Source organism: Halichoeres trimaculatus, unplaced genomic scaffold (assembly GCF_033239565.1).
Source record: "Halichoeres trimaculatus isolate MK-OKI-2021-1 unplaced genomic scaffold, fHalTri1.1 fHalTri1_scaffold_20, whole genome shotgun sequence".
Lineage (NCBI taxonomy): Eukaryota > Metazoa > Chordata > Actinopteri > Labriformes > Labridae > Halichoeres > Halichoeres trimaculatus.
Genome location: NW_027437198.1, coordinates 9726603 through 9787550, shown reverse-complemented (window position 1 = coordinate 9787550; position 60948 = coordinate 9726603). Strand labels below are relative to the sequence as shown.

Genomic DNA, 60948 nt, shown 5'->3' with positions numbered 1-60948 from the left:
TCAGCACACTGTGGCTATTGTTGATTGAATCACAGCAGTGCTTGACTTTAGAAAATCACCCCTTGTGTGATACATTATAATTAAGAACGAATTGGACAGGTTTCTTTAAACCTAGACAATTTCAGACAGATTAATAAAGGAATCTATTAATTTAGGTGTGTTTACAGCTTTTTGTCAGTTTCTTAAAAAAAAATGACAATCCTGAATTGTGGATCTTGTGGTACCTGAAGACATGAGCATCCCCTCCTCTGTCTGTAACCAGGTGAGTGTGAGATGTATAAAAATATGTGAAATTCGGGTCAAATAGAGATGAAAGTAGGTAAAAATCTGGTTCTCGTTCAAGAGGAGGGAGCCGGATCTGGAAGTCGAGTCGTCCGAAACCAACACAGCAGCAGCAGAAAACGAGGAGGGAGGAAAGGAAATAAGGAAGGAAGGCAGGAGCACTGAAAGGGTGGCAAGAAGCGAGAGAGGAAGGAGGGAAGAGAGGAAGGTAAGAAGGAGGGAGGAGAGGAAGGTAAGGAGGAGGAGGGAGCGGAATTAGTCAGTGATAGAGGGGAGGAGAGGAGGCGAGGCGGCGGGTTGTTCTGCCGAGGTGGACGTGGCGGGTCCGGCGGAGGGAGCTACAAGTGACGGCCAGCAGAGCCGAGCCATGTACCGGACCAAGAACCGGACCCCCCGCAGGTAACGTACCGTTGTCCCCGCCGTGATCCCCCGTCTGCTGAGGCGCTTTTTTTCTCCGTTCCTCGGCTCGGTTTCCTGCTCTGTGACAGACCCGGACCCGGAGTGTCGGCGCGGGCTCGGTGCAGCTCTGGACGCGGTTGTCGTTTTTTTGTGAGCCGCTCCCTGCTGCGCCGCGAAACGCATAAAGAGGCGCAGTCAGCGGGGCCGCTAACCTGCTTTGCCCCCCCTCTGCTGCTTCACTCCCCGCTGCACTCTCACTTTCTCCCCCATGCTAACACCAGTTAGCCCCGCTAGTTAGCTTAGCGGGCTGCCAACGACGTTAGTGTGATAAACAAGATGGCCACTGGCTAGCCGTGTTAGCAGCTAAACATGGCATCCTGCCCTGTCTTTGTATGTGAGAGCTGTGGATTTAAAGACGTTTCTGTCCGCTGTCAGGTTCAGTTTGCACTCTCTGTGACAGGAACACGGAAAATAAACCGTCCTGCACGTTAACAGGATGCTGAGGTGGGAATGTGAAGCTGACAGAAAATCAGATTCCTGCAGTCAGTCTGCGTGGCGGCTTGAAAGGATACCTGAGTGTTTGAGGAGACAGACAGGTAATCTCAGCCGCTCAAACTTCACATTCACACACTGAGCACAGCGGGCAGACAGGAGGCTGCAGCCCGAGGAACAGACACTCTGCTTCGGCTTCACTCACAGGGATATGCCGCAGTATTTGTCTTTGAACTCTAGCTGCGGATAGAGACCAGACTGCAAACTTTTCTGTGTCTGTGTTTGTGGGGCCGCTGCAGAGCTAACAGAGGAGCAGCAGCGGTTGTAGTAGTGGAGGCTCAACTGTTTTATGACCCCATTCACACTGTCTCAGTGCAGAAACTGAACTTGCTGCAGAAAACTGAGCTTTTTCAGAGAGGTTCGTCTCCTCCCTCTGCTGGAGGAAACTTTGACCCTTAGTTTCTTAATTTTAGATAATTAAGGTCGCAGGTATCTTTTCTATTAAATACTCTGCTGCAGGATGATCAGTCTATTCTTCATGGCTAAATCTTAATGCAAATAGAAAAAAAACAACTTTTAATGTGTTGAATAATAAAACTTGAAATGTTCTGTTGTAGCTGTGTATGCATACTTGGTCCAGACCAGCAAATCCTAATGCAAGTCATACAAAAGTCCCAACAAGCTGTATTGAGTCTAGAACATGTGCTGAACCAGGTCCCTTTTTTTTTTTATAAGAGTTTAGGCACAGCCTCAGGCTGGCTGAAAGTTAAAGACTGCCTCTCTTTTTTAAATTCTCAGAAGTCTTTTAAATGAAATTGGTATAAAGTTTTGAACGTCTGTTGTAGATTTCATCTGCCTATGGTGCAGAAACAAGCTGCAAACGCTAAATCACATCCCCTCCTATGGCAAAGTCTAGCCTCACAGGCTCTGATGATGCTGAGTCTATAACAAAAAAGACCCCCCAAAATGCAGTTCCCCATCCTAAAATCAAAGGTTCTGTGGGTCAACATCTCCTCCCCTCTGTCAGTTTTTTTCTATTTGGCTGTCTATCAACACCAAAGTCTCACCTGTGTCCTCTTCTCTCCCTTCTCCATGCATCTCCTCGTGCTCCCTGTCCGCAGGTTGGTCAGGTGTGGTTGCTGACACCAGTAGGCATTTGTTGGATTCCCCGAAGAGTTTCTCAGGGACACACCCCCTACCCCACACCCCTCCCCTCAGGACGCATCAATTTCTTTGGAAGGACCCGGAGGAGGAAGAAGGTGTTGACCCAGAGTGAGGTGAGGAGGGTTAGCTCCGCCCCCCCACCATGACAGACTTAGAGAGTGAGTGTTTGGGCCTGGGGATGTCCTCTGAATGTGGCTCCCCTCCGCCATCTCTGGACTCCTCCCTGCAGGTGGACTGCGGCCCAGGACCTGCCCCCTCTGCCCCAACTTTGGCCCTACTCTCCTCTGACTGCCCGACCCCGACACTCAGCTCGCTGGCGGCGGAGATTGCTGAGCCGCTGGTGATGCTGCCTTGCGTGAAGAGCGAGCCCGAAGATGGAGACCTGGAGCCCATCCGTACTGTGGATCTGTCCGAGATCCAGCCGCTGTCCACCGCTGAGCTGGGACAGGACCAGATTAAGATGGAGATCAGTGGGCTGGACTACATCAAGTCAGAGCATCTTGGCCACCATGGGAACCACCACCTGGGACACTTTCACCACGGGGACGTTTCAGAGCTGGACTACAAGTCACACTATGAGCCGAGCTCTGTGTTTGACTACATTTCCCAGGTAAACATCCTTCGCAGTCTAGCTCAAACTATTCTCCCCGCAGAAACCAGATCTGATCTGTCCCTGATGATCAGGGTTCAGTCATGAGTGGATTGTTTGAAGTCTCACAGAGCAACAAGAGGAAGTCAGGAAATAGTTTCAAACCAAGACTCTCCTCCTTAGTAACTCCAAATGCATCCATAAACACACTCGATCACTGCGGTGTTGTACGTAGAGCTGCTGCTGACCCTTTTGTTGTCTGATTATTTTGTAAATCAAACCCTTCAGTGTGACTGTTTTTAATTTCTGGAAAATTAGCCCTCATAAAGCAAGATCCATCTGGGTTCAATTGGGGTGAAAAGTTAGACTTCTTCAGACATAAACCAAACAGTCTGCTGCACAGTCTGGACCTGATCCTGACAGAGGATCTGATCCTGCTGAAATCTTGAGCTCATCAAGTGACTCTTTAAATCCATTTAAACAGAGAGCCGCTTACAGCTCTCTGCACTAAACCTATACAGACTAAAGTGGAGGAGATAAAGTCTGTCAGACCAGGGAAGATCGCATAGACTCTAAGGCTCGATCTCTGCAGGTTCAAAGCTAAGTTTATTTACATTTAAGGAGGAAAGAGTGTGAATATGACCAGGTTTGGTTTGGACAATTTTGTGGTTCAAGGATTAAATAAGGCACATAAATTTCACACAGATAATATTTCTCATGTAAGGTCTTGCATGTTTTCTTATCTTTCATATTAAGAAAGAGCGATGATTGTAATATTTAAGAGCCAATCATAACAGCAGGCTAATTTATGTTCTTCAAAATACGAACCAGGATTAGGGATGGGAATTGAAAACTGCTCCCTGTTTAAAATCGATAATTAATATTTCAATCCATCAATGTTATTAGCCTTTGAGTTTAACGATTCCCTCATTGATTCTCTACACTATGCTGGAGCTAGATAGATATCTTAGCTTAGCAGTAATATATCGTCTTTTAAGAAAACTCTGATTCAGGATTTTCAGCTTGAAGTTTTATGGAGAACTAAACGCACAAAGAAATAAAAATGACTCTCAAAGTAGATTCCTATTTAATACAATGTGGTATAAATCTCCTTATTTACCAAAAACGATAAACAAAACAGCGCTAGCTTGATTTTAATGTGTATAGGAAATTGCATTGGTATGCTAGCAGTTAGCATACTTTGGTATAATTTTGGCTTCAGAAGAGTATTTCAGCTTTCATCATAGAAACATATCTCAATCACTCTTTGTAAAAATACTGAAAACTCCAAAGGTCAAAATCCTTACTGGCAAATGAAAGAAGAAATACATGCAGGCTCATGGCTGGCTTCATAACTAAAGCCTGGCTCACACTACAGGATTCTCGCCCTGATTTAACCCAGATTTGGCCCTTCTGACAATTGGGGAAGAAATCTGGTCGGGGGCTAAAATCAGCCCCGACGTTCGGCAAAGATTATCTTCTAGTAAGAGGGGTTGACAGATAAATCTTTAGCCCCAAAATTGTCTCACAGACTCGTTGGAGCCCCGATAATTTTCAAACATGTTTGATATTTCTCTGGATGATTACAACATTCATTCTCACTGAGGATGACAACAGCCAAGAGAGAGAGAGAGAGAGCCCCCTTATAAGAGACTGGAAAACAGACTACACACGCAGGCTCAAAGTGAAACTGAAAGGCTCCGGGTCAGCTGACTGCGCGCTCCACTGGCCCACTCCAGCCAGTTCAATAATGCCTTAAAAAGTAACACATAATCACACCATTTTCATACAGTAGCAAAATGTTGTTTTATCAGTGATCGGTGTGAGATCATGCAATTATTGGCTGATACAGCAACAGTTTCACCTCTGTCCCTCTGCGTGCGCATAATGGATGAAAGGCACCGCTGCAGACAGCTCCACTTCTCTCTCCTCCTGTCCCACCAGTGCGTTAAAAACCTCAGATCAAACATCTGAGCACATGTGGTGCATCACTCTCTCTGATCAAATAATCTTGGTGAAATCCTGTAGTGTGTGCTGGTCAGTATTTTCCAATCTTGTGGTCAGAGCGTGCTCAAGATTTAAGATGATCTGTGAAGATTCTCCTTATGTGTGAGATACAACCCGATTTCAGAATCTCACAAGATTTTTAAATTCCTGTAGTGTGAGGCTTAAAACAAGGTTACAAACAACTTAAAGTAATGCTAAAACCACCTCGAGACACTAGATGGCCTACTTAAGTCAATAATATATTACAAAACAGTAAATCAACATCATAATGTGCAATTTTTATTTTTTTTCTTTAAATTTACGCCCTGAGATATCCAGATCCGGTGACCGATTACATATTTATTCACTTATAAACTCAGTTTAGTTTTGTTGACCCAGAAAACCAGTAAAGATACTTTTTGTTCAGAGGAAATTCACAGGAGGAATTGATAAGGAAATTGCTAAAGAATCGAATCGATAAGGGCATTAGTATCAATACAATCTTATCAATACCCATCCCTAACCAGGATCAGGATTGGCAAATCAATAAAGTTGAAATGGCACCACAAAAACATCAGAGGCAGAACTTCTGGCTTGTTTTCGGTCCCTGGGAGCTGTAATGTGAGGGGATTCATTTATTCTCTTGTGTGTGTTTCAGGTCACAGACACATTGGAGTACATAAAGTCAGACCATCATGTGGACCTGCAGTGTTACTACACCGAGCTTGGCTCCCTTAAGTGTGAGTACCCTGACTCTAACGGTATGCCGGGTCATCACAACGGCCTCGAGTCGATCCACATGGCAGAGCTCCGCACAGAGCTGAACAAGCTGCGGCCAGACGCCGTGCTCCTCGATGGCATCGGTAAACTGGAGCCTGAGTTCAGTGGTGGAGGGGCACTGTACGAGCTGCAGCCAGCCCAGGGCGGGAAGACAGAAGGGTCAACGGGGAGTGGAGCAGGAGCAGGAGCACCCATCCCAACAACCAAAACCCAGAACCCAACAGTGAGGAAACCCAGGAACATGCAGGGTGAGAAGCCGTTCTCCTGCACCCAGTGTGGAAAGAACTTCAGCACACTGGGAAACCTAAAGACACACCAACGCATCCACACCGGGGAGCGGCCCTACACCTGCTCACAGTGTGGCAAGAGCTTTGGCCAGGCCGGAAACCTCAAACGTCACCAGCTGATCCACACAGGCCAGAAGCCCTATGTGTGCGCTCACTGCCCAAAAGGCTTCACCAAAGCCGACGACCTGCGCTCACACCAGCGGCTGCACACCGGCGAGCGGCCGTTCATCTGCGTCACCTGCGGGAAGAGTTTCGGCCAGTCAAAAGAGCTGAAGGCTCACCAGCTGAGCCACACGGGTGAGCGGCCATTCTGCTGCCAGCACTGCGGGAAGAGCTTCAGCAAGGAGACCAGCTACAGGAACCACGTGCAGATCCACACGGGCGAGAAGCCCTTCACCTGCTCGCAGTGCGGAAAGACGTTCAGCAACTCAGGTGTTCTAAAAACGCATGAGAAGATCCACTCTGGGGAGCGGCCGTTTGGCTGCACGCAGTGTGGGAAGAGCTTCGGCCGCCTCGGACACCTAAAGGCACACCAGCAGATCCACACTGGGGAGCGACCGTTTGCCTGCCCTCAGTGTGGGAAGACATTCAGCCAGTCCGGCCACCTCAAAGCTCATGAGCAGATCCACAAACGAGAGCGTGGGGACACGGCCAGCAGCAGCAGCAGCAGCAGTGTTGGGAGCGACAGCAGCTAAAATTGACTGTTTAACACCCTTTAACCTCGCGCAAAAACACACAAAGTATTATCCTCTTTTTTATGAAAACATATATAAACCTTTTCCTTATCAACCTTTTCTTACATTTTCATACCTTTTGTGCTCTTTTTATCTGTGGGCAGGGTGGAGTTTGACTCATTTGCTCTTATGCAAGTGTCTGTGTGTGTGTGTAGTGTTTGTGTGTCTGTGTGTGTGTGCGTATGTATGGCTATTCTCTGTAAACTGGTCTGAGTGTAGAGTCCAGGTCCCAGGACTCACTTCTGAGTACTTAATGAAACACAAGCACAAAAACTGCAGTACCCCAGTCTGAGTACTTTCTGTTTTATTTCCTGAATCAGACCAGCAGCTTCAGACTGAGCAGGACCCGGTTCACTGAGAAACCAGCTCAGTCTTCAGTGTTTCTAAAAGCTGTACTTCATAGAGAGTATATATACATGTCAGAGGCAGTGAAGATACTTCACAGTGACGTGTGTGTAAAGTTTTGAAGTTGTGTAATGATCAGTAATGCTGTTCATTTCTTTCAGTCAGTGTTTGGCTGATTTCCACTCATCGATCCAGGTGTACCTGTGCCTGGATCAGCTCTGCAGGAGCTCTGACACAAACAGATCTGATGACAAATCTTTCACCTGGTTCTTGGCCTTGAATGACTCAAACTTAATCTTCCTCCAGTCCAAGAGGAGGTGCTGGTATGCCTCTGAAAACATTGTGTTCACATCAAGCAGCATTCTCTGCTTTGAAAATATGAGGCACCGCTGGAAGTTGTAATGCTGGCTCCAGAAGAACTGGTAACCACATACACACCAAGCCAAAAAAGACATTTTCACAGCAGAAATGAACATGTTTACAGCTTGGTACAAAAATGTCTCCCAAACGAACGCCCAATTTCTTTAGCGGCACACACTGTACAGGGGGTGAATGTTTTTTCCAGCTCTGCAGTTAAGAAGATATTAAGAACGCGAGTTTCCCCAATCAGAGGTTGAGTTCAGCTGATTGACAGGCGGCCACCCTATTGCTGTTACATTTCCAATGTGGCCCCTTTTAAAAATTTGCTTCAAAACTCTGTTTCAGAAATAGATGGGTGCTGTACTGGAGACTGTGCCCGATTATTATCCAACTGTGGTTCACATCAGATGCAAATATAATTTGCTTCCTTTATTCGTGCGTATTTGAACCATAATTCACTAATTTCTCTTCAGCTCATATTCAAAACTTAGGATTCTTTTTCTTTAACCCTGAGCTCCTTTTATGAAATAAAAACTGTGGATGTTTTCAGTGAACAGGGTCCTGGTTCAGACTCCTCAGTATTTGAGTACTTTAAGTACTTTTCAAACTCTGCCAAGCATAAGTGGGTACTTATTTTGGAGTACTTGCTGCCAGTTTACGGACATTTCCTTACAGGTGTGGGTACCTGCAGGTGTACACTCTGTTACTGTACTGTCAAAAAATCTGCCGATATAATTTTGATATTTTTATGGAATAGTATTGATTGATCAGGAGGCATTGATCGTTTTGTTGTTGATATTGATAATCTGCTGATGACATTCCTTCAAATCATTCCAGTCACATGATGAACTCCAACAGGACCAAACTCATCACCGCCCCTCCTCCTTCAGATCGCTCACTGTGTACAAATCTTCTATTGATAACGTCATTCCTAAAAAAATTAAAATGAAAAAAAAAAAAAAAACTGCAGCAAAAAAGAGCAAAGCGATGCAGCATCTTGTACTGGAAACAAAATTATTAAAGAAACTAATGAAACCTCTCTGTTTGTCTGGTCTTGTTTTTAGGTTTTATTGAAAACATATTTATCAAAACAAAAATTTAACTGTAGCATGACTTTTTCTTTAGTTTTTGCAGTAATTTTAACAAGAATGGAAATGCAGAGAAAAGAGATGTAGCCTCTAAGGAGGTGCCAAAAAAGAAGCTTAGCAGATTCTCTAATACCTGCTTCAGTCTGTCTCCTAAAGTGCATCTTTCCCTATAGAGGGCTTTCACAGTTCAGGTTCCTCAACCTAATCTTAAACAGGCCAGCATGTTCAGACCTAAAAAATTTGGTTTGGAAAAAGGTTTTAGTTTGTGTGATCATCTGTTGCCCCAATGTGTTTTCTCAAAACCGGGTTCCGGGTCCAACTTTTGGAAAAATACAGTTTTTTACAGGCTATTTTTCCATTTTTTATGTGCACTTTTTATCGGGGGAAATTAGGCCTGTATTTAGCCTCTCACCAAATGGGCCGTTACTCCACAAAACATAGCCCCCGGGCTCTGAAACTTCTAGGGTGCGTCCGTGAGGTCCCTTGGAGCTTCCCCAGTGGGTTTTCTCTGAACTGGGTTTTGGGTCCGATTTTGGGAAAAACGCATTTTTTTGCGGGCTATTTTTCAGGGGGAAATTTGGCCTGTTTTTAGCCTTTCACCAAATGGGCCGTAACTCCACAAAACGTAGCCTGAGGGCTCCAAAACTTTTAGGGTGTGTCCCTGAGGTCCCTAGGAGCGTCCCCAGTGGGCTTTCTCAGAACTGGGTTTCTGGTCCAATTTTGGGAAAAACAAATTTTTGGGGGGGGTATTTTTCGGGGGTTTTTTTTTCGGGGGGAAATTAGGCCTGTTTTTAGCCTTTCACCAAATGGCCGCAACTCCATAAAACATAGCCCGAGGGCTCCCAAGCTTCTAGGGTGTGTCCGTGAGGTCCCTAGGATAGTCCCCAGTGGGTTTTCTCACAACAGAAATTTGGGTCTAATTTTCAGAAATACTCATTTCTTTGCTGGCTATTTTTCGGGGGAAATTTGGCCTGTTTTTAGCCTTTCACCAAATGGGCCATAGCTCCACCAAACGTAGCCCGAGGGCTCCGAAACTCCTAGGATGCGTCCCCAGTGGGTTTTTTCAGAACCGGGTTTTGGGTCCAATTTTCAGAAAAAGCAGTTTTTTGTGAGCTATTTTTTGGGGGAAATTAGGCTTTTTTTTGTTAGCCCTTTACCAAATGGGCCGTTACTCCACCAAACGTAGCCCGAGGGCTCCGAAACTCCTAGGGTGGGTCTGTGAGGTCCCTAGGAGCGTCCCCAGTGGGTTTTTTCAGAACCGGGTTTTGGGTCCAATTTTCAGAAAAAGGCAGTTATATGCGAGCTATTTTTCAGGGGAAATTAAAAGTGATTTTAGCCTTTCACCAAATAGGCGGTAATTCCACCAAACGTAGCCTGAGGTCTCCGAAACTTCTAGGGTGTGTCCGTGAGGTCCCTAGGAGCGTCCCCAGTGGGCTTTCTCAGAACTGGGTTTCTGGTCCAATTTGGGCAAAAACAAATTTTTGGGGGGGGTATTTTTCGGGGGGGCTCATTCAGTAGTGCAGGGAAGTCATAGTTGTTTGTGATGCAGACAGAAACCGCAATGCTGTCCTCCTTCTCATCAATTGAAAGGTCTTGCATCTGTGGCATGATGAGGTGCCATTTGTGGCAGCAGTAGCACTCCACCTCTGTCGGCATGACTTTATACTTCTGACAAGTGCACCAGCATTTGTTTGTCACTGTCACCCTCTCTTTCATGGCTCCAGCTGTGGCTCCAGGAGCGACATGACTGTGCCTCTTCTCTCTCTGTCTACCCGTTCTAACACCATCTGACCAATTTCAGCATCAGTATGTTCGGGTTCATGAAGATATCCCTTTGGCTCTCTTTGTGCTAAATGTAATGTCATCTTCATCATTGTCGTATTCAGACATGTTATTGTTAACTTTTTTAAGTTGTAATGACAGTGACATCGCGCGCCGGTCAGCTGGATGCACTGCACGGCGCAGTGATACGAACCAGAAAGTAGTGCCAAGAGATAATGAAGTCTGACTTTTTTCAGTTTGCAGTTTTGTGATGCAAATTTATCACTCTTTTGAACACAATTTGTTTTAAGAGGAAAAACGCTTTTTTTTCGCGACCCCAGCCATGTTGCCGGACTACTTTCGTCTGGACCAAAACAGCACCAGATCTCGGGTCACAGGACGCTGACAGGGGTTGGTCAGCGCTGATACACGTAACTACAGATGAGGATGCCATACAGGTTCATGTCAAAAAACCCGAACTATCCCTTTAAGAAGTCCTCACAATCCCTTCAAGGCAGAAACAAAAGTTTCTCTACAGCCAGGTAATAAATCCTCTGACCATTTGAGGTCATTTTTTTCACTCACACAAACTGCAGGGTTAAATCTTTGTAAACCTCCTTGAGTTACATACAAGTTGTATGTAATATGATATGATATTAGGGGCGTGGCCTCGTTGAGTGACAGCTGAGTGCGAGGTGCCACCTCATCTGATTCAGTCTACTCTTAGAAGTTTTGTGTTGTTAATCTACTGCGAGTCTTTTTCTTTCTTTCTTTCTTTCTTTCTTTCTTTCTTTCTTTCTTTCTTTCTTTCTTTCTTTCTTTTTTTCTTTCTTTCCTTAAATTAACCAGCTAATGATTTGAAAATTTAAACACACCAACCCTCAAGGCTATGGGTGACTTAATGAGTGCTCCAGCCATTTTTTTAACCAGCCTTGCAATCCAAACTCATGAAACTTTCGAAAAACTGAAATTGGTTAAAAGCATTTTGGCAGCTTGAGAAAAAAGTTCTTTTTTCAACAAAATATGGTTCAAAATTTAAAAGCCCATTGCTTTGACCTTCTGTTTGGATTACATTTTGTGAACCCTTTTTTTTCAGAAACATTCAGACACGTGTGAGTTTGGCTGAGTTTTATTCCTTGCAGCATGACAGATGATTCGTTGAACTCATCCCCCTCTCAGACTTACAAGGAAGCTTTTATTTCCCCTCCAACACCAAAAGATTTTCGAGCTGATGTGGTTTAAACCTCAGCCAAAAAGACGAGGAGTTACAGATCTGCAGCTGGGCTCAGCATGCAGGAAGGTGATTGGTTGTAGTTTGGTCCCGGGTCAGACAGACTTGAGATTAGGATTCCATGGTCTCCTCGATGACTTTTGTGACAATGGTGGTGGTGGTGGTGGTGGAGGAGGAGATGCTGCCGGAGTCGACTACTGTGGCAGCAGCAGATCCCAAAGCAGTGGACAAGGCACCGGATGAAGAGGATGACACGACAGACATCTTTGCAGATCTAAGAAAGAAAGATAATTAAGTTAGAGAGATAGTAAAAAAAAAATGAATACATTTATCAATCATCATAAAATAATATATGACAAATACATATGATAATAAATAATACTTATTTATTAAATAATTAACGATCTTTAATTTTCCCTTACCCAATTCCCTCTCCATCGAGCAGCTTTCTGTACTGAGCGATTTCCATCTCCAGTCTGGACTTGATGTCCAGCAGCATCTCGTACTCGTGTCCCTGACGCTCCAGGTCAGCTTTCAGTGCCACCAGACTGGCCTCCAAAGCTATCACCTGCACACAGGTTTACTCAGTGTCTGTGATGAAGCTAAAAAGACAGCCAACAGAGTGAGTTGTGCTACCTGCAGTCTGAACAGCTTACCTGTGCCTGGAAACCACTCAACTGCGAGGCAAAACGGGTCTGGATGTCAACCAGGCTGGCTTCAAGAGAGGCTTTCTGCAGAGCAACACAGACAGAAAGTGGATGTCAGATCTTAGCATCAGAATGTGAAGATGAGAATCGTTTAGTAGATTCACACATGAGAAAGTTTGGTGCAAACAAACCCCTGCCCCCTCCGAAACTAAACTAACATGATTTGTGATTATTACTCAGAACATTTAAACTGCTCAGTATACTGCAGGCCGGTCTAACGTTTTAAGTTTTACAGGTGTCGATATCTGCTCATGTATTGGTGAAAGAACCCTTTATTCCCCATGTTTACTTTTTTGAACTCATGCTGTTTTAGAGGCTATTGAAAAAAACAAAACCAGGGTTTCCGTTATTGTACTGGTACAATATGAAAGATAAATTCTGGTTAGAAACTTAAACAGGTAATAAAAAAAAAAGAATAATTTCATAAAAACAATAATGTTATAAAAAGAATATAATTAAATATTTAGATTAGATATTCAAAAAAACCCTTATGAAGAAAATATCTTCAACAAATGAAAATTAATAACGCATCATATGTCTTTTGTTGTCAATATTTTTGTCCTTAAGTACAGATTTATATGAAAAGTTTTCAGCCTATACCACCTGAAAGCTTGACTTGAACTTGCTTTCTTCTTCAGAAAAAATCAAGTAAATAAATAGAAAAAATAGTAACAATAAAAATGATAATAATAATAATAATAATAATAATAATAATAATAATAATAATAATAATAATAATAATAATAATAATTAATAATAATAATAATAATAATACATTTGGATGGCAGTATCAGAAAAGCAAAGCCAATACTTTTCTTATTCTTTTTTTTTAATCAGTTTCTTTTTCTTACCAAACCTTTGATTTGGCAAGATTAAAAGTAAACTTTTACCTGCAGATTACCTTAATCCTGTTTAACAGCCCACAGCGATTAAAATACTTAGATGAGTTCAGACTTGAAAACTTGAAGTGTAATATTAGTCATGATAATAAAAAAGGATCCGGATTACTTATGCCATTTTAGTTACTTTTAATAAACACCAGTATTTGTGCTGCAGCCTCACCATGCTCATCTGTGACTGGAGGTCAATCTCTATTGACTGTAGCTGACTCTTCACTTCCTTGGTCTCGGTCCCTGAGGCTTTCAGGGTCACCTCTGTCATTGCCATCTCCTCAGATAATGCTGTAGACTGAAGAGAGAAGACAAACTGTCAGTCTGACAGAAGAACTGTAGAATTGTACAGGTGCAGAGACGGTCAGAGTTATTCTACTTACTTTAGCAACGAACCAGGACTCGAGGTCTCTTCGGCTCTTGGCAGCGATAGTCTCATAGTGTTCCCTGACTTCCTCCAGCACCTTAGTAAGGTCAGCCTGAGGGGCGGCGTCCACCTCCACATTCACCTGTCCGCTCATCTGAGCGCGCATGGCAACCAGGTCCTGCAGGAGGAAGAGGGCAGGAAAGTGCTGTGACCCGTGAAGGTACGGCTGTTGGGCAGGACTAATTCCCAACTGGCATGATACGATGTGGTCCATCTTAATTAAACTCAGTCTCATAACAATAGGCAACCTATAGTTGGAGCTGGTGCATTTTTGATGTTACTCTGCATTAAACAGGTGTAGGTACCTCTGAGTGGTTCTTCTTCATGGTCACCAGCTCTTCTGTCAGCATCTCGATCTGCATGGCCAGGTCGGTTTTGGTCACGCCCAGTTCTCCCAGCACCATCTTCAGACCAGCAATGTCGGCCTCCACAGACTGACGCATTGACAGCTCGTTCTCAAACCTGCAGAGGTGATTGTGGTGTTTATTCAGGGTTTTAAAAGACTCAGAGAGTAGGAAATAATACTGACCAGAATTTAATCAGTAAAAATTTTGAAGGAAATTAATCAAGATGTGAGTCATGAAAATAAACTATAGGTGCAGAAACACTTGAATAGTTTTCGAAGATCCTTTCTTGATTCATAGTTTGATATAGTTATATCCAGATGCTGCATTCTCCCCAGTGACCACTAGAAGGAGTCATACTGCTGCTGTTACACAGCTGCATCTCTGAGGCTGCGGAAATGCACCTTATGATCTCAAGATCAGCAAAGAAGAAGAATAAAAAACACTAACTTCATTCTGAAGTCGTCCTGAGCCAGCCTGGCGTTGTCAATGCTGAGATGGACTGTTGCTCTGTCGAGGGTGGCTAATTGGATCTGAACACACACACACACACAGACACACACAGACACACACACACACACACACACACACACACACACACACACACACACACACACACACACACACGGACACACACACACACACACACACACACACACACACACACACACACACACACACACACACACACACACACACACGAACGGGAAGACAAAGGAGGAAAATATTTATTCTGATGTCAGCCTAACTCAAATTTGTAAAAATTAAAATGGAAAATGTCAAATATTTATTCATATGTAGATAGTTTTGTTTTCTTTGTTTCACGATATTTACAGCTGAATCACTCAACAGCTGGTAATTACATTACACTGAATAAACAGGTGATGCTTACACATGCACGCACACACATGCATAATAACGCCCAAAGAGACATTTTCATAAACAAAGAAAAAAAGAGAAATAGTGCAGCTGTGGACAAAATGCTGTGTGCATACTGAGTACAACCAATATTTTACAGTTGATAGGAAGGAATTACAGATAAAAATACTTTCAGCACGTGTATTTCTGCAGCTTAATTTACAATTATTGTATGTAAGAAATTAAAAATTCCGCAGTTAGAGAGTAGACAACTGTTTCAGGTGGTCTGTGAGTGTATATGGGGGTTGTGTCTCTCTCGCTTGGGTCTGACCGAAGACAAGCATCACAAAATGTTTCTGGAACACCCCAAAGAGAACAACAATTCCCATGCTGCCCCTCTTCCTCACCTTTCCCTGCAGATCTGTGATGGAGCCGAGGAAGCTGGAGAAATCCCTGGTGGCGGGTCCGGCCTTGTTCTCCACAAATGCCTTGATCTTCAGCTCAAGCTCGGCATTCGCCTTCTCCAGTGCGGCCACCTTGGCCAGGTAGATGGCCAGACGGTCGTTCAGGTTCTGCATGGTGAACTTCCCGTTGGCGCCCAGGCCGTCATCATCGCCAAAGGCGAAACCTCCAGCACCACCTCCGGCTCCACCTCCACCTGCACTGAGCATGAAGCTTGAACTTGCTCCACCACCCATGCCCATGCCCATGCCAATACCACCGCCAGATGAGAAGCTCCTGCTGGCCTGGGAGACCCTGACACCTCCGCCTATTGCTCCTCCTGTCATGCTGTATGAGCTCATGCGACCACTGAAACCACCGCCAATGCTGCCGCCCATGCCGCCACCAATGCTGCCGCCCAGCATGGAGCTCCTTGACATGATCATCGTCATGATGATGGAAGGTGAAGAGGAGGCTTCTGTCTGTCTGTCTGATCCCCGGGTGGAGGAGAGAAGAGAGAAGTGAGGAGAGAGGGATCCGTTTGCTCCTTTTAAAGCTGCTCGGGTGGGTAGAGCTGCAGGTGAGGGGTGGGGTTGATGGTCCACACCCCCGGAGGTTGACGCATATGTTGTAGATTCTGCAACACTTTGCTTTCACTGTGCTCATATTTCAGGGGTCCAAAAGTCAAAGTGAAGAAACTGGTCGAGTCATGTTAAAAAACTGATCTATGAGTCAATCTCGGGACTGACAGAGTGCCAGGCCACGAATGGAGGGATTTAATTTAAGCTTTGATGAATTTCAATGAGAGCACTGATACTTATTCAAAACTCTACAACTAAAAATCTTCCTCCTAAAACTTAAATCCAGATATTGGGACTTAAGAGATCATTAAGGTAGACCACGGAGAAAGTAGAGATACTGCATGTTAGACGATGTATGTTGCACTGTGCATCTCTATACTACATATGATTCGATATTGCAGCATAGATAAAAGCATGATGTAAACAATGAAAAACTCAACTTTATATTGCACTACAGCTGATGCATATTGTACATTGCACTAGAAGATACACTGCAAAAAAAAAAAGTAATGCATTAAAGATAATTCATGATTCACAGACAATAGTGTCTATTGAAGAGTGAGCAATACATGCATGATTAACTGTGCACAGTGCACATTAGCAGTAGCAGTAAATTGAACGACTTTTATTCCGTTATATCTGTCATCTAACCATCATTTACCGGCAGAGTTCCTTAAAGACTCAGATAAATGTGCTATAGAAAATGTGTGTGTATTCCATGTACTTTCGACCTGTTCAGTACTCGAGTACTGGTTGTCCCCTCTGGCCCTGTGATGTAACACCTGATCCTTGCAGTTTTGTCTCTGTCAGCACAACGAGCTCACAGAGCAGCAGCAGCAGGGACTGAAACACCTATGGCTGCGAGCGCTCACCTGTAGGACCGACAGCGTCCCTCTTCAGGTGTGCTGCGTGTGGGAAAACGCCCCCAGCTGAGAGAGCAACAGAGAACAGGCCTCAGTTTGTTGAGTTGTCATGGTAACTCTGCGGGTCTCTGGGAGCTGTGGTATGTGTGTGATGTGCGTGTGTGTTTAGCATGAACTCGCTGTTCTCCCTGTAAGTTTCACTGCTTTTTTTGCACATTTTTTTTCAACATGTATGAGCTGTATGTATTTGGCTTGAGAAGTGTTCTGGTTAAAATGGTCGTGGTCCTTTAGTCTGGCTGAGCAGTACTGACCGGTCATGTATTTGATGGATTGGATGTTTGCAGAAAAAACAGTCTGGATGGAGATCAAAAGCAAGACACAATCCACTGTAAGACTACCCAGCACCATATCTCTATAACTAGACATCTGCGTGCAAGAGCAGCTACTTGTCTGTTTTAGGTCCAATGTTTGAAGCCAATCAGGGTTTAGATTTCCTGACTGGATCAGACCTCAATTCAACTTTTTTTTTAAATCTTGTAAGTTATTGTATTAATTTATAGGGACCTTTTATTTTAGGACCCCCTCTGCAGAAGTTAGCAGAAGTGAAGCCTCTGTGTAAACTACTTTGCAAGTTTGAAGTTGCTTTATGTGTTTCTGGATCATTTCTCTCCTTAATTCTAAAAACTGCTGTTCACAATTTGACTTATTAAGCCCACCCAGTTTAGAATGTTCATGTGGCAGCAGACTTGATGTAGGGAATGAAAAGTTCTGATTGATGGGCAGAGATCTGCAGTCACATGCACCAGCTACGAGCCTGCAGCCAGAAAGCACCTATAGTTGGTCGGGGGGGAGATATGTGGGCACATGTGTCTCTGCATGCATGTCTGCAGGTATTTTTATTTCATATAGCTCATACCTGACCTTTCACAGTGGCAGGTGGAAGCTAGCAGGAAACTATGCTTTTTTGTTCTTGTTTGAGCTGGTTTCTCTGTAAAAGGAGAGTTATTATTCTCAATCTAATTTTGCTTTTATCATTGTTAGTGGACAAACTACCAAAATCAGGAATGTGAAAGCCTGTGGCACAAAGTTTACATTAGACTTACTCAACTAAAGCTGAAAAGCAAAGGCTCCAGTCTCCTGGATGAAGATAGAGACCAAAATGCTTTATGTACTGGATCATGGATGTGACAAGCCTCATTTCCTCACAACTTAGCCGTCAACTCAGTCCATGCTGGTTCTGTGAAGTTATCAGTTTTCAGTCAGGCTCAGTTTTGTTCCAGATGTTCACTTTTTTTTTTTTTAACTGAGCACTGTGACTCAAATCCGACTTTTGAAGCCGAAAACGCTTCATGATGAACACACCCAAGTGCATCTGAAAGAAGCACTGCAGGTGCAGAAAACAGCTGTAGTGGGTATAGACTCTTAGGCCCTTTTTACACGACAACGTTTCATCTGAAAACGCTAAAACGCTGTGAAAACACAGTGGAAAAAATCTGCGTTCACACGGAAACGCGGATGGACTGAAAACGCTGTAGTAAGCATGCCAGGCCTGTAGGTGGTGCTATAGCTGTCTTGTCCAGAAGCCGCTTTGGCTTCGAAGTAGAGTTGAGATGGTCATCTGGTGTATTGGGGAATACTAAGTTATAAAGTGGAGCATAAGATGCATATTTTGTTGAAAGACAGTCAGCAGATTGAGCAGCACAAGCACAACACGGTAGCTAACGACGATCCTGACAACGGTACTGCTGTACTATTGAATGCACGTGAGCGAGGCCAGAGTGTGACGTCAGCGTTTCCACTGAAAACACTGGTTTACTGTTTACACAGCAACGGTGTCGGGAGCGTTTCAGAAAAATCCCTCTCTGGAGGCCGTTTTCAAAAGTTTGCGTTTTAGGTCGGCTGAAATGCCATTTCCGTGTAAACGCGAACAAAAACTTTTTCGTTTCACCCTGAAACCGTTGTCGTGTAAATGGCCTCTTACTGTAGTGAACAAAAGCTTTTACTTTAGTGTACTTAGACACTAACTGTTTTTGGACACCAGCCCTAACTATAGTAAAAGCAGGCCCTAACTGCAGTGTTAACTCAGGCTTTTACTGCAGTGGAAAGAGGCCCTGAATGTAGTGGACACAGGCCTTAAGTGGGGTGGACACAGGCCCATACTATAGTGGACCAAGGGCTTACTGAAGAGGACACAAACCTACCTGATGTTGATACAGGCCTTCACTGTAGTTGATACAGGGCTTAGGTGAAGTGGACACAAGCTCTTATTTTGGTGGACTAAGGCCTTTACTGAAGAGGGCACAGGCCCAACTGTAGTGGATGCTTATTGTAGTGGACACAGGGCCTTACCTTTGTGGACACAGGATATAATTTTAGTGGACACGGGCCTTTATAGTCGTAGACACAGGTCCTTACTGAAGTTGACACAGGCCCTCATTGTTGTAGACACAATCCTTAAATGTACTGGTTACAGGCCTATACTGAAGTGAACACAGGCCTATCCTCAGTGGACTCAAACTCTAACTGTAGAAGGCATGGGCTCTTATAGCAGTGGCCATAGGCCCTTGCTTTATTGAACAAAGGCCCTTGCCCTAGTGGACACAGGCACCTCGTGTAGTGGACACAGGCCCTTATCTTGGTGGACACATGCCGTGATTGTAGTGGAAACAGGCCCCTAACTGTAGTGAACACTGGCCTTGACTGGAGTTTCCCTGAGTGGACATAAGTTTGAATAGTGGGTGAGCAGAAATGATTGTATGCAAGAGAAAAAAAAAACAGGCCTTGAAGAGAAGTCTTCCTGAAAGAACCTGGGTAGCAGCTTTTTCAGTGACAGGGAGCACTGGGTCCATATATCTTCTGTCAGGTTGATGGAATGGGCACACCCATCTATTCCACACATCTGCATTAAAAGGAAAGAAAGCATAACTGATGAGCCAGAGGGACACCACACTTAATAAGAAATATCTCCAGAGAAAAAAATATTGATATTTAAAGCGATTTATAGTCAGAGCATCACCAATCAACCGGCTGCAGGGAACACTTCCTTCAGTGCTTGCTGTATTTTTGCCTTTGCACTGACTTTTGATTGACAAGATATAGTTCCAGTCCTTGCAACAACTGTCACTCAATAATAACTAGTATTTAGTGTAATATCCTGTCACTGCACTGGGTGTGTGTTAATGAACAGTTTCTACTGAGACTGTGTGCGCTGTGATGTCGAACTAAAGTTATGAAAGAAGTTCACAAGTACATTTCCAGTTTTACCACTTCTGACAGACAGACAGTAAAGGGCAAAAAGGTCTTCTTTCTGGTTCACCTAGAAAAAACAACGGTCTTAAAAGGGGCACACCATCTTATGTTCCTCATGAATGCACATTGTGTTTTTTGCTGGCATGTCACCTGCCATGGCTGCGTATAGACCATATAGCTGAACCCATACCCTGTGAAGTGCTTTTTTTTTTTTTCATTTTTCTATCCACACACTGAGCTCCGCTGTAGCTTCAGAGAAGAATTAGCCAAGGGCAGAGTGTCAGTTAGCAGAAATGATCAGATTTATGCACAAAATGTAGACTTATATAATGCTGAAGGTGTGACAGATCACTTAAAGCAGGGGAAGGGCTGATAAATGATCTACTACGAGTCAAACTTCATTCAAATTACGTTTCTACTACTGCTTCTAAGAGGTCACCAAACTCCTGGAGGCTAATTCAATCAACCACGAAGCAGAATCAAAAAAGACATGATTGATGTCTTTGGGAGGGGAAGTTGGGAAAGTATTTAACAAATCACAAAGCTGTTTTTCAGCACACACCCCGTTTATTCACAAATTCATTGGAGAGTTTTAGTTTAAGTTGTGATCCTGATTAAGTCTACTTTATTTTTTTCATTCATGCATAACACCGGGTTTTGAGGTCTCTGTTCCTGGATTTTTCAGGGCAAGTTGAGTTAAAAGTGATGATGAAGTATGTTAAACAGAAAACTTTTGTAATGAACAAGATGGTTCCTCTGGTTGTGAAAAAAAGACAGTGTGGAGGTGCTAAAACCTGCAGTTTCCAATGTGTCCACCGTCTGTTTTTATTATATTCTGTATGAAACCAAGGTTATGTTCTTTGAGCTGTTATCTGTGATGTGTGACTCCACCAGTTTTTCTGAAGGCAAGGGCTGAGGGTTCTGCAATAGTCTTAAAGGTCCCATATTATGCAAAAATCACTTTATGAAGTCTTTTAGTGAAATTTGTGGGTCTTTGGCTTTCCTCCCAGCCCATAAAATGTGATATTTAATGACCAAACCTGTACTTAGTAGTGCTTATGAATGTAAAATCCTGATCTAAAATGAGCTGTTTGGATTTTGGGGATTTGTGTACGTCAGCGATTCCCTTTTTTGACCAATCAGCAGTTATCCCCGAACCTCCACCCTGCCCACTCCCCTGCCATCTGCTGAAGAGATTCCTCTCCAGCAGATGGGGAGAGAATGCCAAAGTTAAAAAGCCATCACTACTCTGTTTTGGGCTGTAAACAGCCACATAGTTCCATGCACAAGCTCCTCATCTCGGAAGAAGACAAGTCTAAGTGGCTTGAGTTCATATATCAGGAAATGTGCCAGCTACACTCAGTAAAACTGTGCATGTGTGTGCTAGTCACTTCACGGCCGACTGCTTTTCCAGCTTTGGACAGTACAACAGAGGGCTAGGGAATAGACTGGTCCTGAATCCAGGCGCATTACCAACCATAAGCCAACAAACCTCGGACCCTGGAAATGTGAGTATTTTAAATGCTGTGCGCTGTGGAGCAGATGTAAGAGCTTTTCCTCAGTGTGCCCCCTGTCTCTGTCTTAGCTTCAGGATGCTAACTTTAGCTGTGGTTAGCCTGTTGTTTCAGCCTGTAATGTTACAGTAAACAAGCGTCGCTGTTTTCTAAACATTGCTCGTGGCGCCGCTCTCAGTGACGTAGAAAAGCGGGGCGGTATCAGCGATGGCTCATTTACATATGAAGGCTGCGCCCACTAAATCAGAGCGTTCTGAACAGAAGGGCTATGAGAGCCTGGAAACAATGCTGCTGTGCTTGATTTATTGGCTTTTTGGACCAAAACATGTTACTACCATTTCATGAAGACATCAATGATCCATATTAAACTGCAGAAAAGGAGCAGAATATGGGACCTTTAACAAGAAACACTAGTGGCTGAAATAGTAATTCAAAAACTAATAATAATTTTGCTCATCCTGTCTCTTCATTTTTCATCTACTTGGCCAAGTGGTGGTGGCCTTGGGTATGAGATTTTCTGAGCTACTATTGCTAATATTAGCAATAGTAATAGCTATATTTAGCTAAACCCCCAATAAAAAGATGACCACACTTTTTTCTAAATTAATCATGATCATTAAAAAAAAAACTTTTTCAGTCTTTTTAAGCCTTTAGTTAAAGAGTAAAGGAAAGTGGACAGAGCAGGAAACAGAGTGAGGTTGGAGATTGACATGCAGGAAACAGGCCTCAGGCCTCGAATCCACGCCACTGGCTTAAGGGTGAACCTATGGGATGTGATCTAGACTGCTCAACAATCTTAGCCCCTGTGCAGATGACCACACTAAGCATGATAATAAAAAAAATTAGCATCTTGTGCTGAGATCAAAATAGTAATTTGCTAACTAAAACACATATTTTTGTTTTTATAGCTTTGTGGGGACCCAAACTTTTTATGACATCATTGAGACCTCAAGTGAAAACTTGGGTCAAACTTGGTTTCAACTTCCAAAATTCTGAATTAAGAGCCTCAGGAGGATTTATCAGAGTAGATGTGATGTCCTTATTCAAGTCAATGTATACCACTGTGAAAGAGTGTGTGTGCATTTATGCATGCGTGTGTATGTGTGTGTCCTTCAGGTTTTCTTTGTGCACGTCAGTTTCCGTCAGACTGGATTCACAAAGAAACTTTGCTAAATCAACCAAGTCAGTTTCTGTTCTGTCTGTCGACAATCATTCAGTCAGGAAAAATAGGTATGACAACAAGTCCACATGTGAGCTCCATGTCCCAAAAGTCATTTATGAAAAAAAAGCAAAAATGAAGAAATTTAGAGAGCAAACAATGAGCTCCACAAGAGGGTAGGTGCTCTTTTAATAGTCACTCTTAAAAATATGTGGGTTTTTTTCTTATCTTATTTTTTGTACTAACCTTTTATTTCTCCCTGCTAGGTTGATATAGGTGAGACCTAAAAGTTCAATAACTAAACTTAATCTTTGTTCAGGAAGTTATAGGTCAGTATTTTTACTATTTAGTTTCCAGTGTTATTGTGCATAAAAACGTTGGTTTCATTCCTAAAATTTGGATATAATTGTTTATCTTCCTCTATTTTTCTAGGAGCTGCTGCAGATATTCCTGCCTTTTTGTTTTCACTTAAATGGATTCAGCGTTTCGATGATGTGGGCTGTGTCCCTTCATGTGGCTAAAATTTTAAAATATGAAGCATCATGGGTTTAAGAAATGTAGTGGTCTCATATCAATATGCAGCATCTCAGAAGGTTCTATATATAACATAAATTGTTCACTTTTTATGGGAAGATCAGTGAAAATCAAATTATGCAAAGACTGCCGACAAAACCAGTGGAGTGGAAAAAAGGAGAAGTGTATTAATTTCTAACCTTTGCAGGTAACTGAGGAATGAAGCCTTGAGGGGTTGAAAAGGATATCCCACCTGTCAGAGAATCAAATCCGATGAGATCCCAGGCATTTACCAGCCTGCACGATACACTCCAGAAAGATTAACGCATGTATAGGATTAAGATATGGGTAGGATTCACAAAAAAGGACCAAAATATTAGGAAGTGAAAAGAAATTCTGCAGAATGACCAGCAGAGGGCAACACCTTTTTTTTTTTTTTTGTTACAGAAGTATCTTAGATGTTATGCTCAACTGTTCACATCTTTTATTTTTGTAATCTTTTCTTGCTGTTGCAACTGCTTTTTTGTATCTTGTGTATTTGGTCAAATAGTGTAAAGATTATTTGTTTACTCTCCGTGTTTGTGGGACTGTTATGTAAAAACTCTGCTCAACACACAAACATGTAATATGTGATTTATAAAAATCGAAACGAAACGAAACAAAACAAAACAAAACAAACCAAACCAAACCTAACCAAACCAAACCAAACCAAAACAAAACAAAACAAAACAAAACAAAACAAAACAAAACAAAACAAAACAAAACAAAACAAAACAAAACTACAAAACAAAACAAAACAAATAGCCTCATTTAGCCATGTACTTCTAACAAGAACAAAACATAGGTGGCAACAACATAAATGCTTCAAAATCCTATCATCACATGTTGGTTAGATACTTATATAACTCACTACTGTAATTTGTTATGATATTGATTGGATATTTGAAACTTATGGAGAAATAAAGGAAACTAGTCACACACTGAGGTTTATATATGCTTTGTTTTATTGATCAAACATCAGAGCATCAGATTCACACTGATGATGAGGAAACTGATGATGAAGAACAACTCTCTGCTGTACCTCAGCGGGTCAAGACGGAAGCTGAGGAGGTAGAGGAAGAGGACACCACCTTCCCATCAACCACCGTCTCCACCACTGTCACCGTTCGCTTGGTTGTCGAGGTGGTGGAGGAAGAGGAGGATGAGGTGATGCTGTCGACAATATCAGAGAGTAGATCAGTCTGTGAGGAAGGAGAAAAATACAAAACCTCCCAGCAGAGGTGAGACGACCTGCTTTCCAACCACCAGAGTGTGGGTCTCACCTGCTCGAGGCATCTCCGTCCAGCAGCCTCCTGTACTCCGCGATCTCCATCTCCAGTTTGGTCTTGATGTCCAGCAGCATCTTGTATTCCTGTGCCTGCCGCTCCATGTCAGCCCTCAGCTGTGTCAGCTGATCCTCCAGTATAGACACCTGGAAAATAAAAGTCAAAAAGAAGGTAGAAAGAGAGAAACAGAAAGAAGAAGAAGCAAAACAAAATGAAACGATGAAGAAGAAATAAACGGGAAGTGAGTGTTAACGGGATGAAATAAATCAAATTAGAGTTTTTATTTTTAAAAGTCAAACTATCTCTGGTCTGGTCCCACCTGACTCTGATACCCGGAGAGCTGCATGGCGTAACGGTTTTGAGTCTCAGCCAGTGTTCCCTCCAGAGAGGCTTTCTGCAGAGAGAAACGTAAATCTTCTAAGTTGAAAAATAACACCCTCCAAGGCTTTCCATCACTCGTCCTGGTACATTTTGGTGTTTTCATCCAATCGTTTTGATTTCACAGCAGTTTAAAGCACCATACTTTGTTGATTCACATCTGTCTGTAGGGATCCCCTGTTAGACAGAGGGTATCTGAGATTGTCAGAGTTCTCTGTGTGCTGACTCACCAGGCCAAGCAGTGTCTGCAGCTCAATCTGCAGATTCTGCAGCGTGCGCTTCACCTCTGTGATCTCCGTCTTTGATGTATTCAAGGTTTCCACCTGAGTGACCACCTCTTTGTTGAGAGCTACCGACTGAACAAAAACACAAATCAGATGAATACCAGAACAAAACAGGTGAGCCTTGTGTGCACAGGAAGTGATGTCACAGCGGTACCTTGGCCTGGAACCAGTTCTCGAGGTCTCTCTGGTTTTTGGCAGCGAGGGCCTCATATTGTTCTCTGATTTCAGCAAGAACCTTAGTAAGGTCGGCCTGTGGAACGGCATCCACCTCCACGTTTACCTGGCCGCTCATCTGAGCCCTCATTGCCAACATCTCCTGCAGGGGGACAGCAGATATTATTGGTCTGACCAAAAAAGAGGAATGAATGATTCTTATAAATAAAAAGAATGGAGGAATAACATTTAAATCAAGACTTAAAACTTTCAAAAGTTCCTTCACTGGGTCTGGCGGGTTTTTCTCTGTATGCTCAGTATATGCTCAGTACTGAGGATAGACCAGGGAAGTATGAATGTAATTAGCAGAACAGCCTCAAGGGGGAGCTGGTAGGCTTTAGTGAAAGTCTATGGATGCTTGTGCCATACAGAAGTCTACTGCTGCCAGTGTAAGGCTGAAAAGTTCTCACCAAGATTCAGATTATTTTTCCACTAATTTTCTGTGTTTTATGTGATAAAAACAAGAGAATAATTAAAACAGTTGTGTTCCTCGTTATGTTGCTCCTCACCTCCTCGTGGTTTTTCTTGAGGTAGATCAGCTCCTCTTTCAGGCCCTCGATCTGCATGCCCAGATCAGTCTTGGCCACGTTCAGATCATCAAGGACCCTCTTCAGTCCAATGATGTCCGACTCCACAGACATTCGCATCGCCAGCTCGTTTTCGTACCTGCAGGAGAGGAGACGGAAGGAGGGGTCAGGTGATTGACAGGTGTGGTGGTTTGTCTGAGCTGTTGTTTAAGCATCTTATGAAACAAGACTTAACAAATGAACTCAGCAAGCACTTTAACACTAAAACCCTATTGCCTTTAGAAAAACTAACAGTTCTGCACTTTTCCCTATTCCTCTGTCTGTGGCTGTGACCACTACAGATGATGTACTGATATACTATGCTCATAAAGTGGTACTAGGTTTTCATAAAAGTTTTCTTTATTAGTGCCAGTCTAACTCAATAGCTCTTTTTATTGTTATTATTATTATTATTATTATTATTATTATTATTATTATTATTATTATTATTATTATTATGTTTTACATTTTTTGTGCTATTTTACCCTTTCAAAAATGCCCTAATTTAGCTCTACCTTAAGAGTTCTTCAGGTAGTATGAAGGGTAGTTAGACAACCTCCGATAAAGCATGAATACTACCTAAAAGTTCTACCTTAAAGAAAAAGTACTACACCAATAGTTCTTGAATATATAATAAATCTCTCAATATTGTACCAGTATTGTTTCCAAAGACTATCTAACTCCAACTAACTCTAAGATCTTTGATATGGCAGTATTAGTACCTCGACGTTCTTGAAAATGCTATTTCTCTAAAAATCTCTCCAATAGTTCCTGCTTAAGGGAGTTTGACAACAACATAACAACAACAAAAACTAACAAAATAGTTCTTTAATTTCATTCTAATTTCTTATACACGTTACAAAAACTACTCTAGTATTTTTTAAAGTTGATTAAACACAGTAGGAGTACTACTTAAGCTTTAAAGCAGTGGTCCCCAAACCATGGCCCGGGGGCCGGATACATTTTGCCCGGCCTCCTGAACAATACCAGAGGCGCATTATGATTTTTTTTTCAGTCTGGCCATGTGATCGAGACTTACACATGAATAGATGTAACCTTCTATTCCATCCTTCTGCAGTTTGTGCCCTATCTGAAACCCCTCCCTTAAAAAAAAATTCCTGTTACACAACCATACTGGTAGTAAAATGTATTGTGCTAATTAGTGTTGTAACTAAGTGTCACTTAGTTCGGTTTCTTAGCCTAAAGGGCTATTTAGTTATTATTTATTTCATAAATAGTGTTACATATTTCATTAGTAGTGTTATATATTTTCTGATTATTTTTCCTCTCAAGATCTCAGAAAGGGTTATCAACATTTGGTTATGTGTGGCTTTCTGAGAAGCAAAAAATAATTACATTTGGACACCTCTGCGATTGTCACACTTTTTTTCACAAACTGACCCTGGCCCCCCATCAGGGAAGGGAAAAGTTGTTTGGCCCTGACAGGAAAAAGTCTGGGGACCCCTGCTTTAAAGGTTCCTGGAACTCTTCACAAGGTTCCACTTGAAAAATGTCTGTATCACCGTCATGTATCACCTCATAGTTTGTAGCTCTTTAAATCCTGATGCACGGAGCTAAAGCCGTCTGTTGTAATTACAAACTGATTTATGATGACATGGCGCCCTGAGGTCAGATCTATCTGATGAGACATTAAAACCGGCCTGCTGCTGCCTGTCAATCAGAACTCAACTGACAGCGTTTATCAATGTACACTGACAATAAAATGGATGTTGTATTCCTCCAGAGCGGAAGTGTTTTCTCACTGATGTTTTCTTTGACTCAGCCAGTGAACTAGGGATCCAGACTTACTTAGTCCTGAAGTCGTCTGCAGCCAGGCGGGCGTTGTCGATGCTGAGGTGGACGGCTCCGTTCACCTTGATGGCTGCCTGGATCTGGAGAAACAAACACAACTCTTTGAAACTAACATGCTAACTAAGCTTAATATTGTTGGCTACTGATAGAAAGAAAGGGGAGTCATCACCCTCAATCCTTCAAATATGAGCTCAACACTAAAGCAATCTCTGCCCTGAGTCACATCCCTGCACCTGTTACCTGTAAGGATGAGCCTGGTGCTGAGGATCATGAGGATGGGTCTTACCTTCTCAGTGAGGTCAGCGATGGTGACGTAGAAGGCGCTGTAGTCCCTGGTGGTGGGGCTGACCTTGTTGTCCACAAACTGCCGTATCTTCAGCTCCAGCTCAGCGTTCTTCTTCTCCAGTGCCCCCACCTTGGCCAGGTAGGTGGCCAGGCGGTCATTCAGGTTCTGCATGGTGAACTTCTCATTTCCGATCAGGCTGTCATCGCCTACGCCGGATGCGCTGAAGCTAAACGGGGACGAGTAGGTCCCACTGCTACTGGTGGAGGAAATGAGGACTTCTCTCACCCCTCCTTGCACGCTCCGGGCCATCCTGGCTTTCTGGACGGGCATGGAGCCCTGCATGGTGGCTCTTGAGGAGAAAGACATGATGGACTTTGTCTTTTAGCTGTGGCTGCAGGCAATACAGAGAGGAGAACGAGGAGTGAGGAGCACCACATCTCTTGCCTCCTATTTAAGCCTCCTGCAGCCAAAGAGCTGTCGATCAACCAGCAAACACCGTGACGGGAGGAATGTGCATGGGAGGTTTGTGCAGGGAGTGTCAGGGATGGTCAGGGAAAAATGTAACCTTCAAACCTGCTCACTGGCGTGACAATAATTTGTTGTGTTTATGAGAGTCAGCTTTTAAAGTCTTCATACCTGCAGGCTTTCAAATGCAACCTTTAGACTGTAACAAACAGAAATCTGTCATAGAGAAGAGTGGAGGTTCAACTGAAAGTTTATAAATAGAGGGCAACAGGGGTGAAAGCTTCTAGATAACAATGTGTTGCATGAGCTGCCCACCTAAAGGTACAGTGTGTGGTATTAGGCCAGATTTAACAGAACAGATTTGGTAGAAACTGAAAAGGAAATTCTTAAGAATATTTAAACAAGTGTAAGATGACCCGGGGTCAAGTACATTAGCAGGGCATAAACTAACTTGGGACTTACACCAGATCCATAGCTGATCCACTCACAGGACCAGGGTTTCCTGTGCTTCCTACCCAGTGACAAGCCACTCCTCAGCCCTGTTGTCTTTACTGGCCTCTTACAAACTGTGTCCTGCTTACTCCCGGCCAGTGGAGTCCAAGGCACCGGGGGCAGTTGTTGAAAACAAAAGTGCTGGGGTGCCCATCTGGTTGGTAAAATACAACTGTCCCCTTCAGTGGCCCGGCCCTTGAAAAAGTATGTGCACGCCACTGCTCCTGTGTCCTGGCCTGAGTTGCTGCCAGACTCCTATTTTGTCCAAGCCTTCATCCCGGCATGACCCCCACCATTAACAAAGTTTGTTATTAACCTGGCACCAACATGCTATGTTTCATTCTGAAAATCAATCCAATGTTTCGGTCTTGTTTTGGTGCCTGACTTCCTGTCCTGCTCCATCTGTTTTGTATAAAATGATGCATCACACTTCAGCATGATAAAAATAATACATTGTATTTTTAAGCACCTTTTATCATAAAGGTCACTTCATTCCATTCATTTTCTGAACCACTTATCCTCTTCAGGGTTGTGGGTGGCTGATGCCTATCCCAGCTGTCATTGGGCGAGAGGAGGGGTACACGCTGGACTGGTCGCCAGCCAATCACAGGGCTGACACATAGACAGACAAGGAGGGAGAGACATGGCTTTCGTTGTGGTACAGTGCCTTGTACATATATGTGAATTAAAACTTTACACAATGGTTATGAATCCAGTAATTAAAAAGAATTCGTGCCCCCCTGCACCTGTCATAATGCCCCCCTGTTTAATTTTGTCTGACGCCGACTCTGGGTTAGCACACTGCTAAGCTGCAAAGCTAAGGTAACCCTGACTCATCAGACAACAGCAGCCACAACTCGACTGCCATAATTGATAACATCACAACAGCAGTACATTTTGGCAGATCAGACAATAAGATGAATGCCTGACGGCTGTTACTGTTATGTGAAGCACTACAAAGCTAATCTTGCTCACCTGTCCAGCAGAAAGACAGCGACATCCGCGTCCGTTTTCAGCTCTGTTAAATCACAGAGTTCCCTCCACCGTCGGAAAGCCACACCAATGTTGACCCGGGTCTTCCCTCTATTATGGTCATAGACCTTCTTTTTCATTTTATGCTCTTCTGTCCTTTTATTTTCTTTTTTTTTTTTTTTTTTTTTGGGGGGGGCATCGATACTGTTGGTATCACAATGCTTTCTTACGCTAACCGCGCACACTATGCAACAAACTTCTCCTCCTCCCCCCTCTGTCTGATCTGCGCTTGAGTATGATCCATCCCCTGGGTGTGTGGAGGTGTACCCTGTTTTGGTGGCTTGGTCCGAGCCACAGTCTTTACCTGCCGAAATTCAGAGCCAAGGCTGTGAATTGAAACCAGACTTTTTTTTCAACATGCTGTCAGTGATGATATCGTGTGGATGGAGAGGAAAAATACGCCAAATTTGACAAATAGTTCAGATTAGACGATCGCTGACTGCACTTTTAACCTGGTGAGCATGAGAGAGAGAGAGAGAGAGAACATGCAAACTCCACACAGAAAGGCACACGCTGGGAATTCAGCCGGTGAACTCTAGGTCACTTTACAAATAAACAAATTACAGTTAAGGAGAAACTACACAGTAAAAATAAACAAAAACATCAGACAAATTTAGGAACATCAAGTTAAAAATGCATGCAGTAAAAATAAAAATCTGATGTATCAGCTCTGGAGGGCTCCAACCTATCTGAGACGTAGCAGAGTGGAACCTGTGGACATTAAAACAAGCGCTATGATTGACAACTACTGGACGTGGTGCCACGACTGAGCAGAGATGGACCGGAGACAGACCTGGTGGAACTCAGCAGCTGGTCTGTCTTATCTCTTAAATCATGGCGCAGAACTGACAAAGAAGACATACATACATAACAGTCATGTTTTGATTCTTTGTGAGTTGCCGTGCAAAATGCACCTTTTGGAAGATAAAGAAGCCAGCGGCTGTCGTGTCAAAGGATTTGTTTTTACTGTTTTTTTTTTTTTAATATAAATGCAGGATTAAACTCCATCACCAATCTATTACAGCAGACCTCCATCGCTTCACCAACGCTAAAGGAGAGCAAAGGAGCGTTTCAAGCAGTGAAAACAGATTCAGCTCATTTTGAAAGGGGTTGAGCTGAGTGGGAGGTGATTTTCCTGGGGCTTCTCAGGGTGGATTTTAGTGGTGGTTAAATCCTCAGTAGAGTTAAAGTTTGAGTGACATTTAGGTTTCTGTGCTCTTTAGTCTGCTAAAAGATCAACTATGCATCTAATGATACCTCCTGATTGAACAAAAGGTTAGAAAGCTCCCCAACGCCAACAGCAATACATGTTTGGACGTGTCTTTGAGTGTCAGAAATCAGAAATGATAAGCGTTTATGGTGAGAGAATCTTTGGGTGATAACTGTGTTTCAGTTAGAGAGAACAAGTCCCCCTATAGAGCAAATCATCTGCATTTTAATACTTTGTGATTTCAGAAGGGTAGCTTCCCAGGGAGTTCCCGTTCAGCCTTATAAACAGACCTCCGGCTGTTTTACAGTAAAAGTCTGTAGTCTGAGACATCCCCTCTGTAATTACCCCGTCTACAGGTGTGACTGAAAAATGGTCATTAACCCTGACAATCTTTTCTTGCAGAGGAACACACAAACACTTCTGGAGTTTGTAGAACAGGATATCTTAAACACTCATGGGCCTGCAGGTCACGCTGACTTACTGCGCATGCCTGAGCCCTAGACTGTACAAAACATGGACACAACTACGGCTTTAAGAGTGATTAAAAAAATGATCTGAGGGTGGGTTTAACTATCAAATTAAAAACAAGTTGAGCAAAATCTTCACAAACATACTTTCTGTCCTTAATGTTAGTCCTAAACACGGTGGTGTATGTCCAAGCTTTATTGATCCCTAACACCATTGTGACCAATAGACGCATCTGATCAAATTTTTAAGACCTGTTGAAAAATTGCAAGAATTTACATTTAGCATCTTAAAGGTAGGGTCTGCAGGAATATTCATTACTTGTTGCTCAACACAACATCCAAACTTGGCTCTTCCTCCTTGGATCAGCGCACACCCACTGCCTCTGACTGAAGCTATGTGGACACACTCACTGGCCCAGCAACCTGTATTTTACACACACCTGGTTAGCAGAAAGCTAACTTATAAGCCTCACTCTTTGTCCCGTGGTGCTCTTCAAGTTCCCCAAAAGGAGTGAAAGTCGAGCCAAGCTTCATCCTCATTGTTTGGTGTTTCCTTCCACTCTGGTTGTTTTTCTTCGTCCACTATCAAAGCCGCTCAGGATAGCTTCTTTTATTCGCTATTACTAACACACAAAGTCACTTGCGCAGTGGGTGTGCTGTGATTGGCTGAGGTAGCCACATCTCCACCCAGAAACATCCTGAAGGGACCAAAACATCAACATACAGGCTGAGAAGGGGGTTGAGGCAGACACAGACACTGACACATATGTATTTAAGGCTCGTAGGAGACGATTAAGCAATATTTTTTAGGAAAATCCAGCAGACCCTTCCTATAAGAAGGTTCCAGAGAAATAGGAGTAAGACAAAAATTGAAGAAGAAATTTATTGAAAACAACAATTCAATCAGTCGATCACCAATTCAGTCATCAATTAAGCTGAAACAGGCTGTTCATCAGCTGACCAGAAGTTAAAGACCACAGCTCAAAAAAAATCTGAAAACCCCCTTAAATAGAAGTCTTTCGTCAGGCGGGCTTTGTGAACTGCAGCGTTGTCCTGTCCATTCAATATTACACAGACCAGGGCCCTCAGTCACGAAGGAGGCTCCCTGCAAGATCTTCACAGAGCCAGTTGCCGTTTGACGACCCTAACCAACCTGAAGATCCATTGGTTCAATGAAGAAAAAAGCCCCAGATCATGATGGCGCCCCCTCCACTGTGCCACAAAGGAAACATCTCCAGTGGGATCTCCTCATCACGCTAGTAACGCCATCAGGACCATTACAGTTAAGTTTTTTTCTCCTCAGAGAATCAAACTTTCTTCCACCTTTTATTGTCTCATGTTTGGTGCTTTTTTTGTAAAGTCCAAATTGGAAATTTTGTGGTGTTGAAACAGACAAGGCCTTTGAAGATGATCCTTTCAGAGATGGTATCTGATGGTTATTTTGCTGCAGCTGGCTCTGGTAACAATCTTAAATTGGGTCTTGGAACATCCTCTGTCTTGATGGTCAGCCAATGGTATCCTCCTGCTCAAGGCTGGTGATATATTTTCTTGATCTACTACTTGACTTTTTTGTTACATAACCATAACTGTCTTACTGCATCCAACCTCAGCAGTGACAGTGTGTTGTGAGAGCCCTTCCTTATGCAGCTCAACAATCTGACCACGTTCAGAGAGAGAAATCCTTTTAGCCTTTACCATCAGGAGGTCATGACAGAGTGAATACCTGACAGAAAATGACAGAGTCCACATTTTTGTACCAGCATGTAATGCACAGAGGTTTTCTATGCACCCTGGGATCTTATGTGGTTGTTTGCATTGATCTGGTATGAGTGAAAAAAGTGTTTGATTAAATAAATTGTCCCTCATCTTAAAAACTTTGTCAAGTTCTTCAGCCTGACCTGCTGCTCCCTCACTTTCCTCACCCTCTCACGGTTACATAAGACGTTTTTTCTTCATAAGAGTTAATCTCAGCTGGGATTATCCTCTGAATGAGTTGTTGATATTTTCAGCTCCTTCTTTCACTTTGCAGCCTGGATACTATCAGCGATGTGTGCAAACTGTTTTTTCATTTATTGTCCACTGGTATTTTCTCTATTTGCACAGTTTATCTCTGAAACCCTCACCCTTGTTCTCAATCTTCCGCTGTGAGTGTGTTTATGACCTCTTCTCTCCATTCCAACCTTTGTCAAACCTCACGCCCTCCTCAGCGCGTCCTGTCTTTCACTGGCGAGGTTCATCAGAAGTGATCACGCCCTGATCAAAACTGCAAAAAATCCACGCTGCAACGAGGTGAAGAAAATACGTGAAACTGGCAGCAACGCTTGGTTTGAATCTGAACTGGTGTTTGTTATCAGACCTGTTTCTACACCCTCAACGTGAACTCTCAGTCATCGGGGTGACTCTGTGCTTGGCTGCATGATGCCAGCAGCTCTGCAGAGAGAGCCCATCGCTCAGCTGGGGATCTGACACCCAGAAATCCAACCCTGCAGGCTGAGCCGGTCCTTTAGCAAACTGAAACGGGGCTGAGCTGCTGAAAAAATATGTCTTTATTAGGTTCTTTATGAGCTTCAGGTAATGACTAATGATGGCTTTTCAGCTTATTAAAGTACAAGGACATGAAGTTTGTCACAGTTTCTACATTCAACTTGATTCATTGGTTGATAATTTTTCTAAAAAAGTGTTAAACAGTGGAGGAAATCAGATTTATTAGCTTGTAGTTAACTGTTTCATTTCCTTCAGCTCATCAGTTCTTTTCTTCTTATCTGGGGTTAGACCGTTTTCTCAGTAGGCTTGGCAAGTTGACCTGGAAGTTCATCTCACTTCAAGGTTCTCCAAGGCCAGGGGGTGTCTTCAGGTGCGATACGATACGATACGATACGATACGATACGATACGATGCGATACGATATGATATGATACGATACGATACGATACGATACGATACGATACGATACGATACGATACGATACGATACGATACGATACGATACGATACGATACGATACGATCAGAAGGTGCGATACGATACGATACAATACGATACGATACGATATGATATGATATACTTTATTGTCCCCCTAGGGAAAATTGGACTCATCTGCTGCTTACAAGTCTCCAGAATCTGATAAAACAAACAACACAAAATTGCACATCACCAGTATTGCACATACAGACATATATTGCTCATACCCAGCTCTAAAAGAAAGGAAACCACGTAAATGTTGCACAATCCCTGCAGCCTTAAAAAGCACTATTTAAAAGCTTAATGGAAATTGGAACAAATGAGTTTTTAAATCTGTTTAGTTTCCCGTGGGGGACCCTGTATCGTCTGCCAGAGGGCAAAAACTCAATGTCAATAAAATAGGATACAGTTAAAAAAAAGTCCTTTCCCTACATATACCAGTTTAAAGATGGTAAACTTTCACATTAACTTATTTTTGTGACATGTTTGATGAATAGTCTGAAACCGTTTCTATTTCATTTAGATAGTTTTGGCTTTAAAGCTTATGAAATACAGAAATCTTTTCTCTTTGTATTGTGCAGCCACAATGATGAAAACAATGATCAATCAAAACGTGGTTGGGTTGTTAGAAATTTTGGCACTGAGAGCAAGTACTTAGTGAACCCAGATAATACTGTCCTGGGATGTGTACCTCCTCCCTGAGGCGTTCAAGGCCAGACAAGCTCCATAGGTCCGGCCCTTTAAGCAGCACCAGGAAGGTGAGCCGTGAGCCTAGACTTTAACCCTGTAGCCAGTGTTGGCTCATGTTATAGAACAGTAAAGGCTGTGTTATACTTGGTAGTTTAAGTTGCACTCAGCAGGGGGGATTGAATATTCATCAATTAAAGCATAAAAACATCAACTGTGGGTTTTAATCTTCATTAAATGAACTTTTGAAAGCTGTACAAGAGTTTCTAGATTTGATTTATTAATAAATCTGCTGCAGTATGACCACAGGGTTGATAGTTGATGGTGTTAAAGAAACAACCTCTGAAATCTTCAGCTGAACAGGATCGGGCTTATGATAACTGTCAAGTGATTTATTGCTTCTCAGTCACTGACATGAAGCATCAGCCCGTAAAGTGGTTTCTGAACCTCAGGCAGTTGGATCACTGCCAGCGGCAACACCCAAACATTTGATAACACAAAGAGTACAGGATGCATAAACAACTGGAGAGGAAATTAAAAATGGATGTGACACAATGAAGACGTGTTAAAATGTCAACATGTGAGGTGTATAAAAAAAGGTTATCATCAGTACAAGAAGAGTAAAAGTTTACATCCAGTGGAGTTAAAGAAGAGTCAAAGTGATTTATTATTTTTTATGGCTGTCTGTGTCAGATTGCTGCCTCCATAACATTGAATCATCAAAAAAGTAATTCCCAAAGAGTCCCATATTTAAATGTCCAACTTTATGGCAGAAATAAACTTCTTTGTAGTGATTAAACACTGTTTACAAAAACTGATTTGGCCTTTTTTAAAATTAAAACTCATTTAATATGTTTGTCTCACATTTTGACACCCTACATGTGAATAGCTGTGTCTCGAATCTGATGCTGTCTACATGCATTATGTGCCTGTTTCATGTTTTGTTACGTGCTCCATTAAAAAATGTTTCTATGACAAATTTCCAAAGCCACACAATGAGGTGAGGCAGGAATGCATCGTTGCACAAATTATGAAAAGTAGCTGCAATTCTCAGCTTCGCCACTAGAGTTCGCTCTTCAACATTACAGCAGGATCCAGCTGTGAACTCGGTACAGCTTACGACACTCTGCGCTATAAATTCACATCATGACTCACATAAAACCAAAGTTACCATATCAATTGCAATTTAAATAACAATTGCCAATTATTTCTTCACACTGCTCTTCACATTTTTCCTACTGTTTTCTGGATCAGTGATTGAGATTAACTTTAAAAAAACATCTGACATCAACATCCAAATTTCCTCACTGGGACACTAAATTTAGTACATTTTACCTTGAAATATGACCAACTCTTATAAGTCTTAGGTCTTGCTGTACAGTTTGTGGGATCAAACAAATGTTAATACATAAATAGAATAACAGGATGAAGTTTAATAAAAATGGTGATTAAAAAAAGCTGTCCACACCAGTTAAATGAGTGAAGTTAAATTATTCATTCACAGTAATTAAAGGCTGATAAGAAGTGAAACTCTTGTATAATTTGCAAAAATCAGCAAACATGCAATCTATGTGCAAATATAAAAGTACAGACATTTAACTATGATAAAAAAAACATACTTTAAAACTATAACTTATGTCTGATCAAACAACAGCAATTTTCTGCAGCAAGCAGCATTGAGAAGCTTTTTAAAGAACATCACCTAGGGTTTGATCCAGGCTCAAACAAAGATCAGAGGCCTCTTTCCCAGTAACTCTGCCCCTCATCTCTATTCATTGTTTTCAGGATTGACACATCCCAGGAAAATAACTTGACCTAGAAAAAAAAATGAGAGAGAGATAACGTTGGGGTGATTGGCCACGAGGCTGATTCCTGAACATAGAGGTGGAGAGATGTGAGACACACCTTTTTCCACAGGAGGGCACCAAAATTAAACATAAAAAAAGACACACTTGAAATATTTCAGTCACTTTCAATTTGTAAACCTTCTCAAAGAACACAGTAATCCACCTCAGCTCTTTAATAGTCATCAATCAATCAATCAAACTTTATTTATATAGCACTTTTCATGCCTAATGGTAGCAACACAAAGTGCTTGACAAATCAAAACAAACTAAAACAAAGCAAAAAAAAAAAAAGTGTACAACCCTCCACCTCTAACCTACCAACCCACACCCCTACTGCACAAGGTGAACACAGTTGATTAAAGTCCCTGCAGATGACCTGAGGAAACTGTGAAGATATTTTCAGACAAGCTGCTGAAGTTTGATATCAATCAAACACACACACACACACACACACACGCACGCACACACACACACACACACACACACACACACACACACACACACACACACACACACACACACACACACACACACACACACACACAGCACATTCATCAGACAATGAGCACTTTTAGTAAATGAGTGACATCCAGTGGTGAGGTTGTACATTGCATCCAACAGATGATTTTTTTTGTCTGCCACTACATTTGCTCAAATATTTTTTTTTCACGTTTAACAAAACATGTGAATTTAAAATTTTAAAAAAGGAAAAAAGAAAATTAAAACTATATAGCAATTTCAGGCTCTTTCTAAACTGTCCAAGTAATTTCCCACAGAACAGCATTGCTTACAAAGTTTCAGAAAATATACTTTTTCAAAGCAAACATAAAATGTTGCATGCATACTCACTGTGCATGTGTCTGCTGCATTGTAGAAAGCCCTTTGATTTTAAAATGTAATCCTGCTCAATAATCCCCATTTTTTTCTAATATACCAATAATCTGATGACATTTTTTTTCTGTAGTATAACGGAATACAGTAACATTTTTTTTGTATCCTAGTTATTTAGCGCTGTTACTTGTAATCCATTACTTGCCAAGCCTATGATAACAACAACAACAACAATAATAATAATAATAATAATGATAATAATAATAATAATAAAAATAATAATGATGATGATGATTATGATGATAAACATCACTAAATGAATGAATGAATAAACAAATAAATAAAGTAATTAATTAATTAATTAATTAATAATGAAAAAAAAAATCCATTAAACAAAGAACAAATGATATGAAACCACACAGGAAATATCAACTAGCAAAAACTCATAAAAATGAGTTCAATTTAACCTTTTACTTTAAAAAAGGAATAATAAAAAAGACAAAAATATCTAAAAACCAAAACATACAAATAAGACATAATAGAAGAATACAAATAATGCAAAATAAAATTAATGTAACTGTATAAATTAAAAAAAGCACAATATGCTAATGAAATAGAAAAAATAACAGCAACTTGTAAAAAATGTGAACACAACATTTTTTTCTATGGTTTTAATTGATTACAGATCTGAAATATAATCAGTTATTAGACAAGAATGGGCTGAATAAGAAGAGATCTCATTTGAGTTTTGTTAATTTCCTTTCTTAAGTTTGACCTCTGAAGAATTTACGACCTTAGTATTTACACATGTACACCTGCCTGTCAGCTGTGAGTCCACTTTCCTCGAGGTTGTCCCCTCAGGTGACCAGAGAGAGCAGGAAACTCATCTGCAGGTTTCACTCACACAAAGACATTACTGAAATACAAGCAGTTTCACTTTTCGAAGGTGTTAAACTCTTCAGTGGAGTAATCTCTAGAAAAAGATGAAAAGGTGAGTGAAATGTGGGCTTCAGTTTCAAACAAAGGTCTGAATGACTTAAGAGGCCCAAAAATGCAGAAAATGTCCATTCTTCTAATGAGTCCACTTACACTTCTTGTTTTTATCACAGGCAGGCTCAGATCATCTCTGGACATGTCAAACAACATTTTTCCCCTCACAGAACAAGGGGCCAATCACTGCTGCTCTGATGAGTCAGTTTTGTCTGTAGTATTCAATGAAAAGAGTGGCGTATCAGCAGTTTGTGCTCCTAATACAGAAGGCCCATGGCTTTAGAGCTTCTCTCTGTAACGTTGTTAGAGTCTTAGAGGAACCACCTGAACATGTCAGGAACACACACAACATTTCCAGTGGACATAGATATTATGGGTGGACGTGCCCCCGAGGGTGACACGGCAGCCAGAACAGCTCGTTTTATTCCTGTAGGCTGAGCGGCCAAACCCAGGAAAAGTCAAAGCTTATGCTTTTTCTTCTTCCTAATTTAAGTCATTTATTACCAAAATACATATGGATAAAGCTCGGGTTCCATATTTTTAAAACAGGAGTAGGATCACATTTATTGGAAAGAATAAATTTCAGAGTCAGATGCCATGTCCTATTGGAATAGTCATACATTTATACAAATAAAGTTATATTTTTACAGAATTTTAAGTGGTTGCAGTAAAAACTTAATGAAAATTAAGTCATAGTACAATGAGAGAAATAAATTAGTTAATAGATAAAACACAAAAAGGAGACACAAACAAACAACCAAACAAAAACAAAAACAGAGCAGAACAAAAAACAAAGTAAGAAATAAAAAATATAAAAAATAAATGAAAATAAAAAACAATCCGGAAAGATATAAACAAAGGTAAAGGACAGAAACCATGACAATCAACTAGAAAAGAACAGTGAGCAAAATAAACAATTAGAAAATAAATAAAAAAACGAAATTAACAACAAAAAATCAGAAAAACAAAGAAACGAACAAAAGAAAATAAAAAATAAAACGATTACAATTAAAAAGGTAAAACCCAGTGAAGTGCTCGATTCTTAATGTTTGGTCTCTCTTTCTGGTTTTTCTTTTTGTCTGTGTAACTTTACACACCAGTGTTTGGACAACAAACAAAACAATCTGACCAGCAACGGGCCCTGCAGGTCCAAAAGATGAAGTCCAACTTTAAAACTACTCTGGATAGATTACTGACAGTAAACAACTAAAATTGAATGCCTTGACTTTGAAAAGATAAAAGTGCAAAAAGCTGAATCTGTTCTGAAGAAGCGTGCGCTTAAAGCCAGCCTGAGCATCTTACTGCAAACACTGTTTGTCTCCAGCTGTGGAGTTTAACTTCACCATAAGATCCAGGCAGCTGGTTTCTCTTTGATTCACCTTTATTTACTTTCACATGAACATCAGAAACAGTCTGTAACTAATGTAGCTTTCTCAGAAGATTACAACCTTATTCTCATCAGTTTATGGTTAAACTCTTTGACATTTGCAGCTGTAGACAATTCATGACATTATTCTCAAAAGTTATGTCCATTTTTATAACGCAGACTTCAGGTTTTGAGTACATGTTGTGAAAATTGTCTCCTTAAAACTCAATCTATTAGACGGAGGTCTGACTTAGCGTCTGGACTCTGGGGCTCTGAATGGACCTACAGGACTGGACCTTAAAGCGCAAGAAGCATACTGTGGTTCATCCATCACCCATCATCCTCTCTTGATGGTCAGGCAGCAGATGAAGTTTGAGACTCTCCCTCTCGGCTGTGACCTCATCCGCTGTTTGCTGTCGGGGCCCGGGGCCACACTAAGCCTCCCTGAGGCATGTTTGGAAACCCAACATGACCGACCCGACCCCCCTCCTCATTTTGGGACATAAAAGGATCTGATATCCAAGCAGCTCCTCACTCCGCTCAGAGCCAAAAGCCAGCCATGACCTCCTTCTCCACGCGCAACAACTTCTCCTCCGTCAGGAGCACCGCCATGATGGGCCCCTCCATGGCCTCCTCCTCCTCCTCATCCTCCCGATGGGTGGGCAGCTCTGGCAGCGTGTATGGAGGAGCTGGAGGCACAGGAGTCAGGGTCTCCAAGGCCTCCTACAACTTGGGCTCCAGCGCCGGAGCCAGCGGATCCTTTGATCTGTCCGATGCACTCATTGCTGTCAGCGAGAAGGAGACCATGCAGAACCTTAACGACCGTCTGGCCGTCTACCTGGAGAAGGTGCGCAGCCTGGAGTCTGCCAATGGAGAGCTGGAGCTGAAGATCAGACAGTACCTGGAGAGCAGGGCGGTTCCTGAGGTCCATGACTACCGCACCCACCAAGTCCGCATCAAGGATCTGCAGGGAAAGGTGAGAACACACAAACACACACAGAGGATACAGAGGAAAAAACTCTCAGGCAGCAAGAAAGCCCAACCAATCAGAGGCCAGAGTCAGGGATGAGAGGGAAGAGGTGCAAAATCAAGTTCTCTTTGAATGGTCTCAATAAATAAGGCTTGGTTTGAGGATTGTTGTCAGATGAAAAAAACAGTCTGTGGAATAATAAAAAAAAAACCTGCATCAAATAACAGGAAATAAAGACAAAGAAAAATAAGGACAGCTCAGACCTTCAGGTACAGGAACATCAGAACATAAATTTATCAACAAATAAATAAGAAAATGAAAAAAACCCTGCTTTTTTAAAATAGGACAATTTTTTTATATAATGTATTTTGCAGAACCACACTTTAGTCTTTGGTCAGTATTTCATTTTTGTTTCTCTGTTAAAACAGAAATAAATTAATCCATTAGACCTGGTCCTTTTTTTTTCTACAGCAAATGCTTCCGAAGAGCTGGAATAACGAAAAAATTTTGAGAGCTCTGGACGAAGTTGACATTACATAAAAGACAAATAACGCCAAGACGTTGTTGACATAAAGAGTTTAACATGTGACTGTTAACATGTAAATATGCTCAGGTATGTTGACTTTCCTTGTAATGACCAGACCTCGGTAAATACTTGAGCTAATATTTGTTCTCAACAATGTTTGACTTTCAAACTCAGACAGACAATAGAAAAGTAGAGAAACCTGTCAGATAACACAGCCGTCAGGTGTTCAAAGGTAACTAGTACCTCAAACTGATTGTAAAAACAAAGTTTACTGGCTCACACTGAATTTCCTCAAAGATTTGTATTTTGTATTACTTTATTCTGATGTTTACAGTAAAAGGCCATGGAGACATTTTAACAATTGCTCCCAAGTCATAAGGTGTCCCCCAGGGTTTGGCACTTGGTCCTCTCAAATTCATCCATTTGCTCCCATTTAATTTCTGCTGTTATGTCGATGATTAACAAATCTATAGTTCCTTCAATACATCCACAAAACACTTCTGTAGCTGTATTAAAACACATTCACTGATCCACTTAACTCTGACAAAATATACAATTTTATAATCCTAATGTGTTATTGTGGTGTTAGTAGCTCCATCTAGTGGCCAAGCATTTCTGCTGCTTGTTAATTTCCTTACATAAAACTCTTTAAATCTACTGAATTAAACCCTCAAAGATTCATGTTTTTCTCTCTCTCATCTTTTCTGCACAGATTCAGTTTGCTGCTCGTGGAAACGCTGCCCTTATCCTCGCCATCGACAACGCCAAGCTCGCCACAGATGACTTCAAAGTGAAGTGAGTCCATTCAGTTGAAAAACAGAGCAAGAAGTAATCTGATGACTTCTGCTTTAGTATTTTCTAAATACTTTTTTGTGTTTATTTCAGATTTGAGAACGAGCTGGCCATGCGCCAGTCTGTGGAGGCCGACATCATAGGGCTGAAGAGAGTCCGTGATGAGTTGAACTATAGCCGTGCCGACCTGGAAATGCAGGTGGAGGGTCTGAAGGAAGAGCTGATCCAACTGAAGAGGAACCATGAAGAGGTGAGAAACAACAAAAAACAAAGAGAAACAGGAATGAGAGGACAGAGTAGTGACTGAGTTCTTCTTGTAGGACCTGCTGGCTCTGCGCGCTCAGATGAAGTGTCAGGTGAACGTGGAGGTGGACGCTGCGCCACAGGAGGACCTGGCCTCTGTCATGGCTGGAATCAGAGAGCACTACGAGAACGTTGCCGCCAAAAACCGAAAAGAACTGGAGTCATGGTTCCAAGCCAAGGTTAGATCACAGAGCCCTGTTCAATGACTAGATCCTGCTAACTGATGCCCCCTACTGGACAACATCATGTAGTGTTAAATATAATTTTTGAAGCTTTCAATCTTCTTAAGGTGGAAAAAAATTCACAGCTATCATGTCATGAACTTTAATAATTGTTGTTCTCCACAGACGGCCGAGCTGAACAAAGAGGTGGCTGTGAGCAGCCAGACTCTGACATCGTCAAAGAGTGAGATCAGCGAAATCAGGAGAACACTTCAGACTCTGGAGATCAAGCTGCAGGCTCAGATCAGCAAGGTGACAAAACATGTAAACTTATTGAATCTTAAATGTTTTGTTAGTGGTAAAAATTGGGTCTGACCTCCTCCGTCTCCTCTTCCTCCATGGCAGAAAAAAGCACATGAGGCGACTCTGGAGGAGACCAGGACCCGCTATGCTGCCTTGTTAGTCGGATACCAGAAGCAGGTGGTGAGTCTAGAGGAGCAGCTGGTCCAGCTGAGGGCTGACCTGGAGAACCAGAAGATCCTGTTTGTGGACCTGCTGGACATCAAGACCAGACTGGAGATGGAGATTGCTGAGTACAGGAGGCTGCTGGAGGGAGAGAACGAAAGGTGAGTGGTCCCCGTGACGACGAGTTGCACATTACAATAAGCCTGTATTGGTGCAATATTTATATATGACACCAAACCAATAAATTCACCTTTGAGTCACACTGGACAAACCACCACCAAGGACAAAGCTGTGAGTAAAGAGTAACTGACTAAGGGTAATAAATAAAGCTGTCCTAATAGAACTGGATTTTTTTTAAAATAAAGCTGACTTAAATTAGCAAAAAAAATATTTTGAAATGATGAAATTAAGAGATCCACATTTTGGCGCAGTCAAATAAAAAGATAAATACCAAACACCATTTAGCTTACCTGGATCACTGAGTGATATTTAAACATGCCCAGCTAAAAAAAAAAAAAAAAAAAAGAAGTTAATCTTAAAAAAAAACAATTTATTGCTAAGTACTTTTCTTACTAATTTCATTGTAGAAAGTTTTGTGACTGGGTCACCATGTTCTTCCTTGTAGCTTGTAGACATGCAGAGCTTGGCTCATGAAAGTAGAATATCAACAAGTTTGAGAACACATAATGTTGCGCTGATGATTGGGTTTGTTGAAAAGCTGAGGGATGATAACTAAAGTACTTACATTACATTCTGTCTCACCTAACTCAAGTTTTATTGATTGTTTGAATTCAATTTGTATTCATAGAACTAAAACCCAAAGATCTCAATAAGCTTAAAAACTATCCTGTGTTCCTGTAGCACCACCACCACCAAGACCACCCGCGTCGTGACCATCGTGCAGGAGGTGGATGAATCTGGAAACATCGTGAGCTCCAACACCAGTCTGGATGAGAAGCAAACCATAACAGAGACAACCAACTAGAGACTGGATAGACTGAACTGTTTCTGAGGCTTAGGCCAGAACAATGCTACGCTGAAATGTCCGATGCTCTTTAATAAAACTGATTTTTGGCCTCTGCTTTCATTTCCCACTTTTACTGGCTCAGGAGACAAGAAATTTAACCAAACCAAAACACAAGAGAAGACGAGTTTATCCTCATAAAGCCCGGCATGGCTGCTACGATTTTCATATTACATTTCAATTGGTGGTAGATTTTGAAACCAGAAAAAAACCCATCAATCGTTCTTTTTGTGAAGTAAATCTAAGGACTTCAGACTGTGTTTTCAACATGTCCCAGTGTGCTGTTTCCTTCCACTCATGTGTTTACAGAAATCCAGTATAAAGTGTAAATACAAAATACACTATCCAAATCTGCAATGCTTCATACACTGAAAACATGTCATCATGAGTTTTACATTTACATTGAGGGATACATTTCTGTTTTCAGGAAAATATTCATTTTTTATCTAATTTTTGCACTTTTTAGTAACTTATATAGTTAGTCTTGTCAAAAGACTATACATTTCATCAAAGTTAGAGGGTTGGACTGATGTGTAGCAAAAAAAAAAACGACACTACAGCATGTAAAAATGTAGAGACATGCTTTGGAGGACTTGGTGTGGTAGGTCGTGAAGGGTTAAGTATTTCTCTGGGTTAACAACCCACTAAGCAAGGAGACGTTCAAAGGACATCCTTTCATTGTCACTTTTGGACGTCATATTTCAGTCTCCTGAAGGTGCAGACTGTTAGTCCAGAACACGCCTATTTCTGATGTTTACTGAATGTCCATTTATGACGTCCACAGTACCTTCATAAAAGAGCTACCCAAAAAATGACACTGAAAAGACATCATTGGAAAGACTGTTTTTGCAGTAGGAAGGTACTGAGAACATCATAAATAGACGCTCAGTTGAGGTCAGGGAAAAAAGTGTCTGGAGTAACAGTCTGCATCTTCAGGAGACCAACATTAGATGTTCAAAAATGACTTTGAAAGAACGTCCTTGAACGTCTCTCTGCACAGTGGGCTCAGTCACTCACTAACTGCTGAGACGTCCGCTTAATGCCCAAAAAGAAGATCTTCAAATGCTGAACTGCATGTTGGTGTTCAAGTGGGGTCACGTTTGGACGTTAATTGCAACTTGCAATTTTGTTTTACTTGTTGCAATGACAAATAAATTCTATTTTAATTTGATAGTGTGTAGAAATCCAGAATTGGTCTCAAGACTGACACAACATAGATGTGATCTGCTCATCGATCAGACGTCTGATATTGAGTGGGAATCCTTCAAATTCAGACCAATTCCAAATTTAACAACCTTGGTCTGGATTGAAAATAAGACATTAACAGATACTTTGATATCCAAACATGCTTACATTTATCTATTGAATACAAAATGAAATCAAGTTTGACGTCACACACTTTGCTGATACAAGACGAGCGGGGAGGCCTGGCTTCCTCCTCTGCCCCTTCCCACTGGATTCATTTACTGAGTTTGAGTCTCATTTTACTAAAAACAATCTAAGATTGATCAAATGATGTAAAAAAAAAAACTTCTTTAGCCTCAGTTTGTGGACATTGTCCCTCTCTAAGCTGGCAGCAGGTTGACCGCTGGCAGAGCACCAGTCAATCAGTTTGTCTGTGAAGGTGTTGGATTTATGACAGTTGGATTTTTCTTTAAATCTCTGTAAACTAGACATTATAATCATTTTTTGGTGTATATGTTAATTTCCTCCTCCGCAACCAGTTCAGTCTAAACGCCATCACGCACTGGGGTAGAGCTACCATCGGCTGGGGCTGTCAGATGGAAGCACGACGTTTCAACAGCTTGCACCTTACATGTAATTATCTGTCAGAGTAGAGGAGTCAAGAGCTGCATTTTGTACTCGTGTTGATGGACTGAGTGGAAGCAAGTGCTATTCTGAAGCAAGCTAGCAACGCCTCATGCCACACTGACATGCCCTACAGGAGAACAGAGAAAAGAAAGGAGGGGATGAGAGAACCTACAAACAAACCAAGACAGGTCATTACAGTATCCACACCTCAAGGGACGCCTTCAGGTGGCCTAACAGGCTCGTCTGGGTGCCAGACATAGAAGTCTCTGAGGAGATTATAGTCCAAGATAAAGTAGCAAGAAATCCTTGAATGCTTCCCCGGTCTGTACCCCTAACAGGCTCTGATCTTGCCTCTGTGCATCCAACCACTGCACTGTGAATGCAGTGTGATTGTCTGTGATCCTGGGGGATGGAGGGGTTTGACCTGTGGGTTGAAAGGCTGAGGGACACTGGTTGAAAGTACTAACTTTAGTTCTTAGCCATCCAGGTCATAGTAATTCTGAGATAGATTGAGTTAAGGGAACTAGACTTGGGACAGTTGTGGACAGAACTCTAACAAGTCCAGTTGCCTTCACTGGAACTAGCTCAGACACTGGACCTAGCTCTGAAGGGTAAAATTAGGAAGTGATGAAGAAATTTTGCTTATGTATGATTTTCTCATGTTGAAGGTATTTTTTGCTGATGGTACTTTAACACATTTTTCTTATGCATAGTATGCAATGGCCTGGTTTCACAGACAAGGCTTATATTAAGCCAGTAGTAGGCCTAAATCAGATTAGTAAAGCTTGGTCATTTAAGTAGCTTGCATGAGAGTAGTTTACATTTGTTTTAGTTAGTCCCAGACTAAGAAAGCAGTCTCGAAAAGTAATTTTTTCAAACTGATTCGATGGATTACTCTAATCCACAAGTTTCTGTCTGGCTGGCCTCTGCAGCCAGTATTGGTCTTCATTTAGACATTCCAAATACTCCATGCTCTCAAACCATGTGTCTGCCCCCTTATACAAACTAAGGGAAGTAAGGGAGGTAAGCTTAAGTTAAACCTGCCTCTTTGTAGGATTAATATAAACTTCAATTTAGTCCTGAAGTAGCTCTAATCCAACCTGTTGCAATTGGCTTTGTTTAATCCAGAACAGACAGATTCTATTAGTGCGTCCCAAATCGCATACTTCCATACTCAAATACTCAAAATTTTGAGTATACTGCGTCAAAATGAAAAACAGTATGCATAGTATGTGAGAAATGAGTATGCAAAAGTACCAGGATGATGTACTCAAATCGGCCCGGATTTTGAGTATGCAGCTGTGGACACTTAACGCACTCATTTCCTCCTCTGGCAGCAATGTATAAATGTAACTTATTGATGTTGTTTTTTACACGTGTTGTTTCCACCAAGCACCATCAGCTGTTGACGTTGTGTATGTGGTGTAACTTGTTTTTGTTTGTTTTGTTCTGCGAATGATAGGCTATGCCAGTGTTTCTCAAATCTGGTCCTGGGGACCCCCTGCCCTGCATGTTTTAGATGTTACCCGACTCCAACACACCTGATTCAAATGAATGGCTCGTCATCAAGCTCTGCTCGAGCCTGATAACGAGCCATTCATTTGAATCAGGTGTGCTGGAGAGGGGTAACATCTAAAACATGCAGGGCAGGGGGTCCCCAGGACCAGGATTGAGAAACACTGGGCTATGCTAATGCTAGTTGAGCTAACAGCTATCTCAAATGCCAAAGCTCATTGGGCTAACAGTTACCGGGGCCCTAGCATTACCCGGTGAACCAGGCAAATATAATAACAAGCGGGTTAGACCCTGCACAGTGAGTACATGACCAGAAGCACCACTCAGACATTTAATTTGGGGATGTATTTTAACTGCCACAGCGCCCCGGTAGCTCTGTCGGTAGCTTCAGTCAGCTGCACCGACCCCAATTAATAAACTCTACACTGCTGATCATGTTATTAGCAGTGTTTAATATACTACTGAAAAGGCTTTGAAAATTTGCTGGCAAATAGTGGCGGTATTTGGCGGAAACGCGCTGGAAGCCGGTCACAATTAGACGTAGAAGAAGAAGAGGTCGACATCATGTCATCATACCCGGTAAGTACGGCGCTCGGCAGTATGCGATTTGGGACAGCACTACACCCTCAAAATTTGCGCACTAAGCCAGTGAGTATGTAGTATGCTTAGTACACTCAATTTGAAAATTTTGAGTACACAGTATGGAAGTATGCGATTTGGGACACACTATATGACTTTTTTAAGATTAATCTTTGCAAGTGACTTAAAGTTAAACCAGCTTAAACTGTATTTTAGCCTTGGACTAGGTTTAAGTCTTGTCTGTGAAACCGGGCGATAATGTTTTATACAACTTCATATATCCATTGCATGCTACTAACATTTGTTTTATACTCATATTAGATTAGAAATGGTCTGACAGTGGTTTGTCTGCAAGAGTTTAAGAAAACTCGGTGTCTGTAAAGGCCTCTGGACTCCTCTGTGCCCTCAGTGAGTTACTTCATGTGTAGTGGAACGGTGAAGTTCCTCACACTAATGGCTTTGAACCACCTGCAGCTGAGTCAGAAGTGAGGCCTACTCTTCCAGCAGCCAGGTGTGCTCCTGTAGCAGTGAGACCTGCAATTAGAAATTCATTTCTCTTGGTTGGGGATGTCCAGGACTTTCCCTTGTGTGTGCATCTCATGTGTGCAGGACAGAGACAAATGTAGGGGGATTACCTTAAATTATAAAAAATATATATATATATAAAGTTAAAAAAGCTAATTAAAAACTGTTAAAGAAATGAAGGTTGTTTTGAGGGTCAGTTACATGATAAAAACACTTATTTTGATATCCATAAAACCTTTTGCACTTGCTGTAAGTCTCCCAGTTTACATTCAGCAGAAATTCTCAAGCTTGTGGACCCTTTTTGCTGACTCCTGAGTCTTGATTTTGTGATTCGACACTTAGTGCACTTTTGAAGATTGGACTAAGACTTAGAGAAATTTCAAAGTTTAGCATTTATATGAGACAGAGCCTTGGCTTTGAAGACCTGCTTCAACTTGATCCTAAAATAAATAAATAAATAAAAAAAACACAACAAAAGTGCCACATTTGACAGGAGTGTGTGTGTGTGTGCGTGTGTGTGTGGGGTGGGGGGGTGTTAGAAACTGTTTGAGGCCATAAATGAATACCTGCCTTTGGTGGGGCTAACAGGGAGTCATGGGGAGGTGGATATACCAGATGGACAGGTGATAAGAGGTGACTTCCAGTACCTGGTTCAGCTGATCTTTCTGGCCTTTGGTTTTTATGGTGGTATCAAACGATGCTGAGCTTGACAACAATGTAAAGCCAGTTATGCTAATTGGAGCAGTGCTATCTTGCTAGCTCAACTCACAAGACGAATCAAGTGACAGGCAAATGTTGGGTCCCCTGACAAGAACACGTATCTACTTGTGCCTTTACATTAACTTTTTATGTAATTTGCCCACAGGAAGTTTATACTTGTTTGATGTGAAGACACCACACATTATTCCTCAAATATTCCTAAATCACCCTCTGAAAGGAGAGGAAACCCCTGAAGCCCTGCTTTTGATGAAGTGTATGGTTGTTTAACCCTGTATGGCTGAATGTTGTATTTTGGTCCTTTTTTTTAGTGTTTTTTTTTTGATCACTAAATTAAAACAGTAAGCAGAATAAAAATGTCCAGTGTTTGCTGTGTTCAGTTTTGAGGAACAACAGAGTCAACTTTTATTGAGTTCTGACTGTTACAGAGCGACCGGTGTTTTGGAGATAAGAGTGACCATGCTAACTGAAGATTCTCAGACAAACTTGGCAGTGATGGTCAGCTGAGGGTCACCAGTCGACAGGGGGCACACTTAACACTGAAACACCAGGGACGTCTGCAGCTGTGTTGTCAAATGTGTCTCTTTTATCCAATCTTGTGTAAAAAGCTTTGACCATAAATAAGCAACATTAGCTGTCAATATTCTGAATCCAGTTTTTACTTTGTGAAGTCAATGAAAAAGTTGGTTTTGGGCAGAAACCATGAACTCATCACGTAGAGTAGGTAAATAATAAGAGGAAATATGAATAATGATTAACAGAAAAAGATTTCATGATCAAAGCAAAACTGCAATATACTATCAAACTCTTAACCAGTCTTATTAGTAATCCTTAAATAAACATTTGGTGCAGTTCTCTAAGTGTAGTTTTCTGTCAACTTGATTATGAACTGGGTCTCAAACTCAGTGGTCTGTTTGCTTACCTTTGGTTTGGGAGGTTTTCAAATATATTGACACATGTTTATGCCCTATATTTCACAGTCTGGCAAGTGTCAACAGATAATGCATTCAAAAGCACAGAGTGACAATTGTGGGAAGAATCCTCTCTGGGATTTCTGCACTAAAAACATCCGTCCACTGAATGTCTGTCACTTGCTGATCTCTCCCATCCACTCACTGCTTTCTCATGAACCTTGGAGTTGTTTATCATCCGTCAAAGTGATGATATTAAGTTAAAAACTGCAGTTTTTGGTGGTTAACTCCCTCACGTTGCTTAACAAACCATTGTACCACACAGCACCTCGGCAGTCAAAAAGCACGCGCAGCTCTAAGTGTTTACAAACAGTAAAGGGGTCTTTATTTTTGTGGATCTTGTTGAAAGGGTCAATAAACATCTCAATTCCAAAGTCGTGCTGTGTTCTGTTCACCTGCATCAGTTAATGATTTTAAACAACTGATGGAGTTGAGGTTAGTTTGTGTTAAGTGATGGCAGAGAAACTAAATCTTGAACAATCACTCTGCGGTCTGACCTGTCAGGTGTTAGAGGTTTGACAGGATTCCTGGACCCTGGGGATCAGAATGGCCTTACGGGACCAGACCTTCAGGTACAAGCTGCATTCTGTGGCCCTGAGGTCCATAAGTCCGCCCTCCATCCTCCTCTGATGATCAGGCATCAGAGAAAGTGCTCAGACTCTCCCTCTCAGTGTGAACTCAACCAACCTGCTGGACCTCACCCGCCCAGCCGAGACCTGTCTGCTGTGGGGGCCCCGGGGCCACACTGAGCCTCCCTGAGGCAGGTTTCGCAACCCCAACATGACCAACCCGACCGCCCTGCTCAACCCCCCAGCCCCATTTCAGGACATAAAAGGAGCCGATGGCTCAGCAGCTCTTCACTCTCCACTCAGAGCCAGCAACCAGCCATGTCTTCCTTCTCCACACGCAGCAACTTCAGGAGCTCCAGCATGATGTCCTCTGCCTCCTCCCGCAGGCTGGGTAGCTCTGGAGCCGGCAGTGTGTACGGAGGAGCCGGGGGATCAGGAGTCAGGGTCTCCAGTGCCTCATTCGCCTTGGGCTCCAGCGCCGGAGCCAGCGGATCCTTTGACCTGTCCGATGCTGTCGTCCCCGTCAGCGAGAAGGCGACCATGCAGAACCTGAACGACCGTCTGGCCTCCTACCTGGAGAAGGTGCGCAGCCTTGAGAAGGCCAACGGAGAGCTGGAGCTGAAGATCAGACGTTTCCTGGAGAGCAGAGCTGGCCCTGAGGTCCATGACTACCACGCTTTCCTCGTTACCATCAAGGATCTGCAGGGAAAGGTGAGAACACACAGATCACCTGAAGTTTGAACGGGGAAAAAACAATTTAGCTGTTAGAGGGAGCCTTTTCCTTTAAAAATGAAAAGGGTTTCCTCACATGACTGTTTGGTTTTTTGAATGAAGGGTTTCAAAATTTTCCTTTTCCCCTGTAAGAAACACAATATAAAACAGAATATTTGAATTTTTTTTTAAATACATAAAACTCTTCATGTTACAGTCTGTAAAGAATCCTGTATTTAAACATTGTTACTCTCGGGTTTCCTTCTACTCATGAATAACTTTTTTTTTTTTTTTTTTTAAAGTTTTTTCAAGTTATTCAGTTGTTTAGATTTAACTTTTTAAATCATTTTAGTTCAGTTTTAATTTTCTTTCTCTCTCATCTTTCCTGCTCAGATGCAGTTTGCTGCTCGTGGAAATGCTGCCATTATCCTCGCCATTGACAACGCCAAGCTCGCCACAGATGACTTCAAAGTGAAGTGAGTTCATTCAGCTGAAAAACAGAGCAGTGGGTAGTCTGATCCCTCCTGCTTTAGTATCTGAACTCATCTTGGTGTTTTTTTCAGGTTTGAGAACGAGCAGGCCATGCGTCAGTCTGTGGAGGCCGACATCGCTGGGCTGAAGAGAGTCCGTGATGAGTTGACTCTTGGCCGTGCCGACCTGGAGATGCAGGTGGAGGGTCTGAGGGAAGAGCTGATCCAACTGAAGAGGAACCACGAAGAGGTGAGAAACAACAAAAAATAGAGGAAAAAAAGGATACGAAAGACTCAAAAGGCAAAAAAACAGAGTGGTAAATGAATTTTTCTTGTAGGACCTGCTGGCTCTGCGCGCTCAGATGAAGTGTCAGGTGAACGTGGAGGTGGACGCTGCGCCACAGGAGGACCTGGCCTCTGTCATGGCTGGAATCAGAGAGCACTACGAGAACGTCGCCGCTAAAAACCGCAGAGACCTGGAGGCCTGGTTCACAGCTAAGGTGAGAGCACAAACACCTGTTCAAGGCCTTGATCCTGCAAACGGATGCTAACAAATTTGAAATGGGGCTAATTTTAGTGCTTAATTCAACATTTCAGGTATTGTGTCGCTAACTTCAGTGATTGTTTTCCTTCCCAGTCTGCCGAGCTGAACAAAGAGGTGGCTGTGAGCACTGAGACACTGACCACATCAAAGAGTGAGATCAGCGAAATCAGAAGAACGCTTCAATCTCTGGAGATCAAGCTGCAGGCTCAGATCAGCAAGGTGAAAAAACACTTAAACTAATCTCATCAAAGATTAAAATCAAAGTATTCCCCTCTGGCTTTAACTTTTTAAATCTGTCAAAATACTGTCAATCAGTAATTAAACAAAGCTAACCACCTCTTGCTCCTCTTCCACCCTGACAGAAAAGAGCAGTTGAGGCGACTCTGGAGGAGACCAAGAGCCGCTATGCCATCATGCTGGCCGGATACCAGAGGCAGGTGGTGAGTCTGGAGGAGCAGCTGGCCCAGCTGAGGGCTGACCTGGAGAACCAGAAGATCCAGTTTGCCAACCTGCTGGACATCAAGACCAGACTGGAGATGGAGATTGCTGAGTACAGGAGGCTGCTGGAGGGAGAGACCGAGAGGTGAGTTCAGGGACACACTGAGAAATCCACTTCTGATGGACTTATAGATGCAGCAAGTTCACCAACCATCTGTATTTCTCTGCAGCACCAAGACCACCACCACCAAGACCACCCGCGTTGTGACCATCGTGCAGGAGGTGGATGAATCTGGAAACATCGTGGCCTCCAACAGCAGTGGAGAAAGTAAAACCACAGTGATCAGCTAGAGATTCTCCAGAATACAATTTCCTGAAACATTTTCAGAGGATTATGCCAGAACAACTTTGTTGTGAAATGTTTGATGTCACTCAATAAAACTCACTCTTGGCATTCATTCAGTGATAACCTGTGTTTTTATTCATCATTCATCAGTCCAAACAATCCACAAGAGTGTGGTTTCAATGCACTTATTGTTACTTTTATGATGAAGTTGGGGTAAAGACCTTTGGTATGTTCCATCGCAATGTCTACCCGCCCTGAAGATGTGATCCTGGGTGCTCAGGTTGTCAAAAGGAAGGGCTGTGGGAGGCAAATGCAGACTTCAAAGACTTTAAAAGTTATTCCAAAGGAAAAACCACTTAGATCTCAAACGATCAACCAGAGATGGAAAACAAATGAGAGAAAGAAGGTCAACTCAAAGGTGTTCTTTTAAGTAACCACAGCTTTGCAAATACAAGGAGAAAACTCAACCACTGCTGCAACTAACAGAAAATCAAAGAGACAGAGATGATGCTACCAGAGATGCTTCATAAGAATGCAAAAAGACTAGGGTAAAGACCTGTCCAACCTTAACCAAACTATATTTTTTAGAAAATAAACCCAGAGATGAGTTTGTGGTGAAAAAACTACTCACCAACCAGATCCTCTCACTCACCTAGAGGGAGGGTGAATAAGTCAGCACATGGGCTTGAAGACAATAGATAAGCTCCCCACAATGGCTCTACATAAGAAGCGATCAGTTACACACACACACACACACACACACACACACACACACACACACACACACACACACACACACACACACACACACACACACACACACACACACAACACACACACACCTGACCCTCAAGGCTGTGTTATACCTTCAAGGTGATCCATGCAAAAAAAAACGTGTGAGGCTTTTATGCTTTGTAACCCCTTGCGCAGCCTCTGTTGGTGTCCACTCCCAAACTGCAGGGGGTGGTGTATCACAAATGAGAGTCAGAGAAGTTTGCCTTTGTGCACAACCAAGCGGCAACCTCTGGTCTAAGAATATGAGACAATGCTGAAGTGTTAAAATCTGCAGTTTCTTGAGTGTCCGTTTGAGGCTGGCTCCAAAATTACCAGTAGTCATACACACACCAAGCTAAAACAAGTTGTTTCCAAAGCAGAAATTAACCTATTTACAGTCTGGTTCAAAAAACGCCTCCTGTCTGAATGACTAACTTTACCATTGGCACACACTGTAAGGGGGTGAATTTTTTTCTACCATGGCCGTTCAGAGGATATTAAGATCGTGAACTCTCCCAATTAGAGACACAGCTCAGGGTCAGGGTGACTGACAGGTGCTCTATAGCTGCACGCGAAGCCCTTGTCACTACCAATATGGCCGGGGTAGCCGATGTGCTTTATTTTCCATGTCAGAAACAGACAGGAGACTTGGGGGAGAGTTTAAGAGAGTCCATGTTTTATACAGTCTAGATGTTACAGATGTTTTATCAGTCTGTGGTAGCAAGTGTTTTGTTTTATGGTGCAGTCTGCTGGGGAAATAATTTAAAGCAGAAGGACAAGAGACCACTGGAAAAACTGGTGAAGAGAGCTAGCTCTGTGGTTGGATCCAGTTTGGACTCACTGGAGGCTGTGGTGAAAAGGTATACACAGAAGAAAGTGGAGGCCATCATTCGTCACACTGATCACCCACTTCACACCATCCTTGACCGAAGAAAAATCTTTAATTCTTTATTATTTGGAAGATGAGCTACATCCAAACTACATGAATTTCCCTTCTGGGATGAATAAAGTATTTTTATTATCTTATCTCATCTTATGTTTACAACATATCTGTCTCGCAGATTTTTCCAGGTTCTTTTAACCAATTTCTCTTCTGTGCCAAGAGTAGCCACAATTTCTCGCCATGAATTATTTGCCACTCGGTTATCACAGTGATCTCTGTGTGAAGAGTCATACAGATGCCTCTATTTCTGCACTTTGACCACTGTTCTTCCGCCATTTGTCTGCACAAAGGTGAACGCACCTCCCAGACGCGTCAACCATAAATCAGCCTTGAGCCAAACTGGGTGCCCCATACGCAGATAGGGAATCATCACCCAGCAATCTTTGCCACCACTCCGTCTGAGTGACGTTTGCGCAACGTTTTCTCAACATTCAACCATGAAGACGCACGGTGCACAGGGATGGCTACACCACCCAGACAAACCATTAGCAGAACCACATGAACATGTCTTTTTTTGGAGCAGATGTCAGAAAAAGTTACCACGACACACCGAGCTGTATGTCCCAAATCCTGTACTTCTGTACCTACACTTAGTATTTTGAGTGCTTAACTGTGTTCACACAGACAATATGGAAAAACAAAGTGCACTTTGATTTCTCCGCTGGCTCACACAAAACCATACGGTCAAAAAGTTGAGAGTGGAATGGTGTACACTTCCTACACAGGCCCCATTTACAGGACAACGTTTCATCTGGAAATGCTAAAACGCAGGGTAAACACTGTGAAAAAAATCAGTGTTTACATGGAAACGCTGTAGTAAGCATGCCAGGCCTGCAATTGGTGCTATTACTGTCTTGTCCAGACACCGCTTTTTTTTTTTCAACCAAAGTAGAGTTGAGCAGATCATCTGCTGTATTGATGAATGCTAAATGCAAAAGTGGAGCAACAGAAAAACATTTTGTTGATAGACAGTCACAGATTCAGCAGGTTGAGCAGCACAAGCACAACACAGTAGTTTGCGACGATTGTAACAACGCTATTGTTGTCCTGTTGCATGCATGAAGCACCAAGTGGGGTGTGACATCATCGTTTCCACTAAAAACGCCAGCTTACTGTTTACACGGCAAGGTAGGCTGTTCTCAAAAGTTTGCGTTTTAGGTCGGCTGAAACACAGTTTCTGTGTAAAACCTGAGGCTGTAATGCAACGAAACTTTTGCGCTTCATCCTAAAACCGTTGTCGTGGTAACAGCCCCTCAGTCGTTGCCATATTGGCTTTAAGTAGTAGAAGTGAGCCTGATACTTGAGTACTCCAGGTGTTGTGGCTAACCCTGGTTACTTTTGGTCAACTACCAAAGTGCTTTTTGCTCTACTATCCAGATATAAGCAATGCCCCATGTTCTTTGTGTGTGTGTGTGTGTGTGTGTGTGTGTGTGTGTGTGTGTGTGTGTGTGTGTGTGTGTGTGTGTGTGTGTGGCTTGGTTGGGCAGACTTTTGGTGTGAAAGCTGTCTGGAGGATGTCTGGTGATCCTGACACTGAATAAGATAATAAATGATACGATCAGAGGTTTGACGTGTGTGCATGTGGATGTGTTTGGTTGAGTGTTAACCATACTCTGCTTAGATTTGGACATTTTTCTTGCCTCTAGATTCCCCCACATGTTGAAAATTGAATATTCATTCAACACAGTGGTTGTGCTGTATCACTATCACCAAACTGGGATCCCTTATACCAATAAAATCAGCTTTTGTTTTCCAATACTCCTTCCCAGTTCAGTTTTGTGCCATGGGATCAATTCTGATGTGATCTTGACGTGTCTGTCAGAGCCATCATTTTTCAAAGTCTGCAAAATGAATCACTTGTAAAGCATAAATGTAGCCTGATTTTACAGTTGCAAAGTGTTACATTATTAATTAACAGTAAGTATTAGAATTATGCTAATCATTTTATACTAATGAGAGGGTCCTTGGAAGAATGTTTCAGCTAAAAAGGGTCTGTGGTCTAAAATATTTTGAGAACCCCAGATTTAAGCAACTCTGAAGAAAGTGGCTTTAGAAAGGCCAAAGTCATGAGGCGCCTCTGCTCAAAATCAACCAGCCATATCTGAAAATCTTCAGCTACTTGTGTCAATCAATGTATAAGGAAAAGGGACATATTCATGGTTAAAAATTGTCAAGTTTTAGAATAAGTGATGTATACAACAGTCGGACAGAGAAGTTACAGTTCATCAGATTTCTTTATTTTCATGTTTCTGAGAACGGCTCATGGCGTGTTAACGGCTGTTGGATGTTCCATTAAGCCACTGTGGTTTCGGAGCTGACCTCTTCACCGTCGACAACCTCTTTGGTGACAATGATGACTTTTCTTGTTGTCGTGGTGGTAGTGGTCTGAGATCTGTGGGGGAACAGAAACGTGTCAGCATTTCCAACATGGCAAGATGCCTCTTGGCTTCATCTTCAAAAGCCAACAAATAGCATTGATGAGACTCAATGTGTTTACACTTTATAATAATGTAACACTACCCATGTACTCAGGGGACTCATTTAGCTCCAGTTTTTTTTCACGCCTGACCAGTATTTTAATGAACTTATAGGTTTACTGACATGTTGCAGTAACCAAACCATACACACTGTGAGATGTGGGCAAGACAACTTACGTGGACAGCTCTCCCTCCAGCAGTCTCCTGTACTCAGCGATCTCCAACTCCAGTCTGGTCTTGATGTCCAGCAGCATGCGGTACTCCTGACTCTGACGTTCCAGGTCTGCTCTCAGCTGACTGAGGTGGTCCTCCTCGGCTGTTACCTGCCTCTGGTACCCTGCGAGCATGTTGGCGTAGCGGCTGTTGGTTTCAGCGAGGGTTGCTTCAAGAGACGCTTTCTAAAGAGGTGGAGAGCCAGTGTGAGGAGGTATGTAGACTTTTTTGAGTTGCATAAAAAGAGAACATGTATAAAGAGGAGAGGAGAGGAGGAGACCCACCATGCTCAGCTGAGACTGGAGCTCGATCTCAAGTCCCTGCAGCGTGCGTTTGACCTCTGTGACTTCTGAGCGTGATGTCTGGAGACTCTCTGTGCTCACGGCGACTTCCTTATTGAGCTCCTCACTCTGCAAGAACCACAAAGATGTTAAGATTAGCATCAGAAACGATGTGCATGTCCAAATCAAGCCTTATGTAGATGACACTCTGACATGTGTCACTTGGATTTTATGTGCTTTATAAGTGAATATTGCTTGGATTGGATTCGGGGATTCATTACCTTAGCAAGGAACCAGTTCTCCAGGTCTCTGCGGTTTTTGGTGGCAACAGATTCGTAGTGTTCTCTGACTCCAGCCAAGACAGCGTTGAGGTCTTCCTGAGGAGCAGCATCTACCTCCACATTCACCTGTCCTCCCATCTGGGTCCTCATGGCCAGCAGGTCCTTCAAGAAGACACGATCACAAGAAAGAAAATTAGACCATCATACTCTTGGGTTGTCTGTCACTTTGAGAGTCAGAATAATTATAGTTTCTTTCTCTTTCTCTCCTTGACCCAAAGATAGAGCTAGCCGTTTTGAGGCTTGACTTTTAAGGGAAGTTTGTTGATGAAGTGACTCAGTGAGTGTCTGTTTAATTCTCACCTCCTCGTGGTTCCTCTTGAGGTTGATCAGCTCCTCCCTCAGGCTCTCAATCTGCATCTCCAGGTCGGATCTTCCAAGAGTCAGCTCATCCAGAACCCTCTTCAGTCCGGCGATGTCAGCTTCCACAGACTGACGCATGGCCAGCTCATTATCGTACCTGCATGAAAATGAGCAACAACAACATTAATTTGCCAGTGTAAAACCATTGATTTTGATTTTAGGTAGAAGACATGTGCTGTAGGTCTGAAAATTCAATCTAAAGAAGAGGTGTCATAATTGCAATCTCTCCAGTGGCCAGTAGGGGGGTGGGGGTGAGGGTGTCCAGAAGGGACCTGATTCCCAAGCATTACACTGACATATGCCAGCAGTGCCTTTGGTTAAGACCTTAGACAAACATTCTTAAAAACTTAAGTGTGGAAGATAAACATCTGTGTTGCCTCTCTGTTGGGCTTTTTTCAAGAATAAAGTAAACAAATAGGAGAACACAAGAGCTGTGTGTTACTTAAAGGAAAAGTGTTCAAGTGGCATTTCTTGCCATTCCTGTCCATGTCAGTGTCCCAGTTTGGCGACCCCAGTCAAGAGACACGCCCCTGCTTTTGTCTGCATTAACAACACTGGTGCTGGCCAAACTGGAAATCCCATGACCCCAAGGTATGAGATGTTAAACCCTCCAAAACTAGAAAGTATTCCCTTTCATTTTGGTATAAGAATGAGGTTTCACTTACTTAACTGATTTACTTCATTCTCCTACCAGATTTGTGAAGTTGTTTCTGAGGAATGTGTTTAAATTTTCTTATACTTACTTAACCTTGAAGTCATCAGCAGCCAGCTTGGCGTTGTCAACTGCCAGGTAGAGGGAGCCGTTGTTGCTGGTGGCAATGAAGATCTGAAACACAGAGAAGGAGTTTTGTTTGATCAGAGGATCTGTCTCTCAACCTGTTTGTACTGAAACTTAAGACTTTAAGGAAAGATGTGTAAATAAAAGTTACATCTCCCTCCACTGTTCAGTGGTTCCTGTTCTAAACACATAATATGCAAAGTTTAAAAGTGGAGCTCATATGTCTCTGCTGCAGGTAAGGCTCAGGATGTACCTGTGTACATCTTTTAACTGAACACCTGAGTCAGGCTGCAGGGCTTTTCACTTTGTATGCTGTGAAGGATATAACAGCCCTGAAAGCTTTGTGCATCTCCAGTTTCAGGCAGCATTGTTATCTTGATGCTTTCACATGACTATCTTTTACTATGTAAGAGGGAAACAGAACCAGATCTTACCTTGCCCTGCAGGTCTGCAATGGTGGCAGAGAATAGGCTGTAGTCATGGCCCTCAGGCATGGTTTTCTTCTCCAGGAACTGTCTGATCTTCAGCTCCAGGTCAGCGTTGGCTGCTTCCAGCTTGCGCACCTTCTCCAGGTAGGATGCCAGGCGGTCGTTCAGGTTCTGCATGGCCATTTTCTTGTTGTCTGAGATGTCGATGGCATCAGCCAGGTTGAAGCCGGCGCTGGCCCCTGCACTGGCTGCAGATACCCCAGAACCGAGGGCGAAGCCTCTGGAAGCGCTCATGTTGGAGATGCGGACTCCTCCGCCACCGGCACCACCGTACACGCTGGGAGATCTCTGGGAGCCCAGGCGGTTTCCAACCGAGTAGCTGACTGAGCGTGAGTAGGAGGCCATGGTGGAGGTTTCTGCCTGCTCTGGATGGAGAGGAGAGAATGAGGGTGAGGTCGCACTCAGCTCCTTTTATGCTGCTTGAAAGTGAGGAGGGGGTGGAGGGTCCGGCCCCTGCTTCACGCCTCAGGGCCAAAGACTCAAGCGGGTTGAGCCACATGACAAAGAGACGAATCACAGCAGGAATGTGAGACATACATCTGTTACACAACACCAACATCCAGACTCTCTGTTTGTTCAGCTCTCAGATACTTCAGCTAG

The 60948-nt window shown here is 42.5% G+C and overlaps 6 protein-coding genes across 10 annotated transcripts; 3 read left to right on the top strand and 3 right to left on the bottom strand.

Moving 5' to 3' along the window:
• The first annotated feature begins 342 nt into the window (after window positions 1–342).
• On the top strand, window positions 343–8451 carry LOC141809747 (uncharacterized). 5 transcript variants are annotated; one of them, XM_074696924.1, is made up of 4 exons: window positions 343–490; window positions 2295–2450; window positions 2567–2947; window positions 5571–8451. In XM_074696924.1, the coding sequence occupies exons 3-4, from the start codon at window positions 2681–2683 to the stop codon at window positions 6672–6674; spliced, it is 1371 nt and encodes a 456-aa protein (XP_074553025.1). In that variant the 5' UTR covers window positions 343–490; window positions 2295–2450; window positions 2567–2680; the 3' UTR covers window positions 6675–8451. The 5 variants fall into 5 exon arrangements, with proteins under 5 accessions (XP_074553025.1, XP_074553023.1, XP_074553024.1 ...); XM_074696923.1 differs by lacking the exon at window positions 343–490 and adding an exon at window positions 504–681; XM_074696922.1 differs by having other exon boundaries at window positions 466–490; window positions 2295–2947.
• Window positions 8452–11916: 3465 nt separating this feature from the next.
• LOC141809280 (keratin, type I cytoskeletal 50 kDa-like) lies at window positions 11917–15527 on the bottom strand. Its single transcript, XM_074696245.1, has 7 exons — window positions 15132–15527; window positions 14317–14399; window positions 13828–13984; window positions 13479–13640; window positions 13268–13393; window positions 12155–12229; window positions 11917–12066 (listed from the first exon to the last, which is right to left on the bottom strand). Exons 1-7 carry the CDS (start codon window positions 15525–15527, stop codon window positions 11917–11919), a joined length of 1149 nt encoding a protein of 382 aa, XP_074552346.1.
• An 8599-nt stretch (window positions 15528–24126) lies between these two features.
• On the bottom strand, window positions 24127–28245 carry LOC141809215 (keratin, type I cytoskeletal 13-like). Its single transcript, XM_074696116.1, has 8 exons — window positions 27909–28245; window positions 27620–27702; window positions 25754–25910; window positions 25186–25347; window positions 24978–25103; window positions 24689–24763; window positions 24367–24515; window positions 24127–24256 (listed from the first exon to the last, which is right to left on the bottom strand). Exons 1-8 carry the CDS (start codon window positions 28236–28238, stop codon window positions 24127–24129), a joined length of 1212 nt encoding a protein of 403 aa, XP_074552217.1. The 5' UTR covers window positions 28239–28245.
• Window positions 28246–40814: 12569 nt separating this feature from the next.
• LOC141809253 (keratin, type I cytoskeletal 50 kDa-like) lies at window positions 40815–43637 on the top strand. Its single transcript, XM_074696179.1, has 6 exons — window positions 40815–41231; window positions 42464–42546; window positions 42637–42793; window positions 42864–43025; window positions 43194–43319; window positions 43413–43637. Exons 1-6 carry the CDS (start codon window positions 40815–40817, stop codon window positions 43635–43637), a joined length of 1170 nt encoding a protein of 389 aa, XP_074552280.1.
• Window positions 43638–51502: 7865 nt separating this feature from the next.
• LOC141809751 (keratin, type I cytoskeletal 50 kDa-like) lies at window positions 51503–53496 on the top strand. Its single transcript, XM_074696929.1, has 6 exons — window positions 51503–51895; window positions 52289–52371; window positions 52459–52615; window positions 52704–52865; window positions 53003–53128; window positions 53272–53496. The coding sequence occupies exons 1-6, from the start codon at window positions 51503–51505 to the stop codon at window positions 53494–53496; spliced, it is 1146 nt and encodes a 381-aa protein (XP_074553030.1).
• Window positions 53497–58060: 4564 nt separating this feature from the next.
• On the bottom strand, window positions 58061–60693 carry LOC141809750 (keratin, type I cytoskeletal 13-like). The gene is made up of 6 exons (XM_074696928.1): window positions 60295–60693; window positions 59826–59908; window positions 59023–59179; window positions 58663–58824; window positions 58385–58510; window positions 58061–58285 (listed from the first exon to the last, which is right to left on the bottom strand). The coding sequence occupies exons 1-6, from the start codon at window positions 60691–60693 to the stop codon at window positions 58061–58063; spliced, it is 1152 nt and encodes a 383-aa protein (XP_074553029.1).
• Between the last annotated feature and the right edge of the window lie 255 nt (window positions 60694–60948).

Bases quoted from the DNA above. Each gene is read 5' to 3' on its own strand.
- LOC141809747 (XM_074696922.1), top strand. From the start codon at position 2,480: ATGACAGACTTAGAGAGTGAGTGTTTGGGCCTGGGGATGTCCTCTGAA. The intron at 2,948-5,570 runs GTAAACATCCTT...TGTGTGTTTCAG, and splicing joins TGTTTGACTACATTTCCCAG to GTCACAGACACATTGGAGTA.
- LOC141809280 (XM_074696245.1), bottom strand. From the start codon at position 15,527: ATGAGCTCATACAGCATGACAGGAGGAGCAATAGGCGGAGGTGTCAGG. The intron at 13,394-13,478 runs GTAAGTAGAATA...TTCTCTCTTCAG, and splicing joins AGTCCTGGTTCGTTGCTAAA to TCTACAGCATTATCTGAGGA. The intron at 12,067-12,154 runs GTAAGCTGTTCA...ACCTGTGTGCAG, and splicing joins TGAGTGGTTTCCAGGCACAG to GTGATAGCTTTGGAGGCCAG.
- LOC141809215 (XM_074696116.1), bottom strand. From the start codon at position 28,238: ATGCCCGTCCAGAAAGCCAGGATGGCCCGGAGCGTGCAAGGAGGGGTG. The intron at 25,348-25,753 runs GTGAGGAGCAAC...GTCCCCCTGCAG, and splicing joins TCAAGAAAAACCACGAGGAG to GAGATGTTGGCAATGAGGGC. The intron at 24,764-24,977 runs GTGAGTCAGCAC...TTCTCTCTGCAG, and splicing joins TGCAGACACTGCTTGGCCTG to AAAGCCTCTCTGGAGGGAAC.
- LOC141809253 (XM_074696179.1), top strand. From the start codon at position 40,815: ATGACCTCCTTCTCCACGCGCAACAACTTCTCCTCCGTCAGGAGCACC. The intron at 42,547-42,636 runs GTGAGTCCATTC...TGTTTATTTCAG, and splicing joins ACAGATGACTTCAAAGTGAA to ATTTGAGAACGAGCTGGCCA. The intron at 43,320-43,412 runs GTGACAAAACAT...CCTCCATGGCAG, and splicing joins TGCAGGCTCAGATCAGCAAG to AAAAAAGCACATGAGGCGAC.
- LOC141809751 (XM_074696929.1), top strand. From the start codon at position 51,503: ATGTCTTCCTTCTCCACACGCAGCAACTTCAGGAGCTCCAGCATGATG. The intron at 52,372-52,458 runs GTGAGTTCATTC...TGTTTTTTTCAG, and splicing joins ACAGATGACTTCAAAGTGAA to GTTTGAGAACGAGCAGGCCA. The intron at 52,866-53,002 runs GTGAGAGCACAA...TTTCCTTCCCAG, and splicing joins AGGCCTGGTTCACAGCTAAG to TCTGCCGAGCTGAACAAAGA.
- LOC141809750 (XM_074696928.1), bottom strand. From the start codon at position 60,693: ATGGCCTCCTACTCACGCTCAGTCAGCTACTCGGTTGGAAACCGCCTG. The intron at 59,180-59,825 runs GTAAGTATAAGA...ATTTTCATGCAG, and splicing joins GCTGATGACTTCAAGGTTAA to GTACGATAATGAGCTGGCCA. The intron at 58,286-58,384 runs GTGGGTCTCCTC...CCACCTCTTTAG, and splicing joins TCCAGTCTCAGCTGAGCATG to AAAGCGTCTCTTGAAGCAAC.